Raw genomic sequence first — 60,948 nt, 5'->3', positions numbered from 1 at the left:
GGAATGCCCAATGTTTTAGACCATCAATCTTCGCAATTTATCATGTGGCATGTTGAGCACGTTGCCACGGAGACATCCAAGCACAACTCACCACGTGCCACACCTAGAGCGAGAACCACATTATAGCAACCACGAGGAGGTTAACCCAACGTGACTCTACCTTCCCTAGCAACCGAGCCAATTTGGTTGCTTAGGAGACCTAGCTGGAGTCACTCAGCATGCCCTGGATTTTAAGTCATGACTCCAGGGGTGGTAGTCAGCGTCAATACTCGCTGAGCTACCCAGGCCCCATAAACTATATTTTTTGGAATGTATTTTTTTATTTTATTTATCCCCTTTTATCCTAATTTGAAATGCCCAATTCCCACTACTTAGTAGGTCCTCATGGTGGCGCAGTTACTCACCTCAATCCGGGTGGCGGAGGACAAGTCTCAGTTGCCTCCGCTTTTGAGACAGTCAATGTATCCGTCTTATCACGTGGCTCGCTGTGCATGACACCACGGAAACTCACAGTATGTTATGGCTCATGCTACTCTCCGTGATCCACGCACAATGAGAGCGAAAACCCCGAATCGCAACCACAGGGAGGTTACCCCATGTGATTCTACCCTCCCTAGCAACCGGGCCAATTTGTTTGCTTAGGAGACCTGACTGGAGTCCCTCCTGGATTTGAACTTGTGACTCCAGGGCTGGTAGTCAGCATCAATACTCCTTGAGCTTCCCAGGCCCCCTTTAAGTAGATTTTTAAAAGATTTCTCATTTTAACACTTTGGACAACCTAATTTGTTAGTGACCACGGTCAATTCATTTTGAAGTGCTTGAGTTGACACCCTTTCATTGTACATACTGTATATCGTTGTTTACACGTTTCCTATGAACAGACTTCAATGGTTCTTATCCATCAATGCAATATACTCCAGTACAGTTGGTGGCGGTAAAACACCAAGAGCCGCTTTGTCAACTACAATTGAACACTACGAGAAAAAGAAAAGCGGCAACGCATGATGTGCTGTAATTCTGTCAAGCACTTTTGAGTTTTGAAGAACAGAAATGAGTGAAACTTCATCAGTGTCAAAGGTAATATCGAACAGACATTAATCCTTATATGTTTGCTCAAGTAAGCACATTGGAGTGTTGCAACTATAGTTGTGGATGTAGATTTTATTGACATTAAATTATTCATATCGATACTGAAAGATGATTTGTTTTAGGGATGTTTTGTCTTCAAGTCATCCTCTAAAAAGAGAAAACGACATGGCGGAGTTGGTGAGTCCCAATCATCTTTTGCAGCATTTCAGCAGCATTTTTTTTCAGAATCATTTTCAGCAGTTTTATTTACTTCCATTGTAGATGGATATTTGGTGGAGGACGATGATGATAATGGCAGAGATCGCTTTAGGATCTGTCAGAAATTAATGGACACAGTTCAGATGCACATAGAGGTACATGAGCCACATCAAATATCATAATAATTCTTAAAAAAAAAAATACAGATTAGCGTATTCATTCTTCAGTACTTATTTACTGTTACAGGAAATACAGGATCAGTTGAACAAAAAGGTACTTGACAATCTCGTGGAGTTCATTGTAAAGCATGAACACTGCTACTCTTCTGATGTCTGGAGACAGAGAGCCGTTGAAATCCCCACAGCTGCTCTAATGTTGGGTATGCCCTTTTATGATGCTACAATTTTCTCAAACATTGGCCTCAATGTCTTTTCTATGTGTTGTGGTAAAGAGACGGGCTTATAGGAGCTAAAATATCACTTGTCAATAAATACAATTTAAGTTAACAAACCTGGGTCTAAAATTCTGAGATTAAATATAGCCTTGATTTCTGCTTTTGTAAAGAAAAGGTGGGACAAGTCAATTAATTTTTTTTTTGTGGGAATCAATATTTGTGCAAAAAATGCTGTCGTTTGATCTTTATTAAACCCAGAATATTCAACATTTTGAAAATACTGGTACATTTTTCTCTGGAAATTTCCCTTAATGAGAAGTTGTATCATACATTTCTATATCGATGGTATGTGTGAACAGCAAATGTGGTACACGAGAGCAGTGGCATCAGCGCAACCAAGTTCCACAAATGGTAGTATTGTTTAAATCTGATGACTAGTACCTAGATTTTGGGTTTTCGAAACCCCCAAAGTGAGTTATCTATTATAAATTAAATTTTTTGTTTACTTCTGCTGGCATTTGGGTCTTCACATTGGGTGTACTACAGTTTAGACAGTATTCCACTGCAGTGACTGTCAATTGTTGATCAAAAACAACAATAACAGTAATAAAATAAACTTTCAATTATAAACACAAATAGCATGAATGAGGTAAAGAAGCCATTTCGAGTTTCCTGTCATTAATATTCGCTCATTTACAGTTGCTCTATAAGACAAAACTCTGATTTTCTTAGTACCGTACCGATATTTAGCATGTGTTCTACAAATCGCTGTTTATAATTGTAAATAGTATAAGTAATGCATTAAACATTTAACAAAATATATGCAATATAATACAGGGTTTCCGTGGGTCTTAAAAAGGTCTTAAATCGTAGCAATAAATCTATAATTCATAACATCATGGCATTAAATGTTGTATGAGGGATTGTTTTCTCGCTGTGGGATTTTTTCTTGTTGCGTTTAAGTAGGGTATGCAGACATCCTGTTTTGAAGAGGTGTGTCCCGACAATTCTTTAAACATTGTAATTATGTCCTGTTTCAGCTGGTAGACTCACTAATTTTTTTCTACTTACATTTGATGTACTCATTTTCCTTTTCGCTATTGTCTTTGGTATTTTTCCAGAAAAGATAAACAATTTCGAAGCTTCACACGTTGATGATACTTGATGATATGATGATACTTTAATTTCAATAATTGTTTGCACCTTTTGTAATAGTTGTGTATTAGTCCCTCAATTGTCAAAATCTGGACCTCATATATAGCCACTGTTGTGAAGAACTCAAATGTGCAGAATATGCAGAGAAACCAAATAATTTTACTGTAGTTGGTTTTTTCTTAAGACAAGTGGACATCTTCACTGCTCAAGACAAAGCTGGGATTCATGAACAATTATTACACAAACAGTCATTGATCATTGAGAAAGCAACACACCATATTGGAAACCAAGTGAATGCAAACTTCTTAACTGGATCATGTGTGTAAATTCAGTTACTATTTTGTCATGTGGAATTTATTGATGGAGTACATGGATTTGTACATTTTTAAAAAGCTAAAATGTGACAGTTTAATTTGTAAAATTAATATTTCCATAATGTACCAAGTTAGAAAATTGGGAATAGCTGGGGTAGAATTTCTTTAATATGTAAGCAAAATGGACATTATAACTGATATATATACTCATATGAATCAATATTAAATTGTATTGAATCTACATCGGAATCAAATCAAACTGAAAGCTTGTGAACCAGAATCGAAATGGGAATTCTGTATCAGTTCCCAGCCCGACAATCATTTTGTACTCAAGGTGGTTCTGTCTCTTTGTATGGGGCCAGTGTTTATGCAGTGGCTTTACCTCTAGCTCCACTTATTATTAACCTGAAAACAATCTTTTATTACCTTCTAGGAGTGAATGTACCAGATCATGCCATGACGTTTCGGAGTCTGTATAATCTCCTTCAGGCTTCTGTCACGCGATTTGTTGTTTCTGTTCATGCCAAAGACTGTGCAGGTGTGTATAAAACTCTAAACTATTGGAATAGTTGACCACAAAAACAAAAAAAATAATTCAGTAGTTATTAACTCACCTCACCTTATTGTCACTTAAAACTTGAATGACTTTCTTCCGTAGAACACAAAATGATTCAGTTTTTTGCCATTAATGAGTGAGTGAGTGAGTGTGTGAGTGAGTGTGTGAGTGAGTGTGTGAGTGAGTGTGTGAGTGAGTGTGTGAGTGAGTGAGTGAGTGAGTGTGTGAGTGAGTGAGTGAGTGTGTGTGTGAGTGAGTGTGTGAGTGAGTGTGTGTGTGTGTGTGTGTGTGTGTGTGTTGGGGGTGTAGAGGGACACTTCGGAATTTGTGCATCTAATACTTTAAAGTCATGGGACATTAAACTATTCCGTATTCATACAATGTGTCACCATTTATCGTTATTGTATTTTTTGGCAGCTGTAAAGCTCTTGATTCAGAGGGTTTTAGACCAGCTGATGGGAAATGGAGTGTCTCTGGATGAAGAACTGGAGGATGATGCAGCTTTGCCTCAGAGAACACCATGTGCTATGAGTACTCTTTGCCAGTGGTACAAGACTGTGTCCAAGGTAGGTATCTTTAAAAAGTTTTCCAAAATTGAAGGTGATACAAATCTTAAATGATACAACAGAAGTCTTAATTATCATTTAAAGAGGTCTTAAATTTGGCGGCGGCAAGACAGGAAACCTTATATGACCTAATGTGATTAATCAAACTTCAAAAGAAACTTATTTAATTAAATGCATGCACCGCATCCTTCAAAGTGAAAACGTGACTGTTGTATTTTCTCAAAGCACACGGGGGTTCATGAGTGTTTCCTACTGTTGCAGAGCAGTTCACAATAGTTAGGCCACATCGGAAATGTATGACAAGCTATCACTAAAGATCATCTGTTTATGATGATGATGTAGTGATGATGAAAGGACAATGTTTACTTTTAATTGTTTATATTGTAGTAGTTGTAGATTATTATCCTTATCTGTTTGAATGAGCAGCTGGAAGCAGTGAAGTGCATACATTAAAAAAAAAAAAAAAAAAAAAGAGTCCCCGATATATTTCAGCCTTCAAAGTGAAAAGTTCTGCACTATTGGTTACACCATAAAGTGTATCTGGAATTTAATTGAATGTGTCCTCTTGTTTTCTCTGTCTGGCCCTCCCCATCACAGGAAGGAAAGACAAAGAACATTTAATGTTGGCTACCAATTTTAAAAACTATTGGCAGATTAATTGCCTTTCTTTCAACATCTTATCAAATCAGCACAAAAAATCCAAACCTCTTATTTTTATCTATTTATATAATGGAACATACACCAATGTTTTTGTTTTTCTCCCAATTTGGAATGTCCAATTCCCAATTTTGCTCTAAGTCCTCGTGGTGGCGTAGTGACTTGCCTCAATCCAAAGTGTTCTACTGATAAGCAATGTTAAGGCCATGTTGAATGTGTACAGTCTGATACATCATTTATTTATTGATTGTGTTTGTTTGTTTTGGGATGGGGATACGGTATTAAGTTTATTTATTCAGGCCTTAAAAAAGGCCTTAAAAATCTTACATTTGATTTTAGAAACTCTGCAACAACCCTGAATTTAATATTTGTTAGCAAAATAAATATTTGGTTCAATTACAGTGGAAGTTTGAAAGAACTTTCTTTGTGCACTTTGTTTTGAGTCTGCTGAGCTTTAATCATTTTAATAATTGATCTTTTGCAGAAATGTGCCCTTGTTTCTCCAGAAAAGAAAGGACATTCAAAAAATAAGGATTTGCCCCGGAGGATGCCTATCGTTGTAATCTTCAAAGACTTTGAAGCTTTCAACTCACAAGTGTTACAGGATTTTATCCTTATCTGCAGGTAGAATTAATCAAATGTAGTGTATAGTTCCGTTTCGTGAAGTAAGGTAGAATAATGCTGTTATGCCATTGTCTTAACCTGATGTGACAAGATAAAAGGTATCTCTTCCAAGTTAAATAGTTTAATACAAGCGGCAGGACATTTTGTCATTAACTAGGTTTCTTTATCTTTTCTTTGGTCCTGGAAAACCCCTCCCAGTGTGATCTCACTGATCCAAAATCCTGCTCCTCATGACTGCATTATGCATCAAATATGTCATGATTTGCTGTGATTGTGCTGTACAACAGCAGTTTCTCGTTCAGTGTGTACTGACAAATTGTTTGTTGCTTGAATCCTATTGCATCACTTTTAGTCAGGACAGGGTATTACAGTTGCAAGAGAACACTGTTTTAATATTACTCTTCTTAGTCTTCTTTTCCTTCACCACAAATTCATGCAATTTATTCAGCTCAAACTGCTTAATGTAGAGATTTATTCCAACTTTGTTTTGTAGGTAATTTCAGTCCTTATTATCTTTTTTTTTTCTACCCAATTTGGAATCCACAATTCCTAATGCTCTCGAAGTCCTTGTGGTGGCTTAGTGACCTCAATCCGGGTGGCGGAGGACGATTCTCAGTTGCCTCTGCGTCTGAGATCATAAACCCGTGCATCTGATCACGTGGCTTGTTGAGCGCATTACCGCGGAGACATTGCGCATGTGGAGGCTCATGCTATTCACCGCGGCATCCACGTGCAACTCATTGTACTATAAAAATAAAAGTTTCAGAACTCAAAACGTTCTCTCCTGAAGTAAATGACCACTAAATTTGCCAGTCTCCTTTTGGCTTTATAGAATCTTCAGGATAGAAATTCTAACCGAATTGAGATTGGTTGACAAAATCGAGGCATTTCTTGAAAGCACTTTAATTTCCTTCAGGAAATACATATTTAGTTTTATTTCTGAAATTGGAAAGCTGTTGTACATGATGTTCTGACAATCCTTACCATTATTACCCTATTTAGTCGATACTTCCAGGAGCTTCCATTCATCTTTATCTTTGGAATTGCAACATCTCCCAGTGCTGTCCAGCACAGACTATCACACTCTGTGTCATCTCTGCTCTGCATTGAGGTCTTTCATTCCCTCTCATGTACTCAGCACTTAGCATCTGTCTTTGACCAGGTAAATACCCCTCTTGACTTGTAATTGATTATTTTAGTACTATAACAAATGCATTTTTCTAATGTTCTTCTGATGTCATTGTTTATCTTTCATAGCTGATTCTGACCTCTCAGTTCCCGTTCAAGCTCAGCAGTAGGGCGATACAGGTGCTGCTTGGTATCTTCCTCTATCATGACTTCTCCGTTCAGAATTTTGTTAAGGGCCTTCAGGTGAGCTGACGAATATAATACAGCATATTATGAAAGCATGTGTCTTTCAAATGGCCTCTTATTATAATGGTTGTATTGTTTCTTTAATCATGTGTTTATGGAACATATGTTATTGACAAATGAATTTCAGAAATTGTAGTGCTTGTTATTTGGCATTTGCCCCATTCTGCACCTGGAGTATACTACTGTTGGCCAGACTATCTACGTAATACCAAAGTCTACATTTAATAATTTATATGATTAAAGAATGTGAAAGTGAAGTGTCTTTGCAGTATAAAGGCTAAATAGATGCAAGAAATTAAAGACGAGTCACACGTTGCAAATAAATGTAAGACAGAAGACCATTTGAAATTCTGTATGCAAACAAGATATATTTTGAATTGCAAATATTCTATCAATATAAGTCAATGGGATATTTTGAAATGTCTGGAAGGTAACACCCCGGCAGCCTCATGAGAGTCTAATTTGCTTTTACTAGGGTTAGATTTAGTGGTAGTGTTAGGTTTAAAGGTAGCAAGAGCTCATTAATTCTTACCAAGCTATGTGTTGTGGTTTTTTCTGAAGGCAGTTTAAAAGCCTGTACATTTATGATTCATGTAAACATGATAAACACAAGACACAGATGACAAAATTAAAAAACACTTTTTGAAATATACATCAGTGTTTTTAAAATTCAGTAAAGGATGGAAAATTGTCAGTTTAAACAACAGTAGAATGCTTAATGAATATCAATACAGACTTGCCTTACATGCACTGTAATTAAACCTTTTTTCTTGCAGCTGTCCATGTTGGAGCACTTTAATAGCCAGCCTCTCAGTGTGCTATGCTGCCAAAAGCGGGAAGCCTTGCTTTGTGCCAAGACGCTGAGCCAGCAGAATGTGGAAAGAATCCGTCACCTCCCCTCATTCATGAGGTATGTAAAGATATGTTCACTCATCAGTAGAGGGCTGCAACATTTCTGTAAATATTCACTCATTACTTATGTCATTGTAGGTATGTGGAGACTCAGGAGCCCCAGGTGCAGGTACAGCTGCTTACCAGTGATGAAAATGTGAAGGTAACATAAATGCTACCACTAAGACTGGGCGATATATTGAATATTCACGATATACACTGGCGGCCAAAAGATTGGAATAATGTACAGATTTAGTTGTTTCGGAGGGAAATTGGTACTTTAATTCACCAAAGTGGCATTCAACTGATCACAATGTATAGTCAGCACATTACTGATGTAAAAAAAACAGCACCATCATTATTTGAAAAAAGTCATTTTTGATCAAATCTAGACACGCCCAATTTCCAGCAGCCTTCTCTCCAACACCTTGAGTAATCATGCTAAATTTCTTATTTGGTACTAGAAAATAACTTGCCATTATATCAAACACTGCTATTTGGTTAGTTCAATGAAACTTAACATTGTCTTTGTGTTGCCACAGTATGCAATAGACTGGCATGTCTTAAGATCAATATTAGGTAAAAAAATGGCAAAAAAGAAACCGCTTTCTCTTGAAACTCATCAATCAATCATTGTTTTGAGGAATGAATGCTATGTAATGCTTGAAATTGACAAAAAACTGAAGATTTCATACAGAGGTACACTAGAGTCTTCAAAGACAAAGGACAACTGGCTCTAACAAGGACAGAAAGAGATGTGGAAGACCAGATGTACAACTAAACAAGAAGATAAGTACATCAGTGTCTCTAATTTGAGAAATAGACGCCTCACATGTTCTCAGCTGACAGCTTCATTGAATTCTACCTGCTCAACACCAGTTTCATGTACAACAGTATAGAGAAAACTCATGGGTGCAGCGTTATGGGAAGAATTGCAAAGAAAAAGACACTTTTGAAACAGAAAAACAAATAAGGTTAGATTAGGCAAAGAAACACAGACATTGGACAACAGATAATTGGAAAAGCGTGTAATGGATCTCAACCCCATTGAGCTTTTGTGGGATCAGCTAGACCGTAAGCTGCGTGAGAAGTGCCCGACAAGAAAGCCATCAATGGCGAGTGCCAAAGGAAACGTGGGGTGAAATGTCAGCTGAATATCTGGAAGCTAGAATGCCAAGGATCTGCAAAGCTGTCATTGCTGCACATGGAGGATTTTTTGATGAGAACACTTTGAAGTAGTTTTAATAGTAATTTTTCATGTTATTATTAATGTCCTGACTATACTTTGTGATCAGTTGAATGCCACTTTGGTGAATAAAAGTACCAATTTCTTTCCATAAGAGAAAAATCTGTACATTATTCCAAACATTTGGCCGCCAGTGTAATCGCGGTGATTTGGCTAACGATATAATATTAAGCTTTATCAATGATTTTATTGTGTTATTTGGCCATTAAGTTTCATAAAAAGCACAAAAGTAGACTAATTTCACTATCGTTCAGGGTAGCACAATCAAAATAACATCAAAATGGTAATATGTGATTATAAAACTGTAAAAGACTGCAATAAAATCATAAACATGTCTTTGTGCCCTTCAGAATAAACGAGTGACGCGCTGCTCTGTGCATGTGCAGGGCTTGTGTTTTTGTCTCTTTTAGAGCAGATTACTTGTATTGTAAAATAGATAAAGCACAGAATTTTACAGCATTCACATAATTTGAAACATTAGTAACCGCTACAAATTATGATAAAAAGTCTACTAAGGTGGCTCAGTATAACAGAAAAGGAGAAGACAATGATTTTCACCAGATGCGGAGCATTGTAAACTACACTGCACTTTCGGTGTCAAAATAATGAAGTTTCAAAATAAAAGATCCAAGTGAAGTAAATCAGAAATTTTTTATTTTTTTTTAAATAAAACAAATCCTCAACTTTCTAATTTTTCAGTTTTCTAATAAACTTGACTGGGTCCTACAGTAATAATTGATTCCAATCAACAAATGAAATAAACATTTCAGAAAATGCTGAATCAAATTATATAAAATTAAACCCTTCCCCTCGAACATTCTTGTAAGATCCATTCTTGGATCTTAACACACCAACAAAAACATGGGTTATGTCCCCATCCTCTGATTGGCATTGCCAACTGGTGGGTGTGTCTTTAAAACCAAGTCTATACAATCTAGAGGGGGTCCAATAGAATCAATGTAAAATCTTAAATTGCATAAGGCGCCCCTTTGCATCCCTAGATGTAGACTTTTATAAAATCTTAGCCCACACTCCCTCCTCCAATTCCAAGTTTAAATGTTTCTCCCATAATCTCTTGAAAGAAGCTGAATCTCCATCCCCCAGACTCTGAATTAGCAGGGAGTAGTACACTGATGCCTCATGACCTTTTCCAAAAGCAGTAATCAACACTCCCAGAGTATCTACCACTTTAGGGGGGTGTATGCTATTCCCAAAAATAGTACAGAGCAGGTAGCGTAGCTGTATATACCTATAGAACTGAGACCTGAGAATCCCAAAACGTTGAACCATATTTTCAAAGGATCTCAACACTCCCCTCTCATATAGGTCACAGAGCGTATTAACCTCCCACACAAAACACTCTGACCAGCAGAAAGGGGACTTCATTTTGGGTTCAATCATATGCTCATCGCTAAATTTAAATAAATGTCAAAATTAAACACACTGGACTCTTTTGCCCATACCGAGTTCAAATGTGAGATAACGGGAGGTAATCTGGGACGTTTACCTTTCCAAATGAAGGACTTCGCTATGCTATCAAGTTGCTTGAATAAGAGAGTGGAACATCTATAGGGAGAGACTGTAGCAGGTAGTTGAATTTTGGAATATAATTCATTTTTAATAATATTAACCTTCCCAATCATAGATAAATGTAATGAAGCCCACATCGCTTGAAAACCTTTTTATTTAGGGTTCTAAATTAACTCTGTTTTGCCACTGTAAGGCACCTGGCTGAAAAGCCATTTCCGGGTGGTACGCTGTAAGAGCCAAAGCTTTGGATTTAGACCAATGTACTCTGTATCGTGAGAATTTAGATAAGGAATTAATAATTCTGTAGAGGTGGGGGGCCTGGGTAGCTCGGCGTGTATTGACGCTGACGCTGTTTGGTTCTCGCTCTCGGTGGGGCGTGAGGTGAGTTGTGTGTGGATGCCACTGAGAATATCGTGGGCCTCCACATGCGCTACGTCTCCACGGTAATGCACTCAACAAACCACGTGAATAAGATGCACTGATTGACGTCTCAGATGCAGAGGCATCTGCGATTTGTCCTCCGCAACCCGGATTGAGGTGAGTCTCTACACCACCATGAGGACTTAAAGCGGGTGCACACACTGTACGATTTTGTCCACGATTCTGCAGTCTGAGACAAATTTCAGGAATCCTAAAGGATTTCTCTCGTCGCAGGGCAAAATGGGCAATTTTACAACTTTCAGTGTGACATGTTCACAGATGGCTGATTAATGGCCTTTGCGATGATCTTTAGCCTTCGAAGTTTGGGCAGTGTCTGAAATTTTGCATCGTAGCCGTATAGTGTGACTGCTATTACGATGGCCAGATGAGATATTCCGTTCCTCTCTCACACCTGAAAGAAATCTGCCCTGCGTGTGCACTATCGCAACATTTGTGCCCAGTTATCTCTCTATTCAAGCACTTTCAATGTTTTTTCTTCTTTATATTTATCATGCATTTTCTTTCCAACGTTATTTTAATTACTATTTAATAACTAAATTACTAGATTTACTTTAAATATATATAAAATCTATAACTTCTTTAGTTAAGATTCACACCACTCAATTTATAAATAAATAAAAAAAAATAGAAAGATTGAACAGTATATAACTGGACGTTTTTATCCAAATCCGCAAATACAGTTGGATAACATTATAGAAATCCATGTCATGTTTATGCATCATTCATAGGGAATTTGCAAGCATGATATATTATCAGACTTGATACATTTTAAAAATCAAGTTTGTAATAAACTTTTTATTTCTACAATAAATATTTGCTTGTGGAAGCTCATTATTACTGTAGGCTACCTCCTCCACTTGCGTTTATTCTCAACATCTATAATTTTCTGTATTTGTGATCAGTTTTATTATAGGCCTATTTGACAAAATCCATCTTTTTTTTGGTAAATGTTAGCCTGTGCTTGTGATGGAGTGGTGAAATGAGTGAGCAATGAAAATGCTGATGTCCCGACTTTCAGAGAGAAAAAAAATGCTCCTCTGTGGTGTGCAAATTTCACCTTTTCGCTTCTATTCAGCAACACTTCCGTAACGTTGTGAGTCATGAAACAGAACTATGTCAAGTGAGACGTGTCAAGTAAGAGGGCAGCGACCGGAGTCTGATCGTTCGCCACTGCCCACATGATGCCTAATGTTATTAGAAGAGTTACGGCCCTGATTAAACACCATCTAATCTATATGTGTTAGAGATATACCTGATCTATATGTATAAGAGTCATAACTTTACTTAAATGGTTAGCCAACATTTTTGACAATATTTTAACATCTAGCTGGATTAGGGAAATTGGTCGGTAACTCTTCCAATCGCTTGGATCTTGTCCTTTTTAAGAATCAGACTGATTAACATTCTTTAATGATTCTATATAAACTTCTAGCAAAAGTTTTGCATGTTCTGTAGAATAAGATCTAAAAAAATCAGTGGCAAAGCCATCTGGCCCTGAAGACTTGTCGGTGGGCAAGGCCTTAATTTCCTCTCCAAGCTCCTCCAAAGTTATCTCAGAATCAAGATATTTCTTTTGCTCAGTCGTCAGTTTAGGAAGTTCCAGTGGTTCCACAAAGTTTCTAATATCCTCATCAGTAGACGAAGATGTGGAACTATAGAGATCTAGATATAATTCTTTAAAAGCATTATTACTATCAATGGTTGAGGTAAATATTTCACCACCAGCAGATTTCACTATGGGAATGGTCAAAAAAGACTCCCTCTGTTTTATATATCTAGCCAGAAATTTTCCTGCCTAGTCCCCCGATTCAAAATATGAATGTCCTGCCCTGTAGAGCCAAAACTCCACCTTCCAAGACAAAATAGTATTATATCTGTATTTCAATTGGGTCTATTCTCTGAGGCCTTTAGATGACATTTGGTGCTTCAGCTCGGCCTCTGCACTTTTTATATTCCCTTCAAATTCCACGAGTTCTTCAGGGGTATCATAATCAAACACTTCAATGTCACGTGCCAGTTCTCTTAAAGTTTTGCACTAAACTGTCTCTACATTGCACACACGTGGCTTGTTTTGTATTATTTAGTACTTGTTTTATCGAGTATTTTTTATGATTAATTGAGATGTTTGCATTCATAAGCAGTCGCTGTCCTTTTCTGCATATCAGGCACCATTTTGCGGCCCTCTTCAGCCAGTCGTGGCACATTTGGCATAACGCGGCCCGGCCCACTGAGAACAGTCCTGGTTCTCCCTATAGCCTGTCCGCCCCTGCATTGTTCACAGAAAATGCCTTAAAACGGGAGAAGTGACATATGCAATGTTTATAGCATTTTTGCCAGATGTCCCGAATCTTTTCCCAAACAGGACTTGCCTATTATTTTAGGGGGTAGCGAAACATCCTTGTCCCATATTGAAGCATAAAAGGGTCTGTATTAAAGTGCTCAAAACGCTCAAATGTCCCGTATTCGCGTGAGACATTCAACCTCATCGCGCTGTGGTGGCTCGCATCCGGTGTGTATTACTGCACCTTAGCGTATCTCTTTAGGTGAGTAAAGCAAAGTGGTTTGCACTGCTTTGCTGCCTTGTAACATACAGTATATGTGACGTATTGGTATGTTCCAATCAGAAGAGATTCCCCTCATACTTCACCTTCCACTGTTGGAGGGCTGAAAGGTGTAATAAAACAGAATTTTTTAGTAATTGTTATCAAAATGTCTCTTGTAACGATCCAACAGAGTGGCCATCATTATTGTTTTCCATGCTAAATGTCCTGTGCAGGAATGCAGTACATGTCTTCTCCTCGCATCACCTAACGAAAAAAACCTGTCACACACAACAAATTATGGAAAAAAACACATTAAATCCGATCTGAACATACAGACTGAGACGCATTAGATTTTAATCTGATTCCAATCCACCTACTTATATTCAGACTATAAAAACCTAAATGGATTTGAGTCAGATTGACCCAATTTTTTTATTTTTTGTGCCTGTTTAAACAAAGCTTAAGAGACATTATTTGATGAAAATAGTGTGTGGATCTCATATTTGCTGGACACGCATTATACAGAACAAATCAAACCAAACTGTTTCTCAGGCATAATAAATGCATAGAACTGCATTCAGTTTTTATTTCAAGTACATTTTAACAAAACAAGTTGATTTTCCAGGTATTTCAGTACTTTCAGTTCCAGGTATTTTCAGTCTTTCTAAAAGCGAAATTTAAGCAACTTGTCCGAACACTGTTGCCAGGTACATTTGACATATTGCAGAAAAACCCAAAAATGATTATACATTTTTTTTTCACATTCCCTATTTGTATCCTGACTTGTATTGTCAAAAAAAAAAAAAACATTTATTTTGAACACCCGCTTCCTGGTTAAATTTTCTATCAAATTAATCCTTGCAATTAACCTAACTTAATTGTGTTCTTAATTGGGAACACAAACAAAGATTATTTTGAAGTATACATGATGTTTGTCCATAAAATGCAAGTTAATGGGGTCCAAAACTTTCAAGCTCTAAAAAGGACCTAATGGCTGACTATAGGTAATCCATACAACTCCAGTGGTTTTAATCCATGTCTTCTGATACAAAACGATCGGTTTTGGGTGAGAAACAGACCAAACTGCAACTACGTTTGCAGTCTCCTTGGCGCTTTCAATTTAGACTTCCTCGCACTCAAGTGTTGGGTAGTAATGGATTGCATATAAACTAGATTATTGAATCAAGGGTGGAGTGGAAATCCACACATGCAGTAAATGCAGAACCGATTGCATTAGTGTAGTAAAGTTTAGTTGAGTTTTGCAAATTGATTTTGTACTCTGATTAAAAAATGTACATGAAGGCATTTTTGTGACCACTTTTGTGACTTTTAGTTATTGTGATGTTGAAACGCATATATAACTGGTCTGATCTGTTTGTAATGCCAAAATGGCTGGAGTAATAACATTTTATGTGCCTTTTTTATTTCTCTCAGAAACAGACAAATGGCAAGTAAAATACACAAACAAAAACAATCATAGAAATTCTCATATTTTTATCTAAAGGTACACTTAAAGGTACACTCAGTAACTTTTGTCTTTGTCATCTTGGACTTACACTGACACCTAGTGGCTTGGATGCAGCATCATTTAAAATCAATATTTTTCAGTTTCAGATGTAATTGTAGAAATGTAGTATTCACAGTCAGTCATGATTACTTTAATCAATGAGAGAAAGTGTCAAATAACAGGAGGGTTACTGAGATTAAGCGAGTAGTTTTTGGCTGGTCATGTGATTCTAACATGGCAGCCCCCATGTGTGGACCCTCTCCATGTAGAATAAAACAGCTTTTATAAGGTTTCTGATATGACTGGAGTCTTCATTTTAATGTGAGTGCTCATGATTTCATACATGTATTACAAAATTACAATTCATGTCTTTTAGAAGTTAGACTTTTTTTAATCGAATTTATCGCTTCAATAAATCTTGAATGTTTTGCTCCCCATTGACTTGCATTTTATGGACAAACACACATTGTTTATCCTTCAAAAAATCTTTGTGTTCTGTTCTTGTGTAAATGATGAGAGAAATATTATTTTTGGAAGAACTATCCTTTTAATTGACTTTAATTGAAGTATGAGCATGAATGCTCTTAAGTATGATTTTTATCTTTTCAGGAAGTATGTCAGAAGTTACTGAAAAAACTTCATAAATACCACAAGAATTACTATCCTATTCTCCAGTGTCTGCATGCTTTGACATCATCACTGCCTAAGTGTCCCCTGGGAAAACACGTAAGTAGACTTTTTTCAATGTGGCTCTTGTTTAGATTGTTAACTTAAAAAAATATATATTTTGCTAAATTGTAAGCCAAATCAAAATAAGGGACAATGTTTAGTGCTCCGTACAAATGAAAGCTGTTTTTTATGCTAATAGCTTCGAGAGCTCCATGTGTCCTGCATTGAAAAGAATGTTTGGGAGACAGAGGAGTATGCTTCAGCCATGCAGCTTTTGAGGTAACTTCCAGCCCCTCATCAGAAATAACATTTTGCTTTCTAAGAATATAATTTTGTACATTGAAACATCATTTGCACAAATACACAGTAACAACGAGAAAAACAATGCTACACTTGCATAGTTCCAGAGGCTACAGAGAAAAGGTAGGCCTTAAAGGTGCACAGTAAGTTTTTACTAATTAAAAAGTTTTACAGATAAACGATTTAATAAGCACTTTTTAGAAATATGTGCACTCACCTTAGATCAAGACTCATTAAAGAAGCCAAATAAAAGTGATTTCCATGTTTTCTGGAATATGTCGCATATATATTTTTTTTTATTATTATTATCCAAAGGTCCCTGCTCATTAAAAACGACTTGAGCCCTATTCGGTTGGCAATTGTTTCTCAAGGTGACGTCTGTAAAAGTACATTTTCATGGCTCCTCTGTGATAAAACTCATGCATTCGGATGGCAATTAAATCATGGGTGATGAGCGAGACTTTTTGTTGATCACATGATTACAGTTGCGCTTGTTATCTGGAAAATTCATCAATCCACAAACTGTATTCTCTGTATTTGCGTTTAAATATGTTTGGAATTACGCTAAAGTGAAAATAAAATGTATAAAGCATGAGAGAACCGCGCTGTAAAGCGCTACAGACATTTACAGTGTTTATTTTCACATGGAACAATTAAACGAATCAAGAATCTGTTGGGACAAGACTGTTTATCAACACAGCCAAATAAATCTGTCAGTAGGTGTACGCATGTTTCATCACTTCAGTTGCGCTGCTTGCGCACTCTCTCCTAAGCACATGCAAGGAGATATAGAAGCAGCACATCAAGACCAGTAAAGATAGTTCTAATTCAATTTCAGGAGCTATGGCAAAAATTATTTTCTTATGTTTTATCTATCAAAATGACGGACATCGTTTGGAATTATCTCTGTGTTTAAAAAGTGGAGGTGTAAATTAAACCTTTTAAATAAGAGGGGACTACTCCACCCGTATAAATGAGTAGTCATGCAATGTATATAATAAACATTTTTACATTAAAATGTGATATATTACATTGGTATGGAGCTAGAATGATCTCAGAAATTATATAGATATAAAATAGAATTCATAAATGCACAGTACAAATCACATTCTCAAAATCCGATTGCCCACACAAATACATCTCACTTTAATGAATTCAAAATGTTTTCACAAATATGTATCTCAAGTTCTTTAATTTACATAAAACATTTGTGAATGTTGTTGCATTTATTCATGGATTGTAGAATCTGCTTTGTCGTGTGTGTGGCTATTTTTGAGACCTTCCTGCCTGTTTGCGATTCACAAATAGGGTTTTTGGGAGAAGACCTTTTTAGCCAATCACACTGAGCTTTTAATACACCAATCATAACACAGCGTGCTGATCTGACTCAAGAAGCGTAATGTTTTTGTTTTGCGCAATGTGCCTGCATTAATGCACAGAGAGGGACATTTTCAGCAATGTAGCTGACCACACACAACGAGTTAGTAAAGCAGACTTTCTACTCTTTGTCTCACTGCATTTTATAACTCACAAAATATTATGAGGTTTGTTTTTGATAATGAAATGTGGCATTTGCTGAGCTGCAAATCTAATGCTAATGAGCGGTAGCCATACTTTTCTTTAATATCTTTAAAATGATCAGAAACATATTTTAACACTAATGTTTGTAAGATGGTCGTAGTAATCGAAGGTACCACAAGAGTGGGGAAAACTGTGAATAATTCCTCTTTGCCATGGTTTAATAAATGTAACAATTTCATTGGTTTCATTAAAACAACCTATGTTTTAATAATGAAATAATTGTTTTGCTATCATTTTATATGGATTGAATTTACATTATTTTAGCCCATAGGTACCACATTTAGAATTACTGATAATTGAAAGCAAAATGGTACAATTTAAGCTTTACTCCATTATTTCATAATTATTCAGTGATCTGAGTGTATTTAAAGTCAACGACTACTTAATTACTATATTTTTCTTTATTCAGTAACAAAACTTTTGGTTAACGACTTTATTGCATCTGTTGTAGCAATACATTTATTTAAATACAATACTAGAGTCACATACCATTAAAAACATGAATTACATAACATTACCAATTTACTTCTACCTATAAGTAAATTATTACCCTATAGAACTGTAAAAAAATAAATAAACTTTAAGTGCTTTGTATTTTAGACATTTAATATAGGATAACATTTTCAATGTGAAGGCTACATTATTCTCTTCTCAGAACAGCAAGAATATGTTCTGAAATACAGTATTTTAAAACTTGGAACACAGTGTATTAAAGTTCATAGTGACAATTAGCTCAATGTTCATGTGTTGGACTGTGTCATCCTCAAATTTAAACTAGATCTGATTGTAAAGTGGTGGGTGGAGAAAAAACGCTGAAGTTAAAGACATAGATCCGATTGCTGAACTAGTGACTCGTGGTACCAATCAAATGTCAGAATCTCTGCTGTTGATTCGAGAGATAGGTCTTTCTCAGATGCTAATCCAACTGAAGGAACATGCAAATGAAGGGTCCACTGTTAATCTCTCCAATGATTGCCAGTTGAGAGCAGACGTGCCTTAAGTGCCTTTTGTTTGTGGACTGATTAAGTACTCATGGAAGAGATGTGGAACAGTCTTCAGCTGTTTTGAATATTGGAAGTTCTCAACAGATCATTTGTGGTAGAAAGCAAATCTGCTGAAGAACAGGGAATGTGAATGATCTGGAGAGCAACTTTGTGCCTAGTTGCAATATAACCACCAGGCATTGCTCATTCTTGTTTCGCATGGAGCGAGAGGGGACATAGACCTGAAGGAGTGAGTTAAATTAAGAGGGTGCTGTTTCGGGGACATGCGTAGCTCAGCGAGTAAAGACACTGACTACAGGGTATCCGCGGGGTCTTGAAAAGTATTAAAAGGTGATAAATCAATTTTGGGAAAATTAAGACCCTTAAAAAGTATTAAAAAGTCTTATCACAGCTTTATAAAGTCTTAAATTTTGAAAGTATTTTTTCTGAATTAGCTGTCCAACAGTTTGAGTCCCAAAAACATCATAAAAGTGTGTGAATTTAGTCATTTTTATTAAAAAAACGAACAGGTACATAAAAAACTAGGCTATTGTGGGTGTGTTCAGTAAATTGCCTCTGAGAGCACCAGAGCGGGCAGGCGGGCGGAAGTTCAAAAGCACAATGTACGCTCTGAGCGTTCCCAGTGCGTATTACAACGCACCGAAATGTTTTAAGAGAAGGTTGGTGAACTCATGAACAGAATGGGGAAGTGCAAATTTGCAGCGTCCTGGATGGAAATGCCGGACTTCAAAGAGTGGCTGCAGCCAGTCGAGGGGAATGTCAGGGAGGCATATTGTACATTATGCAAGAAAAAATAAGTATTGTGTCAATGGGCATTAACTCGTTAAAGTCCCACATGTGTTGTGCTAGCCACAAAGCCGCTGCTAGACGCCGAGAGCGGCAGCTCTCCATCGCTAGCTTCTGTGGTAATCGCGTTGCACCACCACAACCTAGTGCCAACGTCGTTACACCACCGGCAGTCGCACCTGAAGCTACAGCTATGACCCGGGCTGTCTCTGCTTCCTCATCTTCTGCAGCCGACATCAGAGTGGCTCTGGGCGGCACAGCAACACTGCGTGCTGAGATGTTGTGGTGTCTCCATACAGCGGAGAAACACCATTCACTGAACTCAAACAGCAGAGGGGAAATCTGGGACATTAATGGCACAACTGATCACGAAGTCCAACATCCTCAGAAGACGTAGTAAAGAAAAACGGAACGAATTGGTCCAAACTGAGAAGCTGCTGGGAACAAAATCAGAAGAACTGAGGCACATGTCAGCATGATTGTTGTTGAGGGTGGAGTAAAGTTTTTTTTGTTTTTTAATAAACTTTGCTTTGATTTACTATCCCAGCCTATTTGATTTTTTTTGTATCAGAGTGGTCTATAGTCTTTATCACAAACTAAAACTGTTAAGTTAAAAGTATCACTGATGTAAATGGTTACAGCTTGAAGTGGCGGTGAGGTATTAAAAAATATTGAGAAGTTCTTGAAAAAGTCTTGAAAAGGTATTAAAATTAACTTCAAGATTCCTGCATATACCCTGGACTACCACCCCTGGAGTTGCGAGTCTGAATCCATGGCATGCCGAGTGATTCCAGCCAGGTCTCTTTAGCAATCAAATTGGCCCGGTTGCTAGGGAGGGTAGAGTCACATGGGGTTACCTCCTTCTGGTCTCTATAATGTGGTTCTCGCTCTCTGTGGGCGAGTTGTGCGTGAATGCTATGGAGAATAGCGTGAAGCCTCCACACTCGCTATGTCTGTGCGGTAACATGCTCAACAAGCCATGTGATAAGATGCACGGATTGACTGTCTCTGATGCGGAGGCAACCGAGATTCGTCCTCCACCACCCGGATTGAGGCGAGTCACTACATCACCACGAGGACTTGGAGCGCATTGGGAATCGGGCATTCTAAATTGGGGTGAAAATGCGAGAAATAAAATGGCCGCTGTTCCATCGGCTGTCCTGAAGGCCAGTGCAAAGCCTTGAATTTGCTGGGGGCAGCTACTGGTAGCCAGTGGAGTGAGATCAAAAGGGGTAAGTGAGGTGGCCCCTCTTTGGTTGGTTGAAGACCAAATGCACTGCCATGTTCTGGACCAACTGCAGTGCCTTAATTGTGCTAGGGGGAGGCCAGCCAGCAGAGCATTGCAGCAGTCAAGTCTTGATATGACAAGATGTTGGCATCCGTTGACTAAAGAAAATTTTAGAAATGAGCGCCCAGTTGTGCTTACGTGAAATCCAATTTGCTGGAAGCCCACTTGAATTCCAACTTACACAGCTCTTTCCACACCCTCAAAATGGAATGCCGCATTCATCTCTCTGACACTCCATATGAGCTTTCCCTAGTGTGTAGGAGCCCTAAGCAGATGCAGCCAATACTGAAATAGTGGTGCATCTTGAGGTTCTAAATCAAGTTTTTGTCATTCTTTTCTTGCACTTTGTTCACAAACTGGCCCTAACCCACCAGTGACGGTTAATTTAAATAAAAGTTGTCTTTCAATTTACAATAATAATAATAAACCTATATAGAGCGCTTTTCTATGCACTCAAAGTGCTTTGCATAGTGTAGGGGGAATCTCCTCAACCACCACCAGTGTGCAGCATCCACCTGATTGATACAACAGCAGCCATAGTGCACCAGTATGCTCACCACACACCAGCTATTGATGGAGTGGAGGGTAGAATGATGTAGCCAATTCAGGTATGGAGATTATTAGGAGGACATGATAGATAAGGGCCAATGGAGGGAATTTGGCCAGGACACTGTGGTACACCACCTCTTTACGAGATGTGCCCTGGGATTTTTAATGACCACAGAGAGTCAGGGCCTCTTTTTAACATCTCATCTGAAGGACAGTGCCTTTTTACAGTTTATAGTGTCCCCATTACTATACTGGGGCATTAGGACCCACACAGACCACAGGATGAGCACCCCCTGCTGGCCTCCCTAATACCTCTTCCAGCAGTAAGCAGGTACTGACCAGAATCTACCCTGCTTATCTTTAGTGGGTAACCAGGCAAGAGCTGCAGGGTGAAATTGCTGCTTGTATTTCTGAACAGACATGGATTTAGAGTCTGCTTTTGCCAAGTTATTTCCCAGGTACCACCTAGAAAATACCATAAATACATCATGCTGTGGGAATGCTGGGAAACTGCTCATTCCAATAAGCGGAAAATCTAATGGATTCGGACAAAGGTCATTGAAGAATTCCTCAATCATCAAATTGCCTTAAATTTAAATCAGATATGGTTTTATGATTCAGTTGTTTCTGTATATAGTTCTTGTAATTTCTTCTGGAAATTTTTCTGGTTTCAGTGCCACTCTAATATATTTATTTTTCTGCAGGATTCTAGCAAAAGATGAGCTTGTTGCAGCTTTACGGAACTGTGCAGACATTCTTAAATCAGCCAGCACCAAGAGAATGCAGAATGTGCTACAACAAGTAGAAGATTTTGTTGTCAAATTGGAAGAGCTGGAGTGTAAGTGAACCTGAATTGCAGATTTAGTAAATATAAATAGATCCTTAAGTAGGAAAATTACATTCTGGGGTGTGGGCAAACAAATCGCTCCGCATTGTGTGGGAGATGCTATTGACACCTTGCTGCAAATAGTCACTCCGAGTACATATTTAGGGGGGAAATCACCAAGAATGAGTTGTGCCCAGTAAAAGCACTGTTCATTTGCACATGGTTTCGGCACTGGTTTAGCCCCTTATTCACTAAAGGAATTAAACAAATCACAAACAGGCTAAAAAGAAAATTCACAATTTGCACTGATTAGATGCAAGAGTAATGTCATCTATGAGAATGCTGCAAATTAACTCTGATCATCTCAGAAGGTTCGCTTTATTTACACGGAGCAGTTCGCTTTTATACATGGTGAACGCAACTCTGTTATATATATATATATATATATATATATATATATATATATATATATATATATATATATTAAAGAAACAAAGATGAAAGTGATTAAATCATAAACTAATATGACACCTTGAACTTAAATTTGAGTTCTGTTTTATTTTCTTTAGGCAGCATTAACTGCATTACCAAAACGCAATACAAACACATTTGATAAGAACACACATTTGGCAGCATTTTTTGGGAATACATGGGAATTTATTAGGCTTATTTATTATGATTATTATTATCTTTACATTTATAATTGTCTTTAGTTCTTCATTTGTAGGCTATTAGTTATTTTCACCTGTTGTCGTTGATGGATGATTGCGTGAAAGCTAATGGGGCTGTTGGAGATGGTAAATGTTTGGATTTGGGGAGGTTATTTATAAGATTTTTTTGATCACTTTATTTTAATAGCTTTTTTGTTTCATTTAATGTGCAATTTTAATTTAGAGATGTGTTTTGTTTATGTTGAACTTTTTCATGAACAATTGTAAAATGAAGTAATTTTATGGAGACTCGCACAAACACGTGTACTCAATTCCATATTGTAACATTTTACCTATTAATTGTTGCATATTTGTTTTCTTTTTGTGTTTTTGAGTAGTCTATGGGCATAGCAAACATTTTATTTTATTGAAAAACTTAATAGTAAATTATTAGTTTGTGCTATGGCTCTTTCAAAAAAATTACAAACTTTACAAAATTACAACCAAAAATGAAAAAATTGGCTCTTCAGTGAAAAAGGTTTTCGACAGATGAGCCAGCATGCATTGTTTAAAAATTCCTAATCATTTGCAAAGAAAATTAAGTGTAGCTATAAATGAAACACTAGAGGCCTAGTTTTAATTGTTTTAACTGGGTAATTCATTGCTGTGCCTATCAGGTCATTTCAATCAAGATCCCCCTGGGGATGACGTCATCTTGTCAGGAAAGGATTATCAGAGAAAAACGGATCTCTTTCAGCTTCAAAAGGTAAATTGTTTATCTTATTTAGCAAAACTACCGTTTCTGTACCATGTGCATATTATAACGTATACACCACCACCATTCACAGTTTAGAAATCACTGAATTTTTATATATTTTAAAGGACACCAATAATTTTATTCAGCAAGGATGCATTAATGTCAACAATTACAGTACAGACATTTATAAATGTTTTTCTTTTTTATAATAAAAGTTGTGGTTTTATAGTGCAAGCTCAAAAATATGTTCAAATAAACCACATATCCATGCCTCACAAAAAGATATTAAGTAGAATGTCCGAGCTGCTTTTTTACAATTCAACCAAAAAGATTGGCTCCAAAAAGGATGAAGAATACAATAAAAGTAGTCCAAAATACTGTGCACTATATTTCAAGCATTCTAAAGCCATATGAGTTTTACTCACTTTCTGTGAGGAACTGACTGAATTTTAAAGCTACACTATGTAACTTTTGGCCCTCTAGCGGTTGAAGTATAAAACTGCAGGTTACTTGAGTTGGACTTCGACTCTGCTCTTCTGCGTGAATGAATCTAATGGTTTGAGGAATACCGGTGTAACCATGATTACAGGTGATCAACTTATCAGAGCAAATGTCACTTAACAACAAAAAAATCGCCCCCTCCCCTTTAAAAATATAATAATACAATTACGAAAGGAAGAAAAAGATGGATATCTGAATATATGTCTTATGAGCAGACAAGTAGAATATCTTCCGCTGTTGTTTTGACTTATTGAAAACAGTTTGAAATAAATAGCGTTCATGATATTAGACAAAGTGATTGCTAGTCATATCAGATCAACTCAAACGGTGGAAACTATTATAATTAAGCTAACTGGCAAATAGACCAAGGTAGTAACTGGTTTAGAGATTGGCATTGTTACCAGCATTAAAGTAATATTTTTTCCAGTGTCCTTCCTCAAATGAAATTGAAAGCACTGCAGTATTACAATCCATAATAAAATTGGTCCAATAAAATATGTTCTAAAAAAATAAAACAACTCCATCTCTGGGTCGGTTTTAAAGGTTTTAAGATCTCTGAGTTGTTGACACCTCTGAAAAGCCAAATCGAGGTTGTTTCGTGTCTTTGAATGAATGATCCATGGTCAATGTCGCTCATTTGTTGTGGCTACAAGCTTTCAACTTCAAGGTACTACCACAACTATGACTGCACATATACATGCACTGTAGTAGCTCGATATTCTTTTATTCTATTTACAGACGAATGACGGAAGTTTGCAATTTCTCACTAAATCTGTCCCTACAGCTCTAAAATATAAATCATTATTATAGGCTTTTTGAGGTAAGGCAAAAACATGGTTTGGAAGACGGATTGTTGGTATAGTTGCTCATTAATTAAATTTTGTTCATTTCTAAAAAAAGAAAATCATATAAAAAAGCCATATTTACTAGAAATCTTGCCTTATCACGATTTACACAAGAACTTCTCCAATATACAGCTGGAAAGAGATGGAAATTTTACTCTAGTGTCATCTGTAGAATAATTGTATTGGTGGATTTCATTAAACAGAATTATTTTAAAACAATTTTGCATTGGCAATGACATAAGCTTTTTTGTATAGAATCTGCTGGAAAAAGAGTCCAGAAGAACAAAGAAAATGAGCCCATTTGAAATACTCCAAAACCAGGTGCTACAATTTATTGATGACCTTGTGAGGTTAGTGAACAACACTATGAGTATGTTGTGCATAAAAACTTGCTCTTATAATGAATTGTCATTGTAGTGTAATGTTAATGAGTCTCTTTTCAGAGAGTACCTGACTCCAGCAGAACTCCAGCCTCTCAGTGAGGTGTGTTACTACAGTTCCTCAGGGGTCCTGAGACAGCGACTCAACGCTGCCCCTCGCATGTCCATTCAAGCCGCTCTCAGTCATCCTTTATACTACCTGCAGGTACGTCTCCACTGATTCGCACCAGCCTTTCCACTATTATCATAAAATACTAGTTTCTACTTGGTTATAGAAAGAATTTGCTAAATTTTATGGCTTCCACCTGATAGTCGACCAAACGTCTTGGAAGACCAAGTTTTGATTGGCCGGTTGGTCGCAGAAAAACTCCACAGGAAACTGACGAACACTGGTATAACTGCTGTTAGGATGCTAGGTGGTACTATGGGATAATTATTGTTAAGCAGTGTCAGGGTTCAGCCAACACAATAAAGCAAGACACCTAGATTTCAAACTTTGAGTAACCATCTTTCCATTTTCCGTCAGGCAAGAATCCGTCTTAACATCATGGCGGAAAATTATTTCAACAAATGAAGACTTAAAAACAATTAGAAATGTATATGATGATAATAATCACCAAAATATAAATCATGGTTCGAGGTGTTTTTGTATTATTTTATGTTTTAATCACAGATTGCGGAGGTATAGGTTGCAAAGTTGCGTTCACAATGAACTGCTCTGTGGAAATAAAGTCAACTCAAAGCACCTCCTGAGCGGAGATGTCTGATGTCATTTGCAGCACTTCTAGACAATACTATAAAACATTCTGAAGACAGAAACAAAGAAAGAGTGAGAACCTTTTACATGTGTGTGTTCCACAACACTTCACGCCTCTGTACAATACATACATGCGCATAGACGGATTTTCAGTGATTTTCGGCTCGCTTTGTGCGTGCGCTTGTAAAATGTATATTTTCAAGGTTAATTATTTCGGTTTAGTATTTCTCTGTAATGTAGAACAATGTTAGCAATGATAACATTCTTTCTCAGCCCTGGAACTCAAACCATTTTCTGATGCCCCCCAACACACACACATATATATAAGTAATTAAATTAATATCATAAACATGTGACAACTAATGGCTTAAACTAACGCCTACTAGTTGACAAGGAAAATCTTTGGTCGGTGGCATCCCTACATAATATGATGCCTTTGTCTGTAAAAGACCAAGTTGTTCACAAGAAGAATCGCACTGGAGTGTTGTTCCAAAGTTATTTATTTGTTTTGCAAATTGTTCAAATCAAAATATTAATTAAGAGAATACATGATACATTAACATAATTAAGAATGCCTTTTAATTCTTAAACTTTTTATATATATATATATATGCACATAAATAATGATTAAGAACAAGAGTTAAAAATATGAATGTATAAACAATAATAGGATTTAACATTTACACTATAAAATAAGCACATTAGTTTATTAATATACTTGTATACTATTCATTTAGAAGTAAATAAATGACAATATCTTGGATGCATTTTAAATTGCTCTAATCGAAATAAAACATGCATTGCATAAACATTGCTTGCATTTTTTTGGGCTGCAGTTTAACATGGTTGTATCTTTAAGCTGTGAAAAAAAAATATATATAAACATTCAGGAACATTTCTCCCAAAATTTCATAATTAAAAACTCTATAATATTCACCCTTCAAAGTTCTGTTCCTAAATATTCAGTTTGTTTAAAATGTCATCTTAGTTATTCGACAGGTTTCTTTTGTCCATTATATTTTGCCTTACAAATTTGGCTCCAAAATTTGTGTGATTCATCCTTTCAAATCCGTGCATTGCAGGAAAAGCAGAAGAGTGCCTTTGCACAATCTTCACTTGCTGCTACTAATCTGGTGTTGATGAAGAGCAGCAGGGAGAAGTCCTCACCAAATAAAACATTATCACAATCTGGGTGCTGTCACATTCGGCTATGATTAGTAGCATTATGGATGTTCCATTTGATTGTTGTCAATGGACAGATTCCAGTGTTGATAAATCAATAAAACTAACTCATTTGAACTTGAAGTCATTTTAAAACAACTGTTTCTTGCTTTATTAAAGCCATATTTCCAGCCGATTACTCAAAAATACATGGTTTAATCATCTTAAAAGTGGAGTTAAATCCTCCCAGGTTGAGTGCAATGATTGGGGAAGCATTCACTGGTGACCGGATGTATATAACAAGATAAATTGCAATCTTAAGCCCTATTTGGACAGTAATTGTCTTTCAAGGCTGACATCTTAAAGTACATTTATATGGCTCCTCTGTGATAAAACTCATACACAATTGATTCACAATTGATTCAGACTGCGTCCTGAGTATTTTGTGTAAACACATTTAAAAAATAGGCAATGCAAGTATATTTGGAATTACGCTAAAGTGTAAATCGTGAACACGGGGCGCTTTGTTCATGCTTTCGTTTCTTGTGCTGATATGAGAGCGTTTTATCTCAGTTGCACGTGCACTGTGGTTAAGCAGTGACGTAACTTTTTCTTTATTTTTTTCTGTGAATAATTTCCAAAATGTTTGTGATGCAAGCCTCCATTGTATGAAATATACACATGCACATGACTTCATCTTCTCAAATAGTAACCGTATGACACTTGGCAGAGATCAGAAAGGACTTCCAAAACGACTTTTGGATTGATTCCTGCTTTTAGGGGGCTTTCACACTTGGTTCGATTGCCTGTTCCGAACCCGAGCTCGATTGCTCCCCCCCCCTGCCCCCGATGGACTGTGTTCACATTATATATTTGTATCCGAACCGCGGTACGCTTGCGTCATGAAGCTGCAGCTGGTGCGTAATCGTATTGCTTGATAACCACGAAATGAAAAGGCGTCAAAATTCAATGAATAGACTTGCTCGGTTCACATTTGTTCTTCTTTTTTTTTAACCTTTGGTTTTGTTTTCAGCATCAAGATACAGAAACACACTTGCGTCTGTCTGCCGCAAAAATACTGAAATCGTTCAAAAGACAGCGGGCTGTCCGCCGAAGACAATTTTTGCGAAGGCAAGCGAAATCATCTCTCTGCTTGCAGTGCGTGTGCGTCAATCCCGCTTTTCGTCAAAGTAAGTGTATACACGCACGCACGCACGAAAGTAAACCCTTTCCGCTCATTTTGAAAGTGACGCGTGTGAGACTGACGACCACATTATACGTCATCAATAGCGGTTCACTTCCGCGGTTTGGTTCGATTGCGTTCATATCAGCAGCGAACTGTACTGGAGTTCATATGAACCGTACCCCAGACCACCTTTTTAAGCGGACCAGAGTACGGTTCGCGGGTGCGCACCCGAGTTCGGAAGACAGCGTTCACATCATCCAAACGAACCGAACTCTGACGTCATTCGAACCGGGGTGCGCACCAAAAGTGCTAATGTGAAAGCCCCCTTAAACTCAGAGATGTTGATTCGGACACAAATTAAATTACCACACGAACAGTAGGAAATTCGGCCGGGAATTGTCTCGTGGGTGATGGGGAAAAAACAGACATATTGGATTCGGGCCGCAATAAAATGACTGACTAGCCCCTGTAAATGCTGGAATTACCTCATGTCCCCATGTAACTGAGAACCAATCTCAATACCGACCTGCTTTTACACTGACTTGAAAACCAAACTGTGATCTAACTCAGGGGTAATTAAACGTTCGCCCTAGGACCCAAATAAGACGTTTTGTGTTTACCTGGACCAACACTTACAAAACTGTGCAATATGCTGTCTTTATTATATGTGTTGATTTATACACTTTATTTTTTTTATGACTAAAACAATAGTGATATAGACAGTTACAGAAATCATTATTATTCTTTCACAGATTTAGAAAAAAACAATAACATTTGGACTTGAATTAAACATTTGAACATGGGCAATTCCAGCATTACGGACATGACATTTACAGTGGAAAAGCAAATTACAACTTATAAAAGTGTGTTATTTCTGCACCACCAAATTAAATGCAAAAATAAATCTTGTTTTTAAAACCGCTTTCTGAAAATGCCCCTTTCTGCCATTGAATTTTCTTTACATAAAGACTTTACTTCATTTTAGACCTACACTACCGTTTAAAAGAAGTCTCTTCTGCTCACCAAGACTGGATTTATTTGATCCAAAATACAGTAAAAACATTGTGTGAACTCTTTTTACAATTTAAAAGAACAGTTTTCTATTTGAATATATTGTCAAATGCAATTTGTGATCAAAGATGTATTTTCAGCATCATTACTGCAGTCTTCAGTGTCACATGATCCTTCAGAAATCATTATAATATGCTGATTTTCTAATATGGGCATATTTACATTACTTTTGACACATTTACACCCTTACACATATTTGTTGATGATGAGGCAGCATAAACACTAGTTAAAATATAATCTAAACATTTATATTATTTTTATATTATATTACATATCATATTTATATCATACAACGTACAATTTAAATACCTGCTTTAGCCAAAACAACACTTAAATGTAACAAAAATGTGCTTATTAGGACCTATTTCAAATTTCAATATTCTGAATCCTGGCTGGCAAGTCTGGAAACAGTCCCACTAGTAAAATATGTACATGTTTATATAAAATAACATGTCAACTAATATGCAAGTAAAACTAAATTACTTACTGATATGAAATTGTTTCCTCGGCTGAATCAAGTCTCTCTTCAAAATGCAAACGGTCATCGGAGTCCCGCTCCCCTTCTGAGGAAAATGTGGACTTTTCCTAACCTGTGTATCGTCCCATCTTCCAAATGCGCAGAACAGTCATGGGCGTTTACCATTTGCATTGATCGCCTCCGCACGTTACCTTATGAATAGCGCCCTCTGACAGTGGGTGTGATCACATTAGGGATAATTAGCTGAGCCAGAAAAATTGTACATTGCTATGTTTCATACAGATTACATTGCAGGAGAATATTTGTTTTAGATTTGAATTGTTTTATTTAAAAGTAGACATTTTAAGGTTTCTTTAGACACATGTTTCATGTTTGTGTGATAAGTATTCGCAGAGTTTCAGTAAATGTGTGTTTTTTCAGAGACTGCTGAAAGCTCACCCTTTTTATTTTCTTTATTTTACAGAAGCAAAAGGTTTTGTTGTTGTGAGTGTACACAAATAAAAGTAGACACTTTTCTCTAATGATGTCTTACGCTTATCTGTATGCCCCAAAATGACGGATAATTTTATGTTGTTTCCGCTGTAATGACGAAAAAATCCAGCAGGACGTGCCGGCGCATCCGTCGACCCCAGCGGGTTAACAGGGCCTTTACTAGCCAGAGGTGTCACATTACTTTGCGCGGCGAGAAACATATTCTGGTGCGTCAACACATTCATCGGCCAACACCGTGGTGTCAGAAAGAGAATTCATCTTTTGCTCGTTCAAATATATGACAACATTTTCAGGCAAACAGCTTTTGAAGTCCTCCAGCAAGAGCAGTTTTTGAAGCTATTCAAGAGTCGTGACCTTGCTGGAGATGCACCGTTTCTCAAAAAGGGAAATTTTCTCCCTCGCAAACTCCACATAAGTTTGTTTGGTTGTTTTCAAATGTGACCGGAATATTTGCCGATATGCCACAGGGACCAACTCGTATGATCTCAAAACTGCAGATTTCACTAAGTCATAAGTGAGAGCTTGGATCTATTGGTGAGGCAGAACAAATTTCTTGAGCTATGAAAAAACAGCGTCCACAAATCTTTCAGCCACCACAACTTCATAGCGACACATTCAAAGGTAACAAAAGAGTCGACTTGGGCTTCCCTAAATGGCGGTATGAGCTTAAGGTACGTATGTGCCCGTGATAACATCATTAGAACTATGAGGCATGGCTGTAGGGGAGACAACAGTGGGAACTCTGGAGCAAGGCAAAGGAACAGGTTTACCCTTTAATTCCTGAGCCTTTATTTCAAATTGCTTAATTGAACCTCTCTTTCCGCTTCCACCTTGACAACACGAAGATTGATTAACAAGGCCTCACAATCATGTTGCTTTATTAGGAGTTCTAACTCCTTCAGTTTGAGAGCTAACAAAGGATCACCAGAATACTCAGCAAGTGCAGTGTCAGGAAATAACCTCTCAACATCCCAGCCTCAAGCTTTCCAAACAAGATTTGCTTTACAACGTTAGTTGCTGGTCTCGGAACCTCAATGTTAAAAAAAGTCTGCTATCAAAAATAGATCCGATTTTTTACAGTGGTCAAAAATCTCTATTGTGGGAGAAAGAGTGAATGAGATAAAATCAAACTTCCATTTTTCTCAATACCACAGCTTCTTTCCTCACCAAAAAAGAAAAACAACAAACAGGAAGAGAGAAAATTATTACTTACCCCACATATAAGCAACCGAATGCTTGTTACGTAAAAATAAAGACAGGACAAACCCCCAATTGTTACGATCTGCTCCTTTTTCAGTCTAGGGGTTAAGGGCAGTAATAAAAGTGGAGAGAGGACCCAGAAAATTCCTAGTCTCCAGCCTCAGCACTATAAATACTCTTTCAACAAGGGTAAATCTGAACTTGGTTTTATTGACACACAAAAAAAAGGGAATGGAATCACAAATGCCTTCAGGAGGGAGCAAGGCCAAAATAATAAAACGATTCTAGTCCAACTTTTAGACCTGTAACTTTCCTTTAACACACACACAAAAAATTACAAAAATAAATCACAATAAAACTTGTCTCCCTGGCTAGTCCAGATAAACAGGAGAAAAAGGATTTTCTAAGCATAAATGGCACCCACCTCCTTACTGGTTTCCTCAAGCACTTATAACTTTTTACAACAGAAAGAGTCTCTTACAAAAAGAGATTCAACAGTACACTGAATTTCCAATTGGACTACCACAAATTTTCTGGGGCAGGAGAAAAGGAATCCCTGGGGTATAGTTAAGCACAAAAGTTTGTATCCGCCTTGCAGAATTTGCAAGATGTTTATCATTAAATAAAAAAACAAGAGTGTTGCTTTGTCCTGAGCAGTGAAACTGCCCACTGTTCTTAGAACAAATGCTCCAGGTACAGCAAATTCTTTGGATTCTGTGCATCTTTTGCACATTTGAATTCTTGAAATGGCTTAATGACATTGGGACTCAAACACAACTATTACAAAAGGTGCAGACACTCATTAATGCATGAGAATGCGCAGATGAGGTCCACTTGCACGAGTCAAGAAAATCTAGGCGAATGTGCTGATGATGCAATTTGCGTCACACATACTGTGCGTGGAGGGATTCACAGCGTGGACACTCGAAGTATACTTTGACCTTTATGCACACAAATGTATGGCATTCAATTTGTGTAACTAGATTCTATGTTTTGATGTACCCTTTTCAAAGACCTCAACAAATTTCCGCCTTAATTTAGCAGTGTAAATCTAGCTAGCCTTTTTTTAAGGTCGAGAGACACCCTAGTGTTTGCACACACACTTTGCACGTTACGCTGTCCCATATTGTTCCGTAATTGATTTTTGTTCCACACAGTCCTGCATGTTGTTTCTCCAACATTAATGTTTAATTATAGCCAATTGTTTTTCAACAGTGCTAATTTAGAAGGGTTTCTCGAGTCCCAAGTTAGCACATTATTATAGTTAGCAAGTATTAGGTGACAATGTTTTCTTAATAAGCTGCTAAACTGAGAAAAACAGTGATGATAATTTACTGCAAGCAGTAATTATGGGTCCAAGTACACCAACAATAGTAATAATATTTAAACACCTAAAATGATTGCTAGTAATGGCATAATCAAGCTAGTCTAAAAGTAGAATTACTCAAAATGCGACAAACTGCTTTTGACCTATTGGTGATGATGTCTCTGAATTTTTACAGTATTGCCACGGCATGTCAGTATGTTAAAACATTGCTGAGATACAGATCTTTCCATCAAATTTCTTGATTTACTATACGAGAAAGGCTAGACCTATCAAAAAGCTTTTTGCCAGAAGATCTGATAAATGCTCTAGGCGGATTTAGAAGTAGGTTTTCAATTCAATTAAAAATTGCGTACAGTAAGTATGGCTGACCAGGGCAAAATTGGTATCATTGTGTATGACCCAAAGAATGTACAGAGACCAGTCTCTGAAAACAGGCCAAATTAATTAGTTACAAGCATTTTTTTAAATGTCATTATTTCTTTTGTTCCCAAACTTCTCCGTTAACTTCAGGGCGTAGTGTCGATGACGTATACAAAGTTTCGTAACTCACAGCAATATGTTTTATAATCACACTAGGACATAACACCGTTTTAATTTAAAAACAAATTTGTGTATTCAAACTAATTTTTTTACCAAATATGTCTATAGTTTATGCCATTTTTATTGACTGGATTCTGTGATTCTTTTAGCATTATCTGCATTGTGAGAATCATAGGTCCCTTTTTAATACAGACCCCAAAACCGTCACGTAAAAAGTTGTGTGATTGGTGGTTTAAACTTTCAGTCAGATGGTTTCTTCATATCTGAATGAATGGTCAGAATAAGATCAAATATGCAGAAGATTACAGTCATTTGTGACAGATAGTGTGTTAGCAGCCTTCAATACTAGTTCTAAAGTTAAGTTTTTGAATTACTAACAAAGGCTTGTATGCATATTTCAAACTAGCAACAGCAGCTTTGGCTGTTTGTAAGCATGAATCAGTGGCCTAAGAATGTAGTTCCACACGAGTGTTTTTGGGATCCTCCTTTGTTTTTCCTTTCCTTGTTGAACTGTTGTACAAAAGCAATATCACACTCTCATTCTAGCTTTTGGTCTTGTATCAGCATGGCTATGATTACCTGCGGCACGAGTCTGCCAACAATTTGCTTGTTGTATTCTATTAATTTAATTTAATTCAACATCTGCTGATCATGGATATTTCTGATATTTGCAGTGCTATTTGCTTTGCACTAATTGTCTGGTTTACAAACTGAATGCTTTTACTAGCAGTGTGATGAAACTCTGAAAAGGAGGTCTGTTGGACAGTAGAATATGTTAGCACAAAGTTAGAATGGAAAGAATTAAACTGGTTACATTGCTGGTTGACTGATGTATTCAGATGTGTGCAGTGTGTTTGACCAGTCGAAATCAATTAAGTATAAATTATGTAAATAAGTCACTTTGGACTATAAATTGCAGGACCTTTTTGATGTAAGAAAAAAAGTGACTTATATACATTAGTGGTAAAATATAGGACAAACTATGCATTAATATCCCTGTGACTAATGTTTCATGAGACTCATCACATTTTGGGGTTTATGCAGCAATACATCATCGAATTCTATGGTAATGGTCTGATCTATCATGACACATGGTGAAATGTGACACAAAACCATACAAATAAAACACATTATTTCTCAATGATATCAATTGTTAAGGATAAAAGACTCTAGTCTTTTTGTTGAGTCAGAAGTCATTTCAGGTCGAGTCTGAAGTCTAATAAAATGCGATTCATGTTTACAAAAATGTAAAATAGCTTATTATAGCACCACCTTGTGGCTGATTCTCACATAATTTGGTATAAAGCCTAATTTTGGCAATTTGTAAGTGGATGCCAAATTCTATAACAACTGGCTGTACACAATGCAACATATTAATGCTGAAAATTGATTGGCGGTAATTTTTGTTGATATTTCCAATTAATATTTTATGTAAGCACTTGAGAAAATGTAAATGTACTTTTTAAAGTGCTACCTAGTGTTGGATGGGTGTGTGCACATATGTCTTAGTAGCGGTTGGGATTTGGGACCATCTGGCCAAATTTAGGGTCTCTAAGAAATAAGGTTCCGACGCCTATACAATACACATCTTATTATTGGATTAATTAATGTCTTCTGAAGTGAAACACTAGGTGTAAGAAATAAATCAATATTTAAAACTCTACATTTGGATAAAAGGATTATTTGGAGACCGAATGGACCAGGAGTACAAAATTACAATTTGTTCAAACAAGTCTTTCAGGAAATGAAAGTTGTAGGATTTTCTTAGTTTTAAGACTATAATTAATACACACCGTGGAGCCATTCTCGGTTGCTTTCTCTGACAAAAGCGCTAAAAGCTTCTCGTCGCTATGGTAATGTTGAAACTATTCGCTCGACGCATGCACTTAACATTTGTTCGGAATACATGTGATGCACATGTAAAGATATTTTTATCAGATTGCTTAGTTTAGGGTGCATATAAATGTTAAATTCGGAATCTGCTGTCAGGTTACATTTATTCAAATTGATTAAAATCTATGCATGAAAAATATTTGTGTGTTGTAACTGTGTTCTGTATTTACTGCAGAAGGAAGCCCTGAAAACAAATGCTGGCACAGTCTCCAGTACTGCTCCAGACATTTGCATCATCTACAAACTTCATCTTGAATGTGGAAGACTCATAAATCTTTATGACTGGCTTGAGGTATAAACATACTCAATATAAACCTGAAATACAGTTTGCTTCAAGTAGGATATCTATACTAACAGCATTCTTCTTGATATTTCTAGGCCTTTGTGACCGTGATCTCAGCTTCTGAGGACAAAGATCAAGGTTCTGATGAGTGTGGTGAATACGACAGTCTCAAGCAGTATCCTTTGCATAGAATTGGAAAAAATGGGCATATTTTATACAATGTTTATTTATTCATAAAAAATAAGTGTTCCTTAGTAGTAACTTAGGAGTATCTTCAATAAATGTTTTACTTCATAAAGGTACTATTAGGGGTTATGCTTCATAAAGTGACTTTCATGGATCTACATATTGGATTGCAAAAATGCAAGCAAAAGTTTAAAAATAATAATCTAAAAGATCCTTTCAGAAGAGTGCTTTGAAAAATAGTTCTAATAGTTATTGTTCTTAACATTTAACAGTGCTCGTTTCATTCAGGCTGTTTCCGAGATGGAATTCCTTGGTTTTGTTAAATCAACAAAACAGAAAACTGACCATGTGGCAAGACTCACTTGGGGAGGATGTTAAAGAATCATCTTTAAAGCACTTTTAACAAGACAGTGGCCAAAGTATTACATGTTATGCATTTGTTACTCTATTTGTTAAATCTTACCATTGGAATAAAACAATTCAGATCTCCTGTATTAATGTCTCTTTCAAACATTTTAACTCTGAAGATTGAAATGTTTAATTTTATATTAGAGAAACACCAATGTATCAATCAGTGATATTTATGGGCCAGTTATTCATCAAATTAAAAAAGCATCAGCATATTGCCCATAAGCATGACAAAGTCAATTTCATTTTGGAGTGTATAGCCTTTATAAGGTAGTAGGGGAAGTTATGAGAGTGGGGAAAAGATCTGGACATGGCCCAGGGTAGATTTGAACCCAGGTCCCCAACATCCAACATTTCTTTAAAAAAAAAAAACAAGTGCAACACCTTCTGCACTATAGCTGACCACTAACATATTGTTTAATAGCAGCTTTACAGAAAATCATGCCTTTTATATACTGGAGCCCCCAGTGAGAAAGCCAATAAATAGGCACTTGTGAAAAATGTTGCATAGTAAAGATGTCTTCAAAAATAATACAATAAATAGTTTTCATTTATTGCTTAATGTCATACAAAGTCCAGTAAACATAAAAAAGCTAAGTCAATATTTGGTGTGACCACCTTTGCCTTTAAAACAGCCCCAATTCTCCTAGGTACACCAGGACACTGTTTTTCTTGGTTGTTGGCAGATAGGATGTTCCAAGATTCTTGGAGAATTCACCACAGTTCTTCTATCTATTTCGGCTGTCTCAATTGCTTCTGTCTCTTTATGTAATCCCAGACTGACACAATGTTCAGTGGGGGGTTTTGTGGGGGCCATGCCATCTGTTGCAGGGCTCCCTGTTCTTCTATTCTAAGCATTTCTATTTACAAAAGTAATGTTTGGAATTCTAACATTTATATTTCCTTTTGACACACTAAAGCTGACGATACAAATAACCATCTTAAGATAAATGCTTTTTTGAAACCTCTTATGTGCCTTTTGCACAGTAATGTGTGTGTGTCTGTCTGTGTGTGTTTATGTGTATATATGCGTGCGTGCGCACACTGATGAATAATGCTGCTCATCTCCTAACAAGGCCACAAATCTGGGTAGATTATATGGTAAACGAACAATTAGTTCTCGTAGTCAGTTGTAATAGTCAGACAACTGGGTCAGATCATCTCTGAAATGTCAAGGCTTGTGGGGTGCTTCCGGTCAGTAGTGGTGAGTACCAACCTACAGTGGTCCGAGAAGGGACAAACTGGTGAAAGGGTGTTCGGCGCCCAATGCTCATTGATGCGTGTGGGCAACAAAGTCTAACCCAGCACACAGTGCATCGCACCCTGCTACATATGGGACTGTGTAGCTGCAGACCAGTTAAGGTGCCCATTATGATGACCCCTGTCCACCGCTGAAAGCATCTACAATGCAAGGGTCGGAGCTAGACCTTGGAGCAGTGGAAGAAGGTCACCTGGTCCGATGAGTCCCGTTTTCTTTTACATCTTGTGGACGATTTTATGCACTAACCTTACACTGTTGCCACACGATTGGCTGATTATATAATCGCATGAATAAGTAGATATACATGTGTACCTAATAAAGTGGCCAGTGAGTGTGTGTATACACTAATGGTCAAAACTTTTGAAACACTTGCCTGAAATGTTTCATGAGCTTAAAAATCTTTTGATCTGAAGGGGTATGATTAAATGTTTGAAATGAGTTTTGTAGTCAAAAATATAATTGTGCTAACATATACATTTATTTCATTATAAAACTAAAATGTAATAAAAAAAATATTTAGAGACAAAATAATAGAGAAAGCAGCCAATAAGTGCCAGACATAGATGGGAACTTCAATTCTGTTTAATGTCAAGAGTACATGTCTGCAAATTCTAGGCAAAGGGTCACTACTTTGATATATATATATAAATTATTTTTTTTTTCTTTTTTTTTCTTTATTATCTATCTTTAAAAGTCCAAAATTATGAGGAGCCTAGTAATAGGAGAGCTGCAAAGATCTATTGAAAATAAAAATTTCTACCAATATCCAGAGCTTTGATGTTGTTGGTGTCTCCAAAAGTACAAGGTGCCTGAGTCTGCTAAGGGGAAGAAGGCTGAAAGACATCCTTGAATTAATAAGAATCCCAAGCTGAAGCATAAGATTGGGACAGGAAATACCAGTAGACTGAGTTTTCAATGGTGTGATGGACAGATGTGATGAGAGTGGATCTGGACAGACCGGACGTGTGGAAACATAGCTGGATCTCAAATGCACACATGATATGAGTTCGGGTCAGGTGTCAGCAGGGTGGGGGAGAGGTAATGATGTGGGTTGCTATCTTTTAAGATGAGCTTGTTGGACCTTTTTGGGTTGCAGATGCACAAAAAATTACTAAAATCTACTGCCTGTTTCTGGAAGACTCTTTCCTGACCTGGTCCCTCAACACCAGCTCTATTACCAAGAAAGCCCAGCAGCATCTCTACTTTCTTCGAAGGCTGAGGAAAGCACATCTCCCACCCCCCATCCTCACTACATTCTATAGAGGGACTATTGAGAGCATCCTGAGCAGCTGCATCACTGCCTGGTTTGGGACTTGCACCGATTCGGACCGCAAAGCACCGCAGAGGATAGTGAGGACAGCTGAGAAGATCATCGGGGTCTCTCTTCAATCCATCAAAGACATTTACAAAAAACACTGCATCCGCAAAGCAACCAGCATTGTGGATGACCCCACACCAACTCTTCACCCTCCTGCCGTCTGGCAAGAGGTACCGAAGCATTCGGGCCCTCACGGCCAGACTGTGTAACAGCTTCTTCCCCCAAGCCATCAGACTCCTCAATACTCAGAGACTGGACTGACACACACACACACACACACACACCCACACACACATGTCCTGAGCTGCACTTTAATTTTGTCATTTTATAACGTCTCGGTTACCTACGTAACCTCGGTTCTCTCTAGATGAGGGAACGAGTATTGCGTAAGCTAGCTTATGCTACAGGAAAGATTCATCTTTTCTGAGATATTGAAGCCAAAAAATTATCCTTAATTTTGTATCATTTGTCAACGCAGTGCAGCAACTGCAGACCTTGAGCGGGCTAGCTAGCGAGCTCATTGGTTTCTCTGCGGCAACTGCTGCAGCCTATAGAGCGAACTTGCGTGAACTCGCGCCCAATGAGAGAGCCAGCGCTCACTGTCCCAAAGCCCGCCAGAATGGGCGTGGCTAGGGTGCATATAAGCGCAGTTCGTGAGGCTGGAACCCTGGTTTTCATTGAATGAAGCTGAAAATCGCCGTGGCGCGAACGACGGCCAGCTACGCAATACTGGTTCCCTCATCTAGAGAGAACCGAGGTTACGTGAGGTAACCGAGACGTTCTCTTACGAGAGGTTCTCTCGTATTGCGTAAGCTAGCTTACGCTCACGGGAACCCATTGTCAACGCCGCGCGCCAAGCATCCACTGCATGAGCCCCAGGGGGGTTGGGGGACCCGGGGGAGCCCTTGTGAGTGGCGAAATAATATTTGGCCGGCAAGAGTGCGGGTCAGTGTGTGTGTGCTACATAAGCACATAGTGGGAAGGGAAAAACAGAGCGGCGGTGCCGGTCTGTGTGGAATGTGTCCCATTAGTGCAGCTCACCAGGAGAGCTGTAGCGTATTAAACCGCTAGTAGTTTTGCCTGCAGAGCGGGCACTTCCAGATTGTAAAATCTGACAATGGTGGAGGGGGAAGCCCAGCCCGCTGCCACACATATGTCCTGAATGGAAATCCCGCTGGACCATGCCCACAAGGAGGCCATGCCTCTGGTGGAGTGAGCCCTAATGCCTAACGTGCATGGCAGGTCTTTCGACGCGTACGCGGCAGCAATAGCGTCCACTATCCATCTAGACAGTGTCTGTTTCGAGGTGGCGAGACCCTTGGTGCGCCCTCGAACGAAACGAAAAGCTGCTCAGCTGCGTCTGAAAGAGGCGGCGCGCAGTATACAATCTCAGTGCTCTGACTGGGCAAAGGAGATTTGTGTCGCGTCGCTATCGGATGCTGGCAGAGCCGATAGGGAAATAATCTGTGCTCTGAAAGGAGTACCGATCACCTTGGGGACATAGCCGTGTCTAGGCTTTAAAATGACCTTGGAGTCACTTGGTCCAAACTCCATACACGCAGGCTGACAGACAGCGCGTGAAGGTCTCCCACACGCTTAACTGGTGACAGGGCAGTCAGAAAACGGTTTTGAGTGAAAGGTATTTCAAATCCACGGATTGAAGCGGTTCGAAAGGGGGCTTTCATAGCTTCGAGAACTACAGAAAGATCCCAGATAGGAACCGATGGAGGCGCGGGGGTTCATCCTTCTAGCTCCCTGAGGAAGCGGATGACCAGCTCGCTTTTTACCCGTGACTGGCCGTGCAGGGTTCGCGACGCCGCGACGGCCGCCACGCATCACTTTGAGCGTGGATGGGGATCTGCCCTTATCCAACAGCTCTTGTAAAAACACGAGCAGTGACGACACCCCACATGTCCGTGGGTCCAGGTCTCTGTCGGTGCACCATTTTGAAAACACCGACCATTTGGACGCATAGAGTCTTCTCGTGGAAGGGGCTCTAGCGTGTATGATAGTGTTCATTACTCCTTCTGGCAAAGCGACGTGTAGTCGCTGATCACCACGCGTGCAGCCCAGCTCTGGGTGGGGATGCCAGATCGTGCCGCGAGCTTGAGAGAGGAGATCTGCTCTCACTGGGATGGGCCACGGGGCTGTCAGTGACAGCTGCGTAAGCTCCGGGAACCATGTCTGATTCTCCCAGCGCGGGCTATGAGGAGCACCGAGTGACGCGCTTCCTGATCCTCTGCATTACCTGTGACAATAGCGAGACGGAGGGAAGGCGTAAAGCGGACGGTTGGGCCAGTCCTGGGCCAGCTGCGTCCTCGCTGAGAAAAATACTGGGCAGTGAGAGTTCTCTTCTGACGCGAAGAGGTCTATCTCTGCTCTGCCGAATATGCGCCATAACGTCTGGACTGTTTGAGCGTGCAGGGACCATTCCCCTGGGGAATATTGTCTCTGGACAGTCTGTCTGGGCCGCCGCTCAGGTGGCCTGGCACGCGCGTCGCCCTCAGCGGCGCAAGTGGCGCTGGGACCAACTTAGTATGCGCTTTGTCAGATGGAAGAGGTTCCTGGATCTGACACCGCCCTGACGGTTTAGATAGGATACCACAGATCTGTTGTCCGAACGGACCGGACGTGGTGACCCTGAATGACCGGAGGAAGCACGCAGCGCGCATCGACCGCTATCATTTCCAGACAATTTATGTGAAGGAGCTTTTCCTGAACTGACCATAGGCCGAAAACCGCGAGCCCGCGAGACCCATGTTGGACGCCGCCTGTCGAGATGACTTTTCGGGCGAGATACAGCTCCCATCGCCACTCCCCACTGATACCATTCGCCACCGCCCAAGGCTGCAGAGCTGATATACAGGTCTGAGTCACTCTGATCGGCTGGCGCCTGTGGCCCACGCCCGGCGAGACGCTGGTGTTTAGCCAATGCTGAAGCGGCGCATGCACAGTAAACCCAGCTGAAGTACTGCTGCGGCTGAGGCCATGTAACCTAACACTCTCTGAAATTTTTTCAGAGGCGTGAGGCTGTTCATCTGAAAAGACGCGCTAGTCGTGTAGATAAGCGAGCCGCCATTGCCACAGAGTCTAGTTCTATTCCAAGGAAGGAAATTGCCTGACTGGGCTGTAGTGAGCTCTTGGTCCAATTGACTGCAAGACCCAGACTGTTCAGATGACTGAGGAGAACTGTCCTGTGAGACAGAAGCCCGCATGTGACTGTGCCAAAATCAGCCAATCGTCCAAATAGTTCAGATCGCAAGCCCTGACTCGAGGGGTGCGAAGCCGCATCCATGCACTTCGTGAAGTACGGGTGCTAGGACAGGCCGAACGGAAGGACGGTGTATTGATAAACCTGACCGCCGGCGTAATCTCAAGAATGGCCTGTGACGGGATTTATCTGAATCTGAAAATAGGCATCTTTCAGATCGAGAGAAATAAACCAGTCCCCTGGCGCATCATGCGCGAGGAGTTTCCTGATTGTAAGCATTTTGAACGGTCTTTTGCAAGCACCTTGTTCAAAACCCTGAGATCTAATATTGGTCTGAGGCCGCCGTCTTTCTTGGGGACAAGAAAATCACGGCTGTAAAACCCAGACTCGCTCAGTGAAGGCGGCACTCTCTATGGCCCTTTTGCACAGAAGGTTTGTTATTTCTGAACGAAGCATGCAGGCTGCTTCCGTGTTCACAGTAGTTTCGAGCCGCCCTGAAGCGGGAGGGTGGCGATCGAACTGTAGCAAATAGCCCTGTTTTATTGTGCTTAACACCCATTTGCATATCCCTGGGATAGCTTCCCACGCTTTGAAGCGTAACGCTAGATGGTGAATGGCCGAGTTGCCCTGATTGCCGTACAGAGCGGGCTGAACAGAATGTGTGAGCGCGCTTATTGTGCTTATGCATGACTGCTCGCAGACAGCAGGGACATGCTGTTCTGTGAGTGACTTCCCCGATTGAGATGAATGGGGAAAGAGTCACATCTGTTAAGTGATGCGCGAGCATAGTCACGGGCACGGGACTTACACATAGAGAGGTGTTTGCTGGCTGTGTGACAGAGCGGGCAGAGAGGGGACGTTTATTGACTCTAACACTCGAGCGGGCTGTGCCCGCTTTATGTGAGTGTGCTCTGATAGGAACACGGGGAAGTGTAATGCTTGTGTGTAGGGGTGAACACTGGATTGTGGGCACGTTTTCTACACATAAGACATGTTTGCTCTCTGATAGGGACACGGGAAGTGTAATGCTTGTGTGCAGGGGTGAACACTGGATTGTGGGCACATTTTCTACACATAAGACATGTTTGCTCTTTACAAGATCTTTTTGTGTCGCCGTGAAAACGGCGTTTGAGTGCAGAGCAAGCCGGTAGTAACACCGCTTGTTGGCTGCTGAATTCACCACTGTAGTAGCCTGAGAGAAGGGGACTGACAGGGGCTAAGCTTTGACGGTGGTCCGCCGCGGCGGGACTGAGCCGTCGTTTTTTCAACAAAGCTAGGAGGACTTCGGTTGTTCAGGTTTCAGCGCAATCTTAGGCCGAGGCCCGCGGGGGGGGGGGCGGTGGTCTGCGGCGGCTGTCTGAGCGCGATCTGGGGCGGCCGCCCTGTCGACGCTGGGAAGTCTGGCTTTGTTGAGCAGGAAGAGATTCATGGCTTGGGTGGCTTTCTGGACTTCCGAAAAACGGTCAACAACGCCACTTACCGCGGAACCGAAGAGACCGGACGGAGAGAGCGGCACGTTGAGGAACGTGGAGCGCTCAGCTTCTCCCATGTCAGCTAGCGTTAGCCACAGGTGTGTCTCGGTTACAGTCAGCGAGGCCATGCACTTCCCTAGGGCTTGAGCTGCAGCTTTGGTGGCGCGAAGGGCGAGGTCCGTCGCACTCCTTAGATCTGTAACAGCTTCTGGGTGCCTGCCTTTCTCATCCCATTCCCGAAGAAGGTCCGCTTGGAGGATCTGCAAGACGGCCATGGAATGCAGAGCAGATGCGGCTTGGCCGGCGGCGGAATAGGCACGGCCAACACAGGCGGAAGTAGTTCTGCAGGCCTTAGATGGGAGCACTGCCGTCCACTGAAGCGAGAGAGGTGGAGACGTGGGATCGAATCCTGGCCGAGAGAGGCGCGGAGTTCCGGCAGGAAGGGAGCGGCCCGGGCCGCCGCGCGGTGACGGCTTTGAAGAAAGCAGCCGTCGAGTCTGTTGGGAGCCTGCTCAGGGGGCGGTGACCACTTGAGCCCGAGGCGGTCGACGGCCTGTGTGAGGAGGCGTATCAGTTCCCCTTCAACTCCGGCGCGGGTTCTGCTGGATTCCTGGGCCGATGTGGAGGCTTGTGACCACTCCTCGCTGTCCGAAGCCATGATGGAACAGCAGCCCTTGTCCTCCGCCTCGCTCTCCGAGGATATCTCCCTAATCAAACACACCTGATTCAAGTCATCAGTTCATTATTGGAGACTCCAAGACCTGAACTGGGTGTGTAAGAAAAGGGAGATATACAAAATCTGCAATGTTGGGGGCCTGCAGGAACAGGGTTGAGTAACACTTGTATAGGGGAATCTCCTCAACCATCACCAGTGTGCAGCATCCACCTGGATGATGTGACAGCAGCCATAATGATCCAGATCACCTACCACATACCAGGTAATGGTGGACAGGTGTGCAGAGTGATCAATTCATGGAAGGGGATTATTAGGAGACCATGATAGATAGATTTGGGCCAATGTGGGAATTTGACCAGGAGACCAAGGTACACCCCTACTCTTTACGAGAAGTGGGATTTTTAATGACAACAGAGAGTCTGGACCTCAGTTTAAAATTTTTACAGTGTAGTGTCCTCGTTACTATACTGGGGCATTAAGACCCACACAAACCACAGGGAGAGCACCCCCTACTGACCTCCCAAATACCTCTTCCAGCAGCAACCTTAGTTTTCCCCAGGAGGTCTACCATCCGGGTACTGCCAAGCTCAACCCTGCTCCTAGCAACCAGGCAAGAGCTGTAGGGTGATATGGCTGCTGGCAGGAACCAAGACCAGCTTAACCACCTGGCAGAAGGAGAAGGAGCATGTGGCTGCTTTTGACCATGAAATGGTGATTGATTTGCCCGAATAAAATCAAGACGATACAGTTATATGTTGTACTATATCTCCTAAAATTAACTTTAATATTGTGGTTATGTATAACCCACCTTCACATGGTTGAATAGATGAATTGTTTAAATCAATGTACAGAAAAAAAATTACTTGGTTATTTTCATTTAAATTTGGCAGTAAGCAAAAACGGTAATAAAAGGCCCAAGAAGGATAACTCAAATGACTTAAACTGTTATTGATCTGATTTTTTACAAATTCATTGAGAGAGTCACTCACACCTATCATATCACTTCAGTGGTTAAATCCATATCTTCAGGATTCTTATGGATTACTTTCAGAGTTGGGTAGAGTAGCCAAAAACTGTAATCAAGTAAAAGTACAATTACTTTAAAAAAATTACTCAAGTAGAATTAAAAATACTAACATAAATAATTACTTGAGTAAAGAGTAAGAAAGTATCCAATTAAATGAGTACTCAAGTAGTGAGTAAATTGTTACTTTCACAAATGACTTAATGGACGTTAACTCCCCTATACTCCATTACATAATACACATTTAACATGTATTACAGAATTATTATTATTATTATTAATGGAAATGTTGTCATCATCACCATCATGTTGTTCTGTCTGACCTGTCTGACTTTCTTTCTTCCATGTAACACAATAAGGAGATATTAGACTGACTGTTTGCCTGAGTCACTATTTACTTTCAGCGAATATGTTTTTTTCAATATATTTTGAGAGTGAATGGTGTCTGAGTCTGTCAGTCCCTAGCATTCTGTCTAACATATTTTGTGTTCCACAGAATACAGGTCATGTGGGTTTGGAACAACATGAGGGTAAGGAAATGATGACAGAATATTAAATTATGGCTGAGCTGTCACTTTAAAGGGATAGTTCACAAAAAGATGAATATTCTCTCATCATTTACTCACCTTCATGCAATCCCAGATATGTATGATTTCCTTTCTTCTGCAGAACACAAATTAAGATTTTTAGAAGAATAATTCAGCTTTTTAGGTCAGTACAATGCAAGTGAATGGGTGCCAACATTTTGATGCTCCATAAAGCACATAAGGGCAGTATTTATTTATTAATTTATTTACATTTTCTCCCCAAATTCGCATGCCCAATTCCTAATGCGTGCTAAGTCCTCGTGGTGGCGTAGTGACATGCCTCAATCCAGTTGGTGGAGGACAAATCTTAGTTGCCTCTGCGTCTGAGACCGTCAATCATCACGTGGCTTTTTGAGCACATTACCACAGAGACATAGAGTGTGTGGAGGCTCATGCTATTCTACACGGCATCCACACACAACTCACTATGTGCCCCACCGAGAGTGAGAACCACATTATAGTGACCACTATGGAATATTTGTATTTAATCATTCAGTTAATCTATTTTTGATCATTTTATTAATATGTATGCAATATGCGATGATCTAAAAATGATAATGTGTAATCAATGTACTATGATTAACTACATTATAAATGTTATTCAATATGTTTGAAATCATTCATTTATTGATTTAATTATCCTTTACTCAGTTTAATAATCAAAGTGCAAATCAATGGAAAAATGCAGCTTGGCTTCTCTAGGGAGAATTACAGCCTGTTTCTGTTAAACTCTGTATGACTCTGTAAATGACCTTGAATGATATGTGTGTGTGGATACTAAAAGGATGATTTAATAAAAGCAGAGCTGGTGTCCAAAAAAGGCAGATGGGAGGTGACACGTGACGCCATGCGAGAAGATGTGTGAGCCACGAGTTCTGCGCACTTTGCTAGTTTTTAAATTATTTTCATATTATAATCTGGTGAGATTCAATACACCCAGTTACATACTTGCCTTTGAGGTAAACATGGCAAAAAAGTAAAAAACAAATCCTCAGACTATGGAGACATTAAAAGACACTTACGTGTTCAAGGCGAGGCCTCTGAAGGCCCTGCAAGTCAGGGACTCGATTTGGAAGGCACGGCGGGAGAAGAAATTCACCTTCAACTGTCCAACATCTCGGTGATGCTGATGAAGGTTGTTGCTGACTTGGAGGATCTCACTGTAATATGTTGATCGATTATGGTGATGGAAACAAAATTCGCTGAGTTGGTCACTAGAGTGGGAGATGTTGATAAACGGATCGATTATCTGGAGTCATCGGAAAGGGAATAATCCCGCATCCAAATCAGACCTGGAACACATTTTGGAAAAACTGGAATATTTTGAAAATATGAGCCAAAGGAATAACATATGGATTGTTGGAATTCCTGAGCATGAAGAAGGCAGAGATATGGTGAGATTGCTTGATGAGCTGTTCCCGATTCTGCTCGACATAACATGCCATAAACTGGAAATTGAGTGAGCTCGCAGAGTCCCGGTGGCGCAGATCTGCCGAGGCAGGCAGTCCCCGATGAATTCTGGCCAAAATTAATAAAGATAAAAGATCTTGTGTTGCGCCAGGCGAGTAGCAAAGGAAAGCTTTCTTGGAAGAATCACAATATTTTCTTGTTCCCGGACTTGTGATTTTGACAAGAGAGAAATGCAATCGGTTCAAGGAATGTGAGAAACACTTGCATCCATGGAAGATCGCTTTTGCCCTGATGTTTCCGGCCAGACTGAGAATAGAAACGAAGGATGGCCTCAATGTATTTACAGTACATGTCCCAAACAGGCCCTTTCCTTCATAAATACATTTGAGTGAGTAAGCCATTTGATATTTCTTATTTTAGTGGACTGACTCGCTGTTTAGTGACTCGATTGTCTGAGGAAGCTGGGCACCATTTTTGTTTCTTTTTCTGTTGGCTCCACCTAGCGGCTGGAGTTTGTTTTGTGGAATGCCACTTCCTTCAAGAAACGTTTGTATTTTGTATAGATCATTTTTACACTGAAGTTCCCAGCCAGATTGAGAATGGACACTATGGATGACTGCAAAATATCTACATGCTCACATAAATGACGTCTTTTATAAATTTGACGGGCTGAGTCAGTCATGGTGTATTTTTTTTTTGCACGGCCTCCGAGTGGGCTCTTGATCATCCCAGGAGGCCTGTTTTGGTTCTTTTTGTGCTGGTTCCGCCTAGTTTCCACCTAGTGGCTGGAGTTTGTTTCATGGAATAACACTGCTTCTGGACTGTTGTAGATTAATCTGTTCGTTCTTTGTGTTTATGCCTCCTTTCCTCTCTCTCCACATGGAATGTGAATGGGTTGGGGCCCCCTATAAAAAAGAAGGATGGTTATTTCTTGTCTTAATCATAAGAAATATGAAGTATGAAATGCATCTTTCCCTGCAGGAAGCTGACAAATATGGGAAGATATGGGGTAGACATGATTAATAAACATCTATAATTCAAATGTCTCAAAGAGAGTAAAGATAAATTAGGAAGAGTCATTAATGTTTTAGGAGAAATTGAGGGGCAGAGGTTGATTTTGGCTAATATTTACAAACCTAACACTGATGATCAGGTCTATTTTATAGATCTTGAAGGGATGTTGCAAGCTGCTGGCACCCCTCATGATATAATATTGGGAGGAGACTTTAATCATTTGATGGACACAGTCCTTGATCATAGTGAAGCAAAATATGTAAGCCCACTAGAGCAACATTGATGCTTCACAGGATGTGTAAAAAAATCTTGGTCTTGCAGATAATTGGAGACTTATGAACCCATCTGGCAAGGACTATACATTTTTTTTCATCAGTCCATAAGATTTATTCTAGAAAATCTATATTTTTTATATCTAAGTCCCTAATTTCATCTGTTGTTGACTGCTCAATTGGAAATATCTTAGTCTCAGATCATGCTCTGGTGAGTTTAGAGATGTTGCCACATACAGAGAAAAATTAATCATATAGTTGGCGCTTTAATGTATCCCTTTTGCAAAATCCTGATTTCCAAAAAATGTTAAAGACTGAAATCAATGTTTATATGGAGACCAACTGGTCCTCAGTATCCTCTGTGGGCGTGGCTTGGGAAGCAATTAAGGCAGTATGCCTCATTCACCAAAAAATCCAAAGCATGAGAACTTGTGGAATTGGAAGGGAATATTAAAAGTGCAGAGGCAGAGCTGAAGTGCCAACTGTCATCTGATGGCCTCAGAGAATTGATCCATGTGAAATACAGATATAATACTATTTTGTTGCGGAAAGTGGAGTTTTGGTTATTCAGGGCAAGACAGTCATAGTTTGAGTCGGGAGACAAAGCAGGAAAGCTTTTGGCTATATATATAAAGCAGAGAGAGTCTTTTTCTACCATTCCCTCAGTGAAATCTGCTGGTGGTGAATTTTGTACCTCGGCCATTGATATTAATAATACCTTTAAAGAGCTCTATCTTGATCTTTATATTTCCACGTTTGTGGAACCATTAGAACTCCCTAAACTGATGACTGAGATAACCTTGGAGGAGATTGACGAGGTAATTAAGGCCCTGCCTACAGGCAAGGCTCTGGGGCCAGATGGCTTTGCCGTTGAATTTTTTTATTTTATACTACAGAATTGGCTCCACTTTTGTTAGAAGTTTATATGAATCATTAAAGAATGGAAAGCTTCCGCCAACCATGACACAAGCCCGGATCAGTCTGATTCTTAAAAAGATCCAAGTGAGTGTAAAAGTTGCAGTCTAATTTCTGTGATGCAGCTAGATTTAGGCAAAAATTTTGGCTAACCGATTAAGTAAAGTTATGACGTCTCTTATACATTTAGATGAGGAGGGGTTTATTCGGGCCGCGGCACTTCTGACAACATCAGGCGTTTCATTAATATCATGTGGTCAGTGGTGAATGATCAGACTCCAGTCGCAGCCATCTCAAAGTCCGTCATGGTAGAACCATGGTGATATGGTAGAATGGGATTATCTTTTTAAGATTTTGGAAATATATGGGTTCGGAAATACTTTTATTGGATGGATTAAGTTACTTTATAGATGGTGGTACAAACAAATGGATTCATTTCAGATTATTTTACTCTGAATAGGGGCACTTGGCAGGGTTGCCCTCTTTCCCCATTATTGTTCTGTCTTGCTCTGGAACCATTAGCAGCTGCAATAAGAAAGGAGGATGATTTTCCAGGGCTGACGACGGGAGGTGTGGCGCATAAGCTTTTACTTTACGCAGATGATATTTTATTATTCGTCTCTGACCCCATTAGATCTATGCCTTGCCTCCACAGAAGTTCCTACTCTAAATTCTCAGGTTACAGAGTCAATAAATCTAAATCCGAAGCTTTGGCTCTGACAGTGCACTGCCCAGTAACGGCTTTTCAGCAAGGCACTGTCCAGTGGCCCAAACAGAGCAAATTTGTGTGATTTATTTAGAGTTAATTTTGACCCTTTAATAAAAGGTTTTCAAGTGATGTGAGTAGGTGGGCTTCATTACATTTATCTATCATTGAGAAGGTTAATGCATTTAAATTGTATTCCAAAATTTTACTACCCCTTTCTTATTTCAAGTAATTTTATAGCATAGCGAAGTCCTGATAAAACTGATAAAAGTGGGCTAGGCCTACACAAGATTTTGAGCTAAATTTTGAGTGTCATGGCAAAGGCTGTGAATATTATGTATGTGTGATTTATTTCGTTTTTTATTTTTAATAAATTTGCAAAGATTTCAAACAAACTTCTTTCACATTGTCATTATGGGGTATTGTTTGTAGAATTTTTAGGAAAATAATGAATTAAATCAGTTTTGGAAAAAGGCTGTAACATAACAAACTGTGGAAAAAGCTAAGCGCTGTGAATACTTTCCGGATGCACTGTATTTTTTAAACCATTTGACAATTCTTTTTTTGCCTGATTACTGTCCTCCTGATGATTCAAAGGGACCCCTTACATTAAAACTCCACTCACTACAGTGGCCACCATCTTGGATTATGATGTTTACAGTTTGAACATTTCACTTCCTACAAACTTTAATGTGCCCAAACAATGGCTCAAAATAATCTCCAGACCAAGATTAGACCGCAAAATAATAGTACAGAATTTTGATTTCCGCCTTTGTTTAAAAGTTACTGCATCGCATAGTTAAAGGAATAGTTCACCCAGAAATGAAAATTCTCTCGTTATTCACTTACTCTGGTGCCATCCCAGATATTCATGACTGTCTTTCTTCAGCAAAAAATTAAGATTTTTAGAAGAAGATAGAGCTCTGGCAGGTCTTTATAAGTACAGGGGTGCCAGCACTTTGACGGTCCAAAAGTTATATTTAGACAGCAATAAAGTAATCCACACGACTCAATCAATGAATGTCTTCTGAAACAAATTGATATGTTTGTGTAAAAAATAAATTGATAATTAAAACGTATTAAAATATTAACTTTTAAAAAGCACTTTCTGCCAAAAGCTGACGTGAAGCATGATGTAAGCGTGTCGGCTAGTTCATGTGAGAATTCGGAAACGGTGCTTATTTACAACAGAAGAACGAATGTCACGTGAGATTTTGGCCATTTCATACTGCATCAGAGCCCTGGATGGAAGCGGCGATTCAAAAACGTTTTAATTATCAACTTGTTTCTTACATAAACCTATCGATTTGCTTCAGAAGACGTTAATTGATCGACTGGAGTCGCATGGATTACATTCATGCAGACTAAATGTGACTTTTGGACCATCAAAGTGCTGGCACCCGTGAACTTCTATTATAAGAGAGATCTTCTTCTAAAAATCTTAATTTGTGTTCTGCTGAAGAATGAAGTCATACACATCTGGGATGGCATCAGGGTAAGTAAATAATGAGAGAATTACAATTTTTGGGTGAGCTATTCCATTAATGAGGCTGAAGGGAAACAGGATGTAAGGTTGTATCTCAGCAGCTCTCGTCCTATCGAATCAAACTCGGTATGCTTCATCAGGACAGTGATCTGAGTGTACATGCAAAGTTTGGTGACAGCGCCACCTATGGGTCATCTTTTTTTGCCCATAATTTGAGAACCATATGTCCTAAAAACATGAGCTTGGTGTCTATGGATTCCTTGGGTCATGAGGATTTAAATGTACATGTCACCTTTGAATGTTATTAAAAAGTGATATATCTTTTAAAAGCATTGTTGATTTTAAAAGAAATGCATCATCAAGATCATGTCCTGAGAATACCTGAGCAGCTTGGAGACAGCGTCACTGTTGCAGGGCAGAGGGCGGGGCCGGGTCGTGATTCTGCACACCCGGTCCCTAATCGGGCTAATCAAGCCTCAGAGAGGGATAAAGGCCCACTGGAAGCTGCAGTGTGACAGAGAGAGAGAGAGAGAGAGAGAGAGAGAGAGAGAGAGAGAGAGAAAAGAAAAGAAAGAAAGAAAGAAAGAAAGAAAGAAAGATTTATGGACAGCTGTCCGACACTTTTGTGTGTTTTTCTTTTCGTATAAGTTTTATACTAAACTATTATTTATATTGTCAAGCTGGTTCTCGCCTCCTTTCCATTAATCCCTTTACAGTCACCTATAGTTTAAAAGATAACCCACACTTTTGTGCTGATTCTAAACTCGGCCTGTCTCTTTGCCATGACTGAGATGTGTGGCAAAACGTTTCAAGCGTCCGTCTATGGCTCAAAAGTTTGTGAGTTCAAGTCCAGCATAGAATGGTTTTAAAAATTGTACGTCTGTTGACCTCTGAGTCTTCATGTTGTGCTTAATAGTACTTAGGCTGTAGTGCATTGCATAATTCCTGCTCGATTTCAAAACCATTTAGCATTAAAAACAAGATATTTTCAGCAATCATTTTGTACTCTCAGTTGCCTAATATGCTGTTGGTCCTCCACGTGCTGCCAAAACAGCACACACCCACCGAAGAATGACTCTACAAGACCCCTGAAGGTGTTTTGTGATATCTGGCACCAAGACATTAGCAGCACATCCTATAAGTCCTCTAAGATGCGAGGTGGCGCCGCTGTGGCTTGGACTTTTTGATCCAGCACATCCCACAGATGGTCTATCATATTGAGACCTGGGGAAGTAGGATGCAAGCAGCATTTACGGGGCCAGGGCAACACCTTGAACTCTTCATCATGTTCCTCAAACCATTCCCAAACAATGTGTGCAGTGTGGCAGGGCGCATGAAAGAGGCCACTGCCATCAGGGAATACCATTGCCATGAAGGGGTGTAGCTGGTCTGCAATGATGTTTAGGTATTGATTTTGTACATTAACATTTTTACACACTACATCCGCTAACACAAACCCAACATTTAACATGGCCATTCCCCCCCTACATCCACTTGTATGATGATTGAAGCTCCTGAAGAGGCAACATCAGTCTGGCTACCTGTTTGCCATCAGCTGTCTTCAAAACTACGCATACCTACCTATCTCCATACTCCTACCCAGTCTGCGGCCAAGGTTTCATCTGCCATCTTACAGGAAGACCTAAGTGGAACACTTCCAACCTTGAAATCCGAAATGGACAAACTCATGACAGAGGTAAAATTAATAATTTCAAATTAACTGAAAAGAGTCAAGGCTACATTGTTGTTAGAGGTGGATGGGATAAAGGTGGATGGGACATCAAAGCTCACCTGGTGAACTCCCAAAAGTACCTACAACCACACTCACCAGGGAATTGCCCACACTTGCCTCCAGCTTTCACAACCATCCCTTCATCAGCCCAGCAACCTACCAGCATCACGAGTTCCAACCAAAGCTTCTCACTTCTAAGCTGTATTCCTCCCCTTCAACAAACAGCCAAGCCTTCACAACCTTGTAGTCATCCACCATGCCTTCACCAAGAGATCAACTCTCAGGGGTGTACTTTTCGACCACCACGGACCGATGTTTCTAAGCACCAGGTTCACATTACTGCACACCTCATTCCACGAGTCATACAGTACTATCATGTCAACACAGTGAGTAATCATGTGAGAGTCTACAAGACTTTTAAAAGACTCCGTAAAGTTGCAGTCTGGGCAACAATGTGGACTGATGTGAGGAACTTTGTCAAGGGCTGTAGGAAGTGTCAGCTTAACAGCCTTCACTCCCGACAAAGTTCTACTCAGCAGAAAGCGCCCACCGGTAAGAGAGAACTTCAGAGAAGAAGCCACTTGTGGGAAGACACCCAAAGACCTGAGGTGAGCCATTGCCCGTTCTTTGCCAACCATGGGTTGTCTTGTTATGGGGGTGGCGGAGCAGAACTGTGCACTGCCCCTTTAAGGATCCATCACCACCAACTAAAATGGTTGCTCGTCAGATTACTAGGTGTCAACGATAAAGGCAACTATAAGGTAACCAGGAAGATGGTCGTTGAGGAAAAAGAGAAACAAGAGAGATTTGAGACTGGAGTGAGGTGAAGTTGAGGTGTGCCAAGCTGTGTAAGGAGTAAGGATGTGTTTTTTGTGTACGGTGATATGGATTAGGAATGCGATCGGAGAAGAGAGGAAGAAACCACAAAGAGACAAATCTGACAGTGCTTATCACCAGAGAGTGAGGCCTGGATTTTTTTCATAGCCGTTGATTGCACTTCTTGAGTGAAAGTGGAGTGGCATGGGTTTGTAGGATCTGCATCTGCCGAAGAGCTCCATGTTCAAGGTGTGACGGTAAAATAAAGGTCTATAGTGGAAGCGCCAGGTGATTCCTTGATTCTTCTGACCTAACTTTATTCCCTTGTGTTGGACTCTCGCTCTGCATCCTGCAGCATTGCCCACAGTCACCAAACAGGAACAGTCTTGGACTCCTTGCCTTTTGTTTACTGTTTTCTTTATGCTATTTGAAAAATATACTTATGCTTTGAAATTTGATACACTCTTATTTTGTGATTGTTTGTGCATGTAATTGGTGGCTTTTAGAGCTATCTGGGAGAAAGTATCCATGTTGACGGGCCTAAACCTGTCTGGCACCCAAATATTTGCTTAAAATGATTCATTTAAATTTAGTACAGAGGCCGTCACTGTTACAACATGCATGCCCATCTGTGTGGCAACATTTCTCCTCTAGTTTTTATTTTATTGCAGTTCTCAAAGAGGGATGGAGTTGTTTTGTGTTTTATGAAATGGTATCAGATCACAGCAGTCCCAGGGCTAATGGAAAGCAGCTTTATGCTCTGTGATAAGGCTGCGTTTGAAGAGGGGGGAAGAGACACACAGTCTGCCAGCAGACTAACCGCAGGCAGTCTCAGAGTTTGTGGCATTCACATTTACACATTGCATACATTTACCTCTTAACTTTAATAAAAAACCTGTCCATGCAAACATTTTAACCTACAAACAAGTCACATTTTGTTTTGTTTTTCTAAATATAAGGAGTAATGTAGTCCGTAATTGTATGAAAAGCCTATTACAAACACTAGTGAAATTAATATTGATATAAACATTAGTGAAATGTATTCACAATGAAAACAGATTTTGTAGAATTGCAATACCTGAAATAAATTTAAACATTTGTAGCTGAAAGTGTCTTACAATCGTAACTTCAACTCTTCTCAATTACTTAGGGAATTGTTTCCCAATCATTACTGAAATCACTTCCATGCAGACATATGAATGATACAACAAGCTGTTGAGATGATATTGTCGCATTGTCTCACACCCTCTGTCATTAAGTTATGTTTATATCAATATGTACATTTCACTAGTGTTTCTAAGAGGCTTCTCATAGCTCCCCATACGTAAAAGTACATTTGTGAGAAATAGACATTTTTCTTTAAGACTGCTGTTTAAACAGTCATTGATGGAAGAAAATAATCCAAATCTATAGAATAACAACTTAAAGGCTGTAATAATTTTGAAACCATAGAATGTGTGCTGTTTAGAGAGACAAAATCAAAATTAATATCATAATACCAGATGCTTTGACATTAACATCAAAAACAGAGGAGACTGGGGTTGATTAGCATACTTTTCATTCTTTGTTGATACCCCAATAGGTGCAAAAGCATACTGTAAGAAAAATAATAATTTCAGCAAATATTTATTGTTTTTTTGTGAATTAATGATTAAAGTTATGTTGTGCATTTGTGCCATTCCAGCACCACATTGGGGTTGGTTGGCACAGTGTTCAAAAACTAAAGTTTTAAGAGAGTAATTACACACAAAAAACAACTATAGTTTATGTTACCATGACAACATAACACAACACATGTTTGTCTTACATCATCAATATGAGATACGATTGTTTAATTAATATGATTTTGTTAATGTAATTGATATATATTATGGTTTAGAATTAAGATGAACATTTTTATTTATATAAACTTAAAACATTTATCATTGGCATGGCTTGAAACTTGTATATGTGTATTAATAATAATAATAATAAAAAATATTATTATTATTATACATAATTTCATGTTATATGTGTATGTAGTGGTATAACATTGGTAAATAGTGTGTATGAAGGTAAGTAATTGTTATCTATTCTTCTTTTATACTCAACGTGGTAACCAATCCAAAAACCAATGTGCCAACCAACCAACCAATCTCCCCTAAGCTGTATAACCCTGCTTTATTCTAATCTTTTATTTTTAAGTAAATTCGGCTTAAATGTATTTAGCTAAAGTTGAACTTTCTTCATTCAATACATTCTCTAGTATGCTGAAACATATAAAAATATATTTTATGTGCAGTAAATTCATGACACTAGATGGCAGTATTGAATATATCATTGGATAGGTACCTTAGAGGGGGAGGAAGACATAATTAAAACCATCAGCAAACCCAGTGCAATGTAATACAATTGCTGAATAATGACAAACATATGTGGATGATTAATACTCATGAAAAACATGATTGTTCCTGATATCTTCCAATACAACTAATTTAAAAATGGCAAGTCATTTTAAAATAAAACAATACAATAGGGTATGGAGAAAAAAAATCAAATGAGGCTATTTAATTATATTGCATTCATCTAAATTACAGCTGCTACTTTCAGTATTATCTAAAACATTCCATCAAGTAAGTAGAAACACTGTAATTAGGACAGAACAAATGTTTCCACACCAGATTTTTTGATTATTGGAAAAGTTTCAAAGAACCGCCATCACTTCAAATGAACAACCATAAAGGGTTCAAAACAAAGAAACTTAAGCCTAGGGAATCCACCATGGCCCCATGGGTTTTTTTTTTGTCAGGGTGGCAACAATTGTTTTGCAGGACAAATCATCAGGAAAACGTATGGACAATTCTGCGAGTTTCATCCCACCCAGACTGCATATTTACACAACCTTTATATTGTACTGTATACGTCATACAGTCCTGCACTGGCTTGTTAAGATTTACTAAGAAGTTTTCAGTTTTACACACACAGCGCACATTCTGTTTAGAGCAGCTGTCACATAATCTATAACTGTGGATTCAGTGAAAAAAGGGCTTAAAACCCCAAGGTATTATTTTTTTTGACTCTCTGGTCCTATTCAAAAATGTCACTTTTTTTTTTTTTTGGAGCAACTGGACATGTACATTATTGGATCAACTAATGGTGAGAGTTTGGGGCAAGAATAACTGCTTTATTAAACAATAGAAAACATAGGGTGAATTCCAATTGAAAGTGATCATCACTATGCCCTACTCACTACAAAGGACAAAGCTCTTGATGTGGGCTGTCTAAAGTGAGCATGGCATTACAGTTAGAATGTATCCCTCACTAAAATTCTTATAAAAGGGCCCTTTGAGAAAAAAATAAACTTTCTTACTTTTGTATGGAATGACTCTTTGAGTGGCGTCCTCTTTCCAAAGTGCACTTCAAGGGCATGAAAATGCAGTTTGGAAAATGCCCAGAGTGTTTGGAAAACCTGGTTGTAAGCAATCATTAGTGGTGTTTGCGAAGGCACAGTTGCTCAAAAAGTATCCCACTACAAATTACTTTTCTAAAATTGTAATCAGATTACTTGTAACTTCACCACAAAGTAATCGCATTAAAAATTACTTTTCCAGCACATTGGATATGCCGGTAAGAACGCCAGTTACGGTGTTAACATGCAATGCATAATCAGGGTAATGGGCAAAAATCTGCGTTTGCAAAAAATCGCAATCAAAGTACATTGGGTTACACATTATACACATTATTTATGTAAACAAAAACTTTTCTTTGAAAATTGTTTTAGAAAGTAACATAGCAGTAACGTAATTAGTCATGTGATTACCTTGAAGCAATCAGTAAAATAATCTTATTACAATTTTAGAGAAGTCACTTGTAGTGGATGACTATTTTTAGTATTTTATCATCACTGCAAGTCCTACTCTTGCATCACACGATTCTCCCTTACAATGACTCATTAGGTGGTTCACAGAAATACAAACAGATGTACATGGCAAAAAAAACGTAGTGATGTAGAAATGGCTTACTTAGAGTTGTCTCTGCACATTAAATTGGGAAAGGGGAAAGAATTTTAACACTGAAAAGTGACACTCTTCACCTTTAAGGTTGAATTATATTGCACTATTACATTACAGCAGCAATACAGTTAAGTAAAGTTAACTCTGATGAAGTCATGGCCCTAAGGTTAGTTCTGTCTCTTTTATGCAAATATTTAAGGAAATAATTCAGACAGCCACTGCACACTTCACCACCAATTAGTTAAATCAGAAACAGATGCGTCGCAGCGAGACACAGTAACTCTCCATGGCTGTGATTGACATGTGGGGCTACAGAAAGATCACCAGTGGAAAAAATAACCTGAGGCCCCGTTGCTTGATGATGTCAAACCATCCCTGTTTAATGAGTATGGCAAGCGCTGAGCAATCCCTGCCTTTTGAGTCCTCTTATCAAGTGAGGAAAAGAAGAAACAAGTCTGGCTGTATGGGGCTGGAGGCTGATATGAAACTTAGACACGGTAGCAGAACGTCCAGGGTTGATGAATGGCTGGGCTGTTAAAATAAACCCCTGCTCGCTGTTATAACAATGACGTATGCGTTGGCGGCTAATGAAGAACTTCCAAACCTCTGAAATGTTGGTGAAGGGAAAAAAAAAAGCAGTGTGAAAATAAATTCCTCTTGGCAGACAGCAGAATTCCTTCCCCTGCTTCTCTCAAATCCTGACCAGTTTTTCTTTAGGGACCTCTGAGTCTCTCCGAGACTGACAGAGCTGAACTGTTATCTAAATATTTCCTGTCACAAACTGAAGACTTTTGCAGAAAGGGATGAGGAGAATAAATCCTGCTGTTACGATTTTTTCCGTTGCTGTTTTGAAGGGCTAACCGAGTCGGCTGCATCAGCGCAGAACAACCAGCTTGAAATGATCCGAGACGTCAGGAGAAATATCTTCATATGCTGGTGTTTAAATTTTGGTTTAGTTTGGTTCGAGTTCATGGGTGTTCTTACCAGAATCATGATAGAGAACATCACTCGAGTCGTTTATTGTAGTTTTATCCATAATGTAAAGCTCAGTGCACATCAAAATCTCGGTGACACATTTACTACTTAGAAATGGACTTGGCCTTAAATATTGCAACACTAACCAGCTATGACATTTATTAATAAAAAAAAAGCTGTAAATGCTCTCTAGACAGTGTGTTATTTGCTCAATATTTATGGCATTTTAAATATGTGGCTATTTGATGACTTCCTAATAGACTCTCTGTCAAAGAACGACTATATTAATGTGTCTGGCAGGTTTAAAATTGCATTTTACATACCCTTATAAAGGTTTAATCACCGGAGCAGTTCTGCAGTATTCCACACTCTGATGACACCAAATATGTTGGAATATTTAATCATTTGAATTCTTGATAATACCTTTCCCATCACCCTGACATCAGTACTTCATTATTATAAAATTGCTAACAGTCAGCAATTCTCCAAGCTTTCCCCACATATTTTTGTCATTCTAAACGAACAGTTGACCCAAATAATTATTTATTCATTGTCGTGTTTTACAAAAACCTGTATGATTTGTTTTCTTTAGTAAACACAAAAAGCAGATGTTCTGCAGAATTTCCAATCTGTTCTTTTCTATTCAACAAAATTAGACAGTGGTCAGGCTATCAAGCATCAAAATCGAGGGGGACAAAATCTGACTCATTTACTATATTCCAAGTCTTTTGAAGACACACAATAGCTTTAAGTTGCTATTCAGTATTCCACTGCAGCTTTCAAAACTCATTGTGCACATTTAAACCTGAAAGCGTGCAATAACCAATGTTTTTTCAGTTGATTGGTTTTAATCCCAACTATTGTTTTGCAAATGATATATTTGTGCTTAAAAAAACAGAATGAATGCACTTGATATGCGTATAAACTCTCAATTTGCTTCAAAATTTATGCTCTAGGCAGAGGTCGAGTTTTGCATATACATTAAGGTGATTTAAATTATGGTAATGGAAATAGTTTATTCGCAAAAACAATTACGTGTATTGACAATTTGTGCACATATTATGAACGTGCGATAGCTCGACGTGACTCATGCCAATGAAAGGTCCGACTTTGGCACACAATTCTTCAAACATAGCTCTTGACATTCAGAAGTGTTTAGCCCACAGCTAGTCGATAAAGTGGGTATTCATCCTTACAGTTTTGAGCATGTTTTTTGAGTTTTTTGAGTTTTTACACACATTCTGCAGTCTCCTATCAGCATTTAAATAAAACAATGTACAATTGCTCCAATACCGCAATTACAACTCTCCCCAAAGCAGGTAGGCTCCCTCAAGAAAATTCACATTACATAGTGGATGGAAACACAGCTAGTGAAGATGTCATGAGGTAGCAGGTTTTGAAAGTACGCAAGCATGAATACGATTTTAAAGCTATAACGAAACAAACATTTTCAACTTAGCTTTTATGCAGTTGCCCACCTAACAAGCGAGAATGTCTGTATTGTCTCTAATCTCATTGGAGTCTCCCAAAACACCAGACCAGAACATCCCGCAGGCACAATGCTGACTGTTTTTGAACTATACACAGTAAATCTCTATGTGGTCTAACCATAAGACTTTTACAGATGCTTGAGAAGAAATTAGAGACGGGGACATCATTTACCGTACAGTCACAGTACTACCATTTTCAAACCCTGAGTCACATGAGATGCAGATAATGGTCAGATCACCATCTGTGCTCAATAAACTGAAAGTGTGGGAGTTTGAGTATGAGACAGCTGTGGTCTTCCAAACGGGAGCCTTGATAATCATTTAAATGGAAATTTAAATGATGTTGCTTTGAATTACCCTAAACTGAATGGGTGATAATAATTCCAAC

The 60,948-nt window shown here is 39.0% G+C and overlaps 1 protein-coding gene across 1 annotated transcript; it reads left to right on the top strand.

The window, feature by feature from the left end:
- Positions 1–961: 961 nt before the first annotated feature.
- Positions 962–36,281, top strand: orc3 (origin recognition complex, subunit 3). Its single transcript, XM_052145844.1, has 20 exons — positions 962–1,077; positions 1,212–1,266; positions 1,351–1,442; positions 1,534–1,666; positions 3,584–3,688; positions 4,124–4,272; positions 5,414–5,553; positions 6,556–6,715; positions 6,811–6,924; positions 7,704–7,837; positions 7,918–7,981; positions 15,695–15,811; positions 15,954–16,033; positions 21,967–22,100; positions 23,416–23,504; positions 25,097–25,191; positions 25,285–25,426; positions 35,502–35,618; positions 35,705–35,784; positions 36,068–36,281. The coding sequence occupies exons 1-20, from the start codon at positions 1,051–1,053 to the stop codon at positions 36,171–36,173; spliced, it is 2,133 nt and encodes a 710-aa protein (XP_052001804.1). The 5' UTR covers positions 962–1,050; the 3' UTR covers positions 36,174–36,281.
- Positions 36,282–60,948: the final 24,667 nt, after the last annotated feature.

Source organism: Xyrauchen texanus, chromosome 16, assembly GCF_025860055.1.
Source record: "Xyrauchen texanus isolate HMW12.3.18 chromosome 16, RBS_HiC_50CHRs, whole genome shotgun sequence".
Lineage (NCBI taxonomy): Eukaryota > Metazoa > Chordata > Actinopteri > Cypriniformes > Catostomidae > Xyrauchen > Xyrauchen texanus.
The sequence above is the reverse complement of the archived record's forward strand: the minus strand, read 5'-3'. Positions and strand labels throughout refer to the sequence as shown.

Excerpts from the sequence above, each read along its gene's own strand:
- orc3 (XM_052145844.1), top strand. The coding sequence starts at position 1,051 with ATGAGTGAAACTTCATCAGTGTCAAAG. Across the intron at positions 1,267-1,350 it reads AAAACGACATGGCGGAGTTG|ATGGATATTTGGTGGAGGAC; the intron begins GTGAGTCCCAAT and ends CTTCCATTGTAG. Across the intron at positions 4,273-5,413 it reads GGTACAAGACTGTGTCCAAG|AAATGTGCCCTTGTTTCTCC; the intron begins GTAGGTATCTTT and ends GATCTTTTGCAG.